This window comes from Malania oleifera, chromosome 1 (genome assembly GCF_029873635.1).
Source record: "Malania oleifera isolate guangnan ecotype guangnan chromosome 1, ASM2987363v1, whole genome shotgun sequence".
NCBI lineage: Eukaryota > Viridiplantae > Streptophyta > Magnoliopsida > Santalales > Ximeniaceae > Malania > Malania oleifera.
In genome coordinates, this window is record NC_080417.1 from 140,718,408 (window position 1) to 140,790,496 (window position 72,089).

A 72,089-nucleotide genomic window follows, 5' to 3' on the forward strand; every position below is an offset into this window, starting at 1 on the left:
CCATTTTCTCTAGAGTATGTATATATGTATCATGATGGGGCTGTATATAAATGGCCGTCGTTTTCCTTAGAGTATGTATGTATCGTAACGGGGTTGCGTATAAATGGCCACCATTTTCTCTAGAGTATGTATGTATGTATCGTAACGGGGCTGCGTATAAATGGCCACCATTTTCTTTGGAGTATGTATGTATCATAGAGGGGCTGCATATAAATGGCTGCCGGTTCACCACATAGTGTGTATGTATGTAGCAGTATGAATGTGTTTGTAATGAGAGATTTCAAATTTTGAGGACGAAATTTTTGTAAGGAGGGGAGGTTGTAAGAACCCAAATCGTTGTATATGAATTAAATTGATTAAGAGAGGGGTAAAAAGGTAATTGTGCAGACTTCATCGATGAGGCCATCATTCGTCGATGAAGACTAGTGGCACCTCGTCAACGAAATTCAGAGACTCGTAGATAAGGGAATGCTGAGAGGCTTGAAAAAATTGAAAATATCTGGCTCATCGACGAGGCCACCGTCTCGTCGACAAAGGTAATGGCGGACTCATCGACGAGGACGCCAATTCATTGACGAATCCACCCGAGTCAAAGGGTTATAAATATTAGTTTTCCGTTACTTTGGAGTTAAGTAATTTCAAAATATCCTCTCTCTTTCTCTTGATTTCTTCGTCATTCGTCGCCTGATTCGTAAATCCAACATTACTGTGACGATCAGGGAAGGATTCTCTACGCTTCTAGCAGATCGGAATCTCGTTTTGAGCGTTTTTGGGTTTTGGGCAAAAATCGAGGTAAGGCTCGATTTTCGTTTCTGATTCAAAGTATGTGTAGTAGTACGAATTGTAAGTATGTATTGAACTGTGGTTTGTAGGTTTTGGAGTCTCAGTTCGTAGTTTTGGGGACTGTAGAGTTCGTAGTTAGAATTCGAGTTAAGGTAAGGGGATTCAGTTTATATCAGTTTATTTTCGAAATCGGGATTGGTAAGCTTACAGGCTACGATCGTATGTATGTTTTGGTAACTTATTTGGGGAAATCTATCGGGTAAAAATACGGGATTTTCAGGTTACAGTTTTCGTGAAAATTTGAGGATTTCGGGTATCATCTCTACTTTGTTTGGAAAATCGTTTGTTTTGTTTAAACTATATTATTAAGATGACTGTTATCCATATTTGCATAAACTGTATACTTAAATTGGAAAACAATATGACTTATCGTAAACCAAATAAGTGTGGTATGTATGGTTGTATGTAATTATTCTAGGTATTTTGTAAAACAGTTAGTGGCGGCTAATTACCGTATGTTGATATGTATAGGAGTGTGAGCTCCAAAATGATTCTAGGTTTTGAGAAATTGGCTAGTGGCGGCTAATTATCGTACGCTGAAACAGCTATGCGGCGATTAATTCCCGTACGTTGTGCCATGTACCAGTGTGAAAACCGTGCACGAGAGTGTCCGGCTCTATATCCGAGGGTGTGAAATATCACTACGTATCCAGGCTGGTCACCGAGGGGTGTGAGCTACACTATATTGGCAATGTAATCACTGTGAAGTTTCGGGTTTCATGGTGTAGTTGTGTGTTGGCAATGTAATCGCTGTAAAACTTTGGATTCATGAAGTAGTTGCGTACTTATGTGAGTTACATTGTATTGGCAATGTAATCGCTGTGAAGCTTTGGGTTTCATAGCGTAGTTGCATATTAGTGTGACGACACTGACCGTATGTTTTGGGTATCTTATATACTGGAATGCATTTGTGAAAATACTGGAACTGTATGGAATTGTATGGAAATATTTTCGAACTGTATCGTATTGTATAGTGTTATGTTTTGCGTAAAATAATACCGGTATGCCACTCACTGATATAACCTGCTTTCTTCCTTACTGAGAGGTGTCTCACCCTGAATGTACGTACAATGTTTTCAGGTCCATCAGGTAGCCGTATTTAGCATCCTAGCAATTGGAAGCGGGGGTATCTTTAGCTGCTATTAGTACCTGATTAGGTACGAGATTTTGTAACCGGGTTGTCGTGATGGTTTTGTAGACCATTGGAGTATGTACGGTATTTATGGGATTGTATATCTTAGTATTGTATGGGTTTGTGTATCCTAGTTTTGTACAAACTCTGGTATGGTATGATATATAATTAGGTGAAGCATTTTTCGCTACGTAACTGATGAGTATGGATGTATATGTGTATGTGTATAGGGCATCCGTGTACCCCATGGTGTCAGACCTACTCATTGTATTGTATCATGTATGTTGGAATTGATACGGAGACAAGTTAGGTTACTATATTCACACCTGGGACCCATCTGCGGGTTTGGGGTGTGACAACTCGTGTATAGGTTTCGTTTGAAATATGATTCTTCTTCTAAATTGAAACTTAAGCAATTATCTTAGCCATTGAACACAATTCTAAGGATATGAAGCTCTGACTGATTTGATTTAAAGTTTGAGAGCTTGAGAAAGAAGTAAAGGATAAATACTCTTAACAGTTAAATTTCGATTAAGTTCATAAGAGTGTTTTAGAAGTAGCAGGACAGTTTTCAAAATATTTTTGTGCTAGTTAATATGTCCACCCCTTTTTGGCAAAGAGCAACTATGAGTATATGATTATATTTAACTGTAGCTCTTTGGTGATTGAAAGGTATCCTTTAAATATGATCACGAATTGTGGCAAGGATACAATCCAATGGATAAGTAAAATCTCTACATGATGTGATCATGGTATGGTAAAGATTTCTTGTGGATGAGATAAACCAAAATTAGAGGATTCATAATTTAAACTCAAATGGAAACTTTTATGATATCTAGATAAAGACTTGATTCCCTTAGTGGATGCCCCCTAATTTGGTTGAGAAAGGATGCCTTCTGATGATAAGCACTCAATATATATTAGTAATTTATGATCAATAGTGCTTTAAGCTTGGAGTGGTCACTTAATTTTGATTAAAGAGTTTAGGGTAAAATGATATATGGCAAGACAAATTCCCTAAAGCTCAGCTTTGTCCAATGGACAACGGTTGCTTAACTTAAGGTGTTTACATTTAAGTATGAGTTAAGCATTTTGAATTGTTTACTAAGCAAAAATGCTTTTTTTCCATTTTGAAAGTGGATTTTATTCAATTTTTGTATTGGTTTGGTTATCTTATGATTCTTAGTATGACAATTGTTAGCTTTACCATGATCCCAAGAGGGGGGGTGAATTAGTACTTTTAAAAATTTATGCCCTAGGTAAGTATCCTAATAGCAGTATATTCACAACCCTATGGTCTATCTAGTACAAGTAAAGTAAATCAATTATAATATGTATTAGGAATTAAATAAAGCAATTCAATTAAGTACGCATGCACCAGGAAGCAGTAAAGAAAAGTGACACGCAAAAATGTTATCGAGGTTCGTCAAATTGCCTACGTCCCCACCTTGGCTAACAAGCACAAGGATTACCACTATACTTGCTCACTAAAATAGGTAGAGCAGCACCTAAACAAACCAGGTCAATTAGAACAAGGCTGACCTCAACCTTTACGACCAATCCTTACCGGGCTCGATTACGGTCCCCTCAGGTCACGCCTGGAAATACTCATATTTCACCACAATGAAATTGGTACAATGATTATGCTTTCATATAAAGTAGATGTGTACCCAGTTACGTGCAGTCACATACACCACCAAATGATATAATGAAGTAAGCTCGATGTGGTTTAAGATATCTACTCTCAAATATATTTGCAATCGTTGTAATCAGTGCGTGAGAGTGCCAAAAATATGATCTTTGTATCACAAAATGTATTCACTCTAAATGCTCAAACAAAGATATTATTCAAATTTCATATATTTCAACTAGTAGGTTTTCTCAATGTATAAAGCTCAAGAAATGTATAAGTTTGGTTTAAAAAAAGGATATAATCTTTGTATTCAATAAATGATATAACTCAATGAATATTGCAACAAAGTTTTTTATCACATAAACAAATATCCCTTCAAAGATTTGTCAAGATGAAACACACTAGATATTTGAAAGTGATTTGAAAAGATTTTGCAATCAAAATCAAATACGAGCTTTTTAAGATGTTGCAATGAATATGCAATACTCAAAAGATCAAACGAAGTCTTCTTAGGAAAGACTTATTAATAAAGTCCCCTAAGAACACTCGAGGATTTGCTCTCAAATAAAATCGTATCAATCAAGCACAACACTTAGGAGAGCAAACCTATAGAACAATCAACACTAAAATCAAACTTACAAAGGATTTTTGGCAATATGGCAAGGTAAGAATGAGTGTATGGAGCTTAAAAATGAGTAATATGAATTTTGGAATTAAAAGAGAATTCACAAATCGGGTTTGCTAATCTTATTTCTAATCATTCCAAATGAAAGGGTATATATAGACTTCCCCCTGATTATAACTATTAAGGACACAAATGAAATTATTATAAAAGTTTTAAGATTATTTAATTAAATTAACCTCGTTAAAAAAATGTTAACCGGGGTAAATTTTTGGGGCAACCTGTGAGCACTAGTTGACCGAGATGAGTTTGGTTGACCGAGTTGCTTGAAGTTCAGTCGACCGAGCATTAAATGAACTATAAGTTTTATCGACCTTACTTGTAAGTCCAAGGGTGATTTTTCCCTTTCTGTGTGGTTCGGTCGACTGGGAAAATTTTGAACTATCTCGGCCGATCAACCAGACCGTTAAGTTCTCACATGTGGGAACTTGGTCGACCAGGGCGTTGATATGCAATTTATACTCGGTCGACCAAAAGGTCAATTAAGTTGACTCCTAGGGGGTTCGGTCGACCGGGTGCAAATGAACTAAGTGAGTTTGATCGACCAGGCTGTGGTCAACCTGTTGACCCGATCCTAGTTCGATCAACCAAGGGCATTTTGTACATGAGAGTATGGTCGACTGAACATGTAATTTTCATACATTTCGATTCTTTTTAATTTGTGCAAACACCCTAATCAAATGACCAAACATATAAATGCATGAATGAGTGTCCTAGGGTCATTTCTAGTTCATTTTAAGTTATGAGCTTACTCATCACATCATGCAAGTGATGCATGCAATTATTACAAGCCAAACCCTATTTACTATTATAGACCCTTTAGATAATAATAAAATGAAATACAACATATGTATTGGGTCTTCAACTTCAATCTCTCTTTGTACTATCATTATGATCTACCAATTAGAATACCTGCATATAACCTCAAACGTGCATTAAATATAATAGGTATTTGTCATTATTAAAACCGAGTGTGACCTATAAGGTCAACAACAATAGTGTATAGTGAATACATATACTAAGATTTGGAATTTTAAGCATGCACCACTTCCTGAGCCTATAGTTATCACTACCCCTTAAACCTAGGAACTAAGGAAGATTAAAAATATTTATGTAATGTTAATTTAGATCCATTTCACTTTAGGTCCTACGAGGTTTGCTTTCATAACTATCCACGTCATGTCCTTATCTAAGCCTCTTGCATTTCTAGATGGACAAGTAAATTGAATGTGCCATAACATTTCACAAAATAAGAAAATTTTGTGTATGCGTGAAAGATTATGCTTATTTATTCTATTTTTACTTGATGAGGCATGACTGTGGGTTTGATAAGCAGAACATGAACCCTTTTTGAAAATATTTTTCATTTTAACTGTGAAGGGTTCGTTATGATTATTCTTTTCATTTGCAACTTTGGTTATAACTCTAGAATAATCATTTACTTCTTTCTCTAAGCAGATGATTTTCAAAATCTTTTCAATATTTTTTCTTTTCAAGAATAGCATGATAATCTTTTAATTCATCTAATTGTTTTGCTATCCTTTTATTCTCGTTTCTTAGAAATGATTTCTGCTTAGATAAATTTGCTTGAAATTCATTCATTTTCAATAAAGTCTTATCTATATTTTTATGCAAAGGCATGCTTTCATTTATCAATTCAGCGCATGATTCATCATAAGATATATCATAGTTATTATATGAATCATTACATGCAATGCCAACAGTATAATCATAATTTTCAACAGATGATTCAATGCATAATATATTCTCGTATTCTCATAAGAATCATCAAGTGCATCAATAACAGAATTATCACAATATTCAATAGATGATTTAGCATATGAAGCAACACAAGAATCATCCACCAAGCTAGAGAGAGAATTATATACCTCCCATTCTGTTATTGCACAAACCCCTTGATTTACCACTTCTAAATCATTTGAGCTTGACACTATCGAGGTGGTGGTCTCCTTCTTTTGAGACTCTCTGTTGACCCTATGGGTCATATTCCGGTTTTGATAATGACAAATACTTAGGCATTTGATGGCTTTCAAGTGTATGTGCAGGTTTTTATTAGCAGATACACTAATGGCACATAAAGTAAAGCTTGAAGACCCTGAAGATCATTTTTATTGTATTTCATTATTATTTAATTCGAGTCTATAATATTTAAGTAGGAAAGGTCTGTAATATTTAATGCATATCATGCATGTAGGAACTACAAAGCTCAAAGACTTTAGAAAGACTCTAGGTCCCTACACAAAATCATGATCTTAGAAAGGCCTTAGGGATCGGTTTTTGGTATCCTAAAGAAGACCTAGACCGACCTTAAGACTCCCTATAATTTATAAAAATATGCCCTATCGTCTTAAAAATTAATCATTATATGAATATGATTAATATACATAGGGAATATGAAATTAGGATAGCTTCCTAAGAACGGGGGGGGGGGGGGGTGAATTGGAATTTTAAAATTATTTCAAGTTTAATTCTTTGTTTTATGTCAACAATCACAACAAGTAAATACAAAAACAATTCAACCACAAACAATCAACAAGATAATCAAAATCTTGTTCTTTGTATCAATAGCCCTGTAATAAATTGTAAAGCACGCTGAATTTATGTAACTCCTGTGTTATTCCAAACTCACACTTGTTCTTTGTGTTTAGTTTTTAAACAAACTTTCAAATTAAAAAGTTTAGGATGATCAACCAACGTAGTCCCTTTCGGTTTCCGCAATCAATGCTGATCAAGCCAAAAAGTATTATCCTTCGGTGTATTTAACAACCATACACTCAGAATTTAACAATTTAAAGTATACACGCAGGTTATAAGTATTGCTGAAAAATAAAAAGTAAGGAAGAAGAGAGAGACACAAGGTTTTACGAGGTTGAGCTTATACCCAGCCTACGTCCTCGCTTTTGGCAAACCACCAAAGGATTCACTAGCTCAGTTCCGTTGACAGGTGGAACAATACCCATTACAATCACTCTTCCTTTAGGCTAGAGCCTGCCTCTCCAAATGATATTCCCTCATTCGGTCCAACAATTCTACAACCTTGAATCGTCTATAAACAAGAATCAAGATATAGAAAAGTTTGTGTACAAAAGACACTCTCACAGTAAAGTAGGTTAGTACAACATTCAGCACAAGTATACTTCAAAGTAATTCAAATATAAAAGGATTGAAGCTCAATACTGAATTTAGATCACCAAATATCCCAAGTATTGAAAAATTCAGACTTTGAAGGCTTTACTTCGAAGTTTGTACTAGCAGTAACTCATTAGTTGAAGATGGATGAACACAAGAGAGTTTGAGAGCATTTTAGAGAACTTTGATTGCTGGAAATTTCTTGGTGTTGAAAATCTTTGAAGTTTGGGGCTATTTATAGATGTTTAAAAGTAATTCCTTGTCCCCTAAGTTTCCTTGAAGTAATCCCCAAGTTTTTCAAAATAGTAGTGTCCAAAAAATCCATTTAAAAAATCTTCCCGTTGGAAGTTTTTAAATCAACGTTCGAGTGGCAGTCACTTGCCACAACCTGGTAGTCGCTTGTCATAGAAGAATTTTAAAACATAGAACACTGGCAGTCGCCTAGTATGACCACCCAGGAGCTTGGCTATGTTCAGGCAGTCGCCTGGCACCCTACTGCCTTTTTGAAAATTCTTCATTTAATTTGGGCAGTTGCCTGCCACATGAAGGCAATCGCCTGGCCCTTCTGTTTTAAAAAAACTTTTCTTTTTAAAACCCTTCTTTTCTTTAATTTGAAAAACATACTTTAGGATTTTTCTAAAAATATATTTCTAAGTTTCTTTTGATTTTATAAGAGCTTCAATTCAGTTTATATTTGAAATTTACTTGAAGTACTTACATACAAATATCCTTAAAAACATATTCTTTTGATCTTCAAGTAAATCCTTGTTCTTCTATCATCTTTGAGCTTTTAATCATCTTTCTTTCTTGATCTTTTTGGATCCATAAACTTTATCATCCTTTTGAGTTTTGTCACTACCTTTAAGCTTTGAGCTTTGTCACTACCTTTAAGCTTTTCCTTTTTCCTGAAAAACTTTCACTTGAAATAAATCATATTAAACATAACATAATTTGTTATCATCAAAATAAGAATTATAAGCCTTGTTAGGCCAACAATCTCCCCCTTTTTGATGATGACCAATCGAGAGCAAAAATAATAAGAAATAATACTCATGACTCCCCCTTTCAACAAGCATGATATACTAAAAATATTTATACGAACCATGTCACTTGCAAAATGATCATACCCATAGATATTCATAGTCTTACAAGTAATGAATCCATGCAAGATAGTCGATACATATTCATAGTTTTACAAACCATAGCATATTAGCATTTTTCATTTTTGCACTTCCTTCTCTCAAACATCTCCCCCTTTGGACATCAATCAAAAAGGAGAAGAGAGTGATACAAAAAAAAAAAAAAAAAAAAAAACATAGTAAAGTGATGTAATACATAGTACTTGTAGATCTTACAAGCATAAAGAACATAATATCCGGTGAAGCACTAATACATGGACAAAACTGTTAAATAGCACATAGATGAAACACATCAATCGGAGGCTTCCATAGACCCACTTTCATCTTCCTCTTCTTCTTGTTCACCAGATTTTTCAGCAGATTCATCATCACTCGATGGAGTAGAGCTGATATCCATATGAGATTTGCCTTTAAAAGAGCTAGCCAAATGTTTCTCAATCTTGTCAACACGCTGAACAAGGCTCGAACAATGAGTTTCCACAGTAGAAACCTTCTCCCCATGTGTACCAAGTCCAGATTGCATTCCATCACTGAAAGTCATATAGTGATTATAAAATGGAACGAACCAAGAAGGAGTTTCTGGGTTAAGCTGTACTGAAGGGGCTAGCATGGAAGGCTGAGGAGGTGGTGTAGATGAGATGTGACGATGTCCCTTGTGAAACCACCCTTGAGGAGAGTGCTTATATCCCATACACTTAATAATAGTATCAGAAAAGATATCGTAATGGGTTTTGCTAGTGAAATTAAATGATGGTGTAAGAACATTGAAATGAGCAAATATCATATTTAACATCCCAGCATATGGTAGAATGACATGAGGGGCATCAACTTTCATAATAATCCATTTGATAAGTAAACTTGGAAGATCCAACTTTTTTCCTTTAAGAATACACCACATAACAAAACAACCTACAATAGAGGATTCATTGTGTTAATATTTGGAACCTAAATCCTTTTAACTTTCTTTGTTTTGTTGTTAGATCCATTATTAACTTTCCATTCTCATTGTACTTTAACATACTTCCTTTTTTGTGGGCAATCAAACATTACGTGACCTTTAGTCTTGCACATATAGCAAGTAGTGTGTTCATGTTTGTTGTTTGAGGAAGTGCTAGCATAGTGCGTGGCTTCCTTGACGAAGTATCTCATGTATAATTTCTTATTCTTTTTATTTGTTTTACCATTATAACCTATTACTTCTTTATTCCCATGTAGCCTTTGCTGTCAAATCATTTTTTCAAAATTATCTTTACCTTTTGTAAAATTATATATAATTTTTTCTTTATCCTCTACTAATTTCTTTAGTTCATTTATTTCTAGATCCTTTTTATTCAAGTTTTCATTATGATTTTTGCCTAATTCTCAAGTTACTTTACTTACTTCCTCCTCTAACTTCTCAATACAAGAATCTTTTTCTTCTTTAATGATTTTGAATGATTCAAGTTGTTTCAATAGTTTTTTATTTTGATCCTTCAAGGTTATATTTCTTTTGAAAATTTTTATAAATCTTTTATGTAAGGAAAATAATTCAGCTTGTAATTCCTTGTATGAGGGCATACTATCACATGACTCGTCACAAGATTCATTGCAAGATTCTATTAAAGAGTAGTAGGAATTTACCTCTTCATCATTCGCCATGAAGCATATGTTTGCCATCTCTTGTTCACTTGATTCGTTTTCCGTTTCGCTGGAGCTTGAGTCATCTTAAGTAGCCTTCATAGCTTCCTTCTTTTTCTTCTTATCTTTCTTGAGCAATGGGCAGTCCGGTTTGATATGCCCTTATAGTGATAGCATATAGGAGGTTCACTTTTACTTTTATTTTCTTTTCTACTTGATTCTCCTTTTTCAATTTTCCTTTTGTTGAACTTTCTAGGAAATCTTTTATTCCTTCCATAAAATTTTCCTAGTCTCTTAATGATGAATGCTAATTCATCTTGATCTAATTCACTTGTTTCACTTTCATCTTCACTTGAGCTATGGCTTGATGCTTTTAGTGCTATAGTTTTCTTATGCTTTGGTTCAAGATTTCTTTCTTTTAGAGCCATTTCATTGGTAAGGAGTGAACCTATGAATTCATCTAAGAAGGTGGTCTTAAGGTTTCTTCCTTCGGTAATTGTTGTAGCCTTTGGTTCCCATATAGAGGGAAGGCCTCTCAAAAGTTTCCTAATCATTTCGTAGGTGGTATAAGTTTTTCCTAAGGCACTTAAGGAATTGATTATGTGGGTGAATCTTGTGTACATACTTAATGTGGATTCATCTGGATTCATCTTGAATGCTTCATATTCGCTTGTTAACATGTATATCCTATTGTCCACAACATCAATAGTTCCTTCATATGTAACTTCTAATTTGTCCCTTATTTCTTTAGCCGTTTTACAAGCCATGACCCTATTAAATTCATTAGCATCTAAAGCACAATACAAAGCATTTATAGCACTTGAGAGTTTATTTCAAGCATTTTATAATCTGAATCGATCATATCCTTTTTCTCTTTTGGAATTTGTTTTCCATCTACTATCTTGGTTGAAATAAGGTCTCCATCCATAACTACTTCCCATGTTTTCCAATCCATGTGTTGGAGGTATATTTGCATTCTCTTTTTCCAAAAGGTGTAGTTGTTTCCATAAAAGATTGGTGGACGAGTTGAGAGTTGGCCCTCTCCAAAAGGAGCTACTCCTATGTTTTCCATTTAGATCTTTTTATAGCTTCTTGTTAGGAATTTTCTATAACTAGGCTCTGATACCAATTGAAATTAGGATAACTTCCCAAGAGGGGGGTGAATTGGAATTTTAAAATTATTTCAAGTTTAATTCTTTGTTTTATATCAACAATCACAACAAGTAAATAAAAAAATAATTCAACCACAACCAATCAACAAGATAATCAAAATCTTGTTCTTTATATCAATAGCTCTATAATAAATTGTACAGCACGCTGAATTTATGTAAGCCCTGTGTTATTCCAAACTCACACTTCTTCTTTGTGTTTAGTTTTTAAACAAACTTTCAGATTAATAAGTTTAGGATGATCAACCAACATAGCCCCTTTCGGTTTCCACAATCAATGTTGATCAAGCCAAAATGTATTATCCTCCGGTCTATTTAACAACCATACACTCAGAATTTAACAATTTAAAGCATACACGCAGGTTGTAAGTATTGCTGTAAAATAAAGGGTAAGGAAGAAGAGAGAGACACAAGGTTTTACGAGGTTCAGCTTATACCCAGCCTACGTCCTCGCCTTTGGCAAACCACCAAAGCATTCACTAGTTGAGTTCCGTTGACGGGTGGAACAATACCAATTACAATTACTCCTTCCTTTAGGCTAGAGCCTGCCTCGCCAAATGATATTCCCTCATTCGGTCCAACGATTCTACAACCTTGAATCGTCTATAAACAAGAATCAAGATATAAAAAAGTTTGTGTACAAAAGACACTCTCACAGCAGAGTAAGTTAGTACAACATTCAGCACAAGTATACTTCAAAGTAATTTAAATATAAAAGGATTGAAGCTCAATATTGAATTTAGATCACCAAATATCTTCCAAGTATTGAAAGATTCAGACTTTGAAGGCTTTACTTCGAATTTTGTACCAGCAGTAACTCAGTAGTTGAAGATGGATGAACACAAGAGAGTTTGAGAGCTTTTTAGAGAACTTTGATTGCTAGAAATTTCTTGGTGTTGAAAGTCTTTGAAGTTTGAGGCTATTTATAGATGTTTAAAAGTAATTCCTTATCCCCTAAGTTTCCTTGAAGTAATCCCCAAGTTTTTCAAAATAGTAGTGCCCAAGAAATCCATTTAAAAAATCTTCTCGTTGGAAGTTTTTAAACCAACATTTAAGTGGCAGTTGCTTGCCACGACTTGGCAGTCGCCTGCCATAGAAGAATTTTAAAACACAGAACACTGGTAGTCGCCTGCCAGAACCCAGGCAATCGCCTGGCATGACCACCCAGGTGCTTGGCTATGTTCAGGCAGTCGCCTGACACCCTACCGCCTCTTTGAAAATTCTTCATTTAATTTAAGCAGTTGCCTGCCACATGAAGGCAGTCGCCTGACCCTTATGTTTTTTAAAAAAAAAAAATTTCTTTTTAAAACCCTTCTTTTCTTTAATTTGAAATGCATACTTTAGGGTTTTTCTAAAAATATATTTCTAAGTTTCTTTTGATTTTATGAGAGCTTCAAATCAGTTTATATTTGAAATTTACTTGAAGTACTTACATACAAACATCCTTAAATACATATTCTTTTGATCTTCAAGTAAATCCCTATTCTTCTATCGTCTTTGAGCTTTTAATCATTTTTCTTTCTTAATCTTTTTGAATCCATAAACTTTATCATCCTTTTGAGCTTTGTCACTACCTTTAAACTTTGAGCTTTGTCACTACCTCTAAGCTTTTCCTTTTTCTTGAAAAACTTTCACTTGAAATAAACCATATTAAACATAACATAATTTTTTATCATGTTAGGCCAACAAAATAGAACCGAAATGCATTAAAAATGTATGTTCGGTCGACTGTACTTTCACAGTGTAAATTTGTTAGTCGACCAAACTGGTCACCAAGTCAACAGTTTGACCATGGTACAGTCGAACAAACCCTGCCCAGTTCAAGTTACCCGGTCGACCGAACTCTCTCTTGGTCAACAATTGGACCGCACAGTCGACCGCACCTATTGCTTAAGCCAACCACCTGGTCGACCGAATTCCCACGTGTGTTTGGCCAACCGCCCGATCGATCGAACCATTTAGTTCAAATCCACACGGTCGACCGAACTGCGCAAAAATGGAAAAATCGAATTGGAACCTTGTTATCTGGTCGACCAAACTTCCAGTTCAAATTTTACCCAGTCGACCGAACTTGGACACTTGGTCAACCGAACCTCACCTTCTGTTGACCGATGCTCTCGGATTGTCATATTATTTTTACCGCGGTTAAAATATTTAAATACGGTTAATTGGGTTAAAATGGTTTAAAATAATAATAATACCCTATATGTCCCCAATGACTATAATTCTTCCCATTTCTATATATAGCATTTCATTTGCAAAATTAAGGGGTGATTAGGGTTTTAGATTAGCAAAAAATTCTCTGAAAATTTTATTGGCCAAAATCTTCCCTACTTCATCATTCTTCACACTCAAAGCCATATACTCTTCCATTGGTCATCCTATTGCAAAACCCTTTGAGAGAGAGTATTTTGAGTTGTTCCATATAGTTCCTAAGTGCTTATACTCTCATATAAGTGCTTTGATTTTTTATTTTAGTGAGAGTAAGCCTAGAGGTGTTCCTAGTGATTTATTTCATAAATTCATTTGTGGGAAACTTTCTTAAGCTTGTGAATCTTTGCATTCTCATTGCAAAACTCAAAAGCTTGTTTTGCGTTGTGAAGAAAAATATTTTTGACAAAGCTTGTTTTTCAAAAATATCTCTTATGCTTGTGCTTTTGAAAATCTTGTTTAAGATATTTGATTTTCCTATTGAAGGTTAAGTAAGGATTTCTCCAACGATTTAATTTGATAAATCTTGTGTGGGAAAAATCCTATAGCTAAGTGGGTCTTTGCATTGTTATTACAAGACTCATTTGGGCTTGTATTTTGTGTGTGCAAAATTCCTTTTACTAGATTATTTTTAAATACCTCCTTGTGCTTGAATATTGAGAAAATATTGTTTAGAGATATTTATAATATCTTTGGTAGTAATCTTTGAAACCCTAAGCTTGTGATTGAGATATAGCGATACATAGTTTTAAAGATAGTTCTAGAATACACTTTTGTGCTTGATTAGATAAAGTCATTATTCTGAGTGTTGATTGCACGCATAGAGCACCGAGCTTATAGTTCATACATCATCGAGGAGCATTGATTAAATTGAGCTTATTGGTACATATTAGCTTAGTGTAAGAAGCATTTCCTTGTATGCAAAATTTTATACACATTTTTTGTATTCCAGGTACGGGCTTGAAGAGGGGGATTAGCCTTGTTGAATAGTCCCGGATTGGCTTAGACCTGGTTAGGAAAGTTAGGTGCGCCATCCTGGTAAGGCGTGTTGGTTGAGGTTAGCCCCTTGAGTTAACCTAGTTGTAATCTGTGCAGCTCCACCCGTGAAGTGAGCCATTAGTGGAATCCTTGGGTTTGCGATCTAGAGGCGGGGACGTAGGAACAGGTTGCCGAACCCCGATAACATATCGTGTGTGCACTGCTTATATTTCTGCAATTTATATTTACTACACATGTATGTTTTATTGTGAATAATTGGGTTTATTATTGCATAGACAGACCCTAGGTTGCATAATACTATTGATCTAGTTTAACTGAGGAAGTAATTTTTAAATACCCAATTCGCCCCCCCACCCTCGGTCTTAGGAATACACCAATTCTAACACTCTCCATATTTCTTTTCAAGCTTCTCCCAGATACCCCTCGCATTTTTACATGCCATAATTTCATGAAAAATATGAGAATCTGAAGCACAGTATAATAATTTCACGGCATATGAATTTGCATGCATCAACTTAATATCATTTTCATTTACAAGCATACAAATTCTCTTATCAATCACCTGCCAGGCCCTCCAATCCATAGATTTTATAAAAATGCTCATTCGAATATTCTAGTGGGTGTAGTTAACACCACAAAACAATGGAGGACTAGTAGGTGACTGTCCCTCTCCAAATGGGGATACATCAATACGAGCTATTGCGATCTTTAGCAAAAACGTTTAAGTCTAGTCCAACGAGACTCTGATACCAATTGTTGGAATTGGTGTATTCCCAAGAGGGGGGTGAATTGGGAATTTAAAATTTTCTCTTAAGTTAAACCAGATGACAGCAGTATTACGCAACCTAGGGTCTATCTAAAGCACATACCAATTTAACAGATAAACTACTGAGTGGATACGTAAGCAATTAAAGAAATCTCAGTATGTCAAACATTCAAAGCAATAAATATTAACATACAACATTGGTATCATCTCCAGTTAAGATCATATCATCTACATAAAGAAGGAGAATGATATGTCCAACAGATGTAGAACGAGTAAATAAGCCAGAATCATGATCACTTAAGAGAAAGCCAAAAGAACAAAGCACTCTAAAGAACTTCTTAAACCAAGCCCTAGGAGCTTGTTTAAGTCCATGCAAAGCTTTTCGTAGTCTACAGACCTCCCCTGAATGATGAGGAACACCAGCGGGTGGAGACATATAAACTTCCTTTTTGAGATCCCTGTTTAGGAAGAAATTTTTGACATCTAACTGTAAGAGATTCCACTTGTTAATAGAAACTATTGCAATCAAAGTACGTATAAATGTCATCTTAGCAATTGGTGCAAATGTCTCCTCATAATCAAAACCAACTTTTTGTGTAAACCCTTTTGCAACCAAATGGGCTTTATGTCTTTCAACAGATCCATCAGACTTAGTTTTGATCTTGTAAACCCAATGACATCCCACTACCATTTTACCAAGAGGAAGAGGTACCAACTCCTATGTGCTAGTCTTATACAGAGCAGCAAGTTCTTCATTCATAGCCTGTTGCCAAAGAGGGTCAAGAGCTGCCTCCTTAAAGGAAGCAAGCTCACAATCAGAATGAAGAGAAACTAAAAAAGTAAAAAAACTAGAAGAATAACAAGAATTAGACATAAGAACATATGAATCAAGATGAGAAGGAGGCTTACAAAGTCGCGTTGGATAATGAGAAGATGCAGGGTCTACATGATCTAAAGATGAAGAGGAGTCCGCCAAGGAGGATAACGAATTTGTACCTGCAGAAGAAGATGAGAGAAAAGTAGAAAAGATGGGTGCAACTGGAGAAGACTCTGAATCAATATCACAAGTAAATGGATCAATATTTACAAGATCAGACTCATTTAAAATGCTAGAACTTATTGGAATATAGAAGAAAAGAATGTGTTCAAGAAAGGCGATATGACAAGAAACATAAAGTTTTTGTGTTTCCAGATCATAACAACGATATCCTTTTTGACCATCACCATAACCAAGAAACACACACATAGAGGATCGTGTAGACAACTTAGAACGTTCAAAATGAGGACAAAGGACAAAGCATGTGCAACCAAATACTCTCAAATGAAAATACTATGGAGCCTTGCCATACAATTTCTCATAATGAAAGACTCCCAAATTAAGAGCAGTAGGAATTCTATTAATCAAATACGTGGCAGTGTGATACCCCATGGATGAAAGACTTAAAAGATTAGATGTTACTACCCATATCAACAAGGTGCACCTCTCTTTTCGGGAGCTTTCCTATAAGAACTCCATAATTAAGCGTGCTTGGCTTGGAGCAATCTTGGGATAGGTGACCACCTAGGAAGTTTTCTCAGGAAGTGTGTGAGTGAGGACAAAACACACTGAAAAGGACACGTGTTGGTTTGTGGGGCCAATCATTAGTCTAATAAGGCCCGCCCCCTGTAATCTGGTCCAGATGGAGGAGGAGAGACTCAGTGCTCTCTGGCAGACCCAGGTTGGGGCGTTATAGGCAGTAAGAATTGCTTCTCCCCAAAAAACTTTGGAAACATTACCAGAAATGAGAAATGATCGAACTGTCTCAATAATGTGCTTATGTTTTCTTTTAGTCACACCATTTTTCTCAGGAGTGTCTGTACATGATGATTGTTGTATGGTACCATCAGAGGTGAGTAGTGTGGAAAACTTAGTAGAATTATTTCCCCCACCACCCCCCCCCCCAAAAAATCACACCTGAAACATTTAACAACAGTTGAATGTTAAGTTTGAACCAAAACACGAAACATTTTATAAATGCTAATGAAATCAGAACGTTTCTTCATAAGATATATCCAAGAAAAACGAGTGTAATCATCAATGAAAGAAACATAATATCGGGACCCTCCCTTTGAGGTAGTAGGAGCTAGTCCCCAAACATCATAATGAATTTAACCAAAAGGTGCAAGAGACACTGATGTACTTTTATTAAAGGGCAAAGTAGAGAATTTTGCAAGTTTACAACCACTACAATAAGAAAGATCATGGTAAGATAAATTTCCTAAGACTCCTGTGGAAGCCAAAAATCTCAGTCGAGAACTAGAAACATCTCCAAGGCGTGAATGCCATAAATAAAAACTAGAAGAATTTGAACTCAAATGAAAAGAATACAAATCAATACTAGAACCAGAAAATTCTTTGACGCAAAGCTCTTCTAACGCATACAATCCCCCCTTCCTATGACATGTCCCAATCAGCTTCTTGGAATGTGGATCCTACACAAAACATGAGGTTGAAGTAAAGTAAACACAATATCAAGAATTACATAGTTGACTAATAGAAATCAAAGTCAATGAAAGTTGAGGAATACAATAAACATCAGAAAGACACAAACAAGATAAAATGATGGAACCAGAACCTACCAATGACATTGGGGTACCATTGACAGCAAAAATAGATGAAGGTGTCTAGGTAGAAGGTATTGATGTAAACATAGACATGTCATTTGACATATGATGAGTACCACCAGTGTAATGACCCGAAAGAATAATAGTATTTAAATAATGATTAAGAGGGTGGAAAATGGAAACAAAAAGAGAAGGAGGCAGTAGGCCACTTCAACGAACACTTCGCGTTCGTCGACCAAGTGACGTGTCTCGTCGATGAGGAAATGCCGAAAGAGGTTTTGGGTAGTCTGAATTTCGTCGACGAGGAGTGGGTTTCGTCAACGAAATTATTAAAGGACTTGTTGACGAGATAACGTGGCTCGTCGACAAATCTAGCCCTATAAATAGTGAAAAACTTGGATTTTTGATGGAAATTCAGTGCAGAAACTCTCTTTTTCTCTCCCTTCGATTTCCTCCCCTTCTCTCTTCGATTTCGGGCTAGATTTTCGTTGGTTCGATGATCTGAAGCCACTATGACACTCCTGGAGAAGTTCTCTCCATTTTTACCAGAGTCGATCGTTGGTGGGAGCAAGTTGAAATTCGTTCCCGAATCAAGGTAAGTCTTTTTATGCCAAATTTGGTCTTTCCATAGTTGTAGGAAAGGATATTTGCGAAGAAATACTGTTTAATTCAAGAGGTTTGTCGTTTTTAGGGCATTGATCAGGAAACCCTACGGGTGTTAGACTGAGATTTTTAGGGGCTTTCTCAGTAGCCAGGTAAGGGAATAAACTAAAACAGTTATTTTTCCACACGTATTATTGTTATCAGAAAATAAATTTTCAGAGAATATGCATTTGAATATTAATAAGAAAATGTATGTTATTGGGAAAATACTGCTATTATACGGAAAATGAGATTTTAGAATGAAATGTACGAAATTATTCAATTTTGTGTGGCATGAATGTTATTTTTATGAAAAGTAATGATATGACAAATTTTACAAATTAAGAATGTTTTTAGGAATTATGTAAAGATACAGTATATTATGATGATTTTGATAAGTACATGATAGTGGATTTATTTTCAAAATGGTATATATGAAATGATTTCGGCGCGAGACCGTATATATATATATATATATATATATATATGAAATGTTTTCAGTGCGAGGTCGTATTTATGAAATGTTCAGCGTGAGGCCATATTTATGAAATATTCGGTGCGAGGGCATATTTATGAAATGTTCGGCACGAGGCCGTATATATGAAATGATTTCAGCGCGAGGTCGTATTTATGAAATGATTTTCATCGCGAGGCCGTATATATGAAATGATAAAAAATGTTATAATATCATGTATTATATGTTATCAGAACCTGGATGTTAGTTAAGTTCAGTTTAGGAGCTCGGTATCGTAGGTATATAGATCATATATCTATGTTCAGACTTGTACTAACCACCCTACGAGGGGGTGGGAGATGGATAGTCGATGTGGCTTTCAGTGTAGAGTTGTAGACATCCACCTGGCAGTCCAGACCAAGGTGTGGTAGGCCCATCGTACTTACAGACATTTTTGACTCGGCACTGGTCAGCCAACCATTGTCGGGTCCTGCCTTCGAGCTGCATAACTCGTCATAGGGGGTAATACATGACATCGGCTAGCTATTTATCCTGCGTATGCTTTCAGTATTATCAGTTATAACAGATGTTTTATGAACGATATGATTTATTAGCAAATATGAAAGTATATGATTATTCAGTACGATATGATGAATGTTTACAAATATATGAAATGTACTGTATATGTATAATTACATTGAATGTTCATGTTGTCACACAATTATATTTAGTTTATTTTCCTTTACTGAGAAGTGTCTCACCCCCGAACTTAATTAATTTTTCAGGAGACCCTGAGAGAATAGCGAGTCATGGCCGCTGTTGAGTTTGTTGAGTTATCCTACTAGGAGGGTAAGATTTTGTATTAGGATCAGGATTATTTTTTTTGTGAGATCGTAGTTATTTTTGGAATGTTATGGGTGATTGAAAATATATGTATGTTATTTTGGTGTAAGTAGACTCTGGTATTATGTTTTATGGTTGGATGGTTGTAATTTTATACTTACTGCTACTTAAGTTTCCGCTGTTTATAATTGGTCTGTCCCATTGCCCACGGGTTGGGTTGATCATATATTTAAATATGCCTATTATTTGATAAGTTAAGCAGGTTGTTACAGTTTGGTATCAAAGCCTAGGATACTAGGTTATGTAGACTTTAGAGTGTAGCAGTAATAATACCAGAGTATAGGATAAGGGAATTTGAGGGCTGATTTTGTAGTCTAGATGCAGAACTTCCGTGGTGGTTTGTGTGATTTTCTTGGGGTGACGATTTCAGGAAATTTATGGTAAACTATTGTCGGGTTGGGTATCTAGGTTGTAGGATTGAACCTTGAATTAAGATCATGAGAGATAAATTAATTAGGAAAATATATTATATGAGTTGGATGATATGTATAGAGAAAAGGGTTCTAAGTTAAGTAACTTGTTTTTCAGGATGGACCATGGTGGCAGTAGTGCCCACACTAGTGGGAATGAGGATATTGGAACCTCAAACATTGTAGGTAGTGATTTAGATACAGTCTTATGCAGGGTGACACAACAGGTTATGGCATAAATTGCCAGGAGTTTGAAACAACAGGGTGGTCCATTGGCAAGCCACGGTAGCATAATTAAGAAATTCATAAAGATGAATCCTCCGGCTTTCTCAGGAGGGACAGATCCTGCAGTCGCTGAAAATTAGGTGCAGGAGATAGAGAAAATATTTGCGGTGCTGCAGTGTTTAGAGGACCAGCGGGTGCTATTAGCTACCTACAGATTGACTGGAGAGGCCGAGAGATAGTGGTTGGCAGTGAAATTATTAGAGCAGTAGAGGATAGTACCTGTAGAGATGACGAGGGAGTGGTTTAGGGAGATATTCTTCGACAGGTATTTCCTAGCCTCGTCCAGGGAAGCTAAGATTAAGGAGTTGCTGAACCTTAAGCAAGGACAATCGTCAGTACAGAAGTACGCAACGAGGTTCATTGAATTATCTCGTTTCGCCCCGTACATTATACTAGATGAAGTAAAGAAGGTACGACAGTTTGAGAGAGGTCTGAGGAGGGAAATATATAAGCAGATGTCGATTATGAAGTTACGGGATTTTGTCGAGCTGGTTGATAGAGCCACTATAGTAGAGATTAGGGAGCAATTAGAGACTGAAGAGCAGAGGCAGAAGAAGAGATCCACGCCTTCCTGTTCCTAGCAGGGAGTCAGCTGTGGTTCGTGGAAGAAAGGTGGCCACTATAGAGATCAGAGGTAGGAGACTGGGAATCGCAGTTTCCAGGGTGTGCAGCCATCTCCAGCTTGCCCAACTTGTGGAAAAAGACACCTAGGGGAGTGTTGTGCCGGGTCAGGTGTTTGCTATTGATGTGGGGAGCCTAGGCATGTGATGAGGGATTTTTAGGCTCAAATTGGTGCTGCTCTTGCTCCTAGACCTGCTCGAGGAGGCTACCAGGCACCACTTGGAGGCCAACAAAGGAATATGGCCCCATCCAAGGTTTTTTCTTTGATGCCAGGTGATGCTGAGGTAGCCGGCAACGTGGTGACAATTACGGTTAATATGTTTTCATTTAAAGTTATTGCACTTTTTGATTCTGGTCCCACACACTCGTTTGTGTCCTTGGGGTGTGTTAAATTGTGTGGGGTTGAAACACAATCACTAGATGTCGGGTTATTAGTGGCTACATCAACCGGGTCAGCGGTGAGATGTAGTAGGATGCTCCATCGTTGTCCAGTTGATGTTCAGGGGAGAATTTTGTCTGTTGATTTGGTGGTGCTGGATATGCACAGGTTTGATATCATTTTCGGCATTGATTAGGTAGCAGCTAAATCTGCTATTATAGATTGTCGTGCCAAAGAAGTGATATTCAAACCTCTAGGGAAACTAGAATTCAAATTTACAAGGTCACGAGTGCAATCTTTACCTCAATTGGTCTCAGTTGTTCAAGCGAGGAGACTGCTCTAGAGTGGCTGTCAGGGATTTGTGGCTTTTGTGAAGGAAATGTCAGGAAATGAATTGAAGCTTATTAATACGCCTATGGTAAAAGAATTTACAGATGTGTTCCCAGATGAATTACCAGGTCTGCCGCCTGATCGTGAGGTGGATTTCCCTATTGATCTACTTCGAGATACAGCGTCGATTTCTAAAGCACCGTACTGAATGACGCCAGCATAATTGGCAAAACTAAAAGATCAGTTCCAAGACTTGCTTGATAAGGGTTTCATACGACCTAGTGTATCTCTGTGGGGAGCTCCAATCTGTTCGTGAAAAAAAAGGACGGGTCTATGAGGATGTGTATAGATTACAGGAACATTAATAAAGTGATTATCAAGAACAAGTATCCTCCTCGTATCGATGACTTATTGGATCAGCTCCAGGGTACATGGGTATACTCTAAGATCGACCTCAGGTCAGGTTATCATCGGGTAAAGATGAGAGCAGAAGATGTGTCAAAGACGGCTTTTAGGTCCAGATATGGGCATTACGAGTTTCTTGTTATGCCGTTTGGTTTGACGAATGCTTTTGCGATATTTATGGACTTGATGAACAGAGTCTTCCACCAATATCTAAACCAGTTTGTTATTATTTTTATTGATTATGTACTAGTCTATTCGAGGAGTTATGAGGAGCACGAGATACATATAAGGCAGGTTTTGCAGACACTTCAGGAAAAGAAGTTGTATGCCAAGTTTAGTAAATATGAATTCTGGCTTGAGAAGATCGTATTCTTGGGGCATGTTGTATCTGGAGATGGTGTTTCTGTGGATCCTAGTAAGGTTGAGGCGGTAGTGAATTGGGCTAGACCGAGAAAAGTTCAGGAGATCAGGAGTTTCTTGGGGCTAGCTGGGTATTACCGTCGTTTCGTTGAGGGATTCTCAGATTTGTCAGGGCCTTTGACACGGCTGACTAGGAAGAATGCCAGATTTGAATGGACGATAGTTGTGAGTAAAGTTTTCAGGAATTGAAACAGAGGTTAGTCACAGTGCTAGTACTAATCATTCCGTTAGGGGGTGAGGGTTATACTATTTATAGTGATGTGTCCTTGAAGGGACTTGGTTGTGTATTGATGCAGCATGGCAGGGTGGTGGGGTATGCATCCAAATAGTTGAAAGAGTACGAAAAGAACTACCTACACATGATCTTGAATTGGCTGCAGTTGTACAAACATTAAAGATTTGGAGGCATTACTTGTATGGTGAGCGGTGTGAAATCTTTTCCGACCATAAGAGTTTGAAGTACTTTTTCACGTAGAAGGAATTGAATATGATGCAAAGAAGATGGTTGGAACTCATTAAAGATTTTGACTGTACCATCAGTTATCACCCAAGGAAAGCAAACGTGGTAGCTAATGCGTTGAGCAGGAGGTCCAAGGAATCAGTATTGGCGACTATGAAGATCCAGTATCCGATCATGATGGATCTGGAGAGACTCGACATTGAATTGATTGAGAGTAATCCTTCAGTATGTATCGCCAGCCTAGTGGTACAGCCTATTCTACTAGAAAGAATTAAAGCCGCCCAAAAAGAAGACCCAGAATTAGTACAGGTGATGGACAAAGTGCAGATTGGTCAGGGGGAGGAATTTAGTATTGCAGATGATGGAGCTTTGCGATTCCGTTCCAGATTATGTGTTCTTGCCGATACCGACATTAGGAATACTATTTTGAAGGAGGCTCACAGATCTTTGTATACAATTCATCCCAGAAGTACGAAAATGTATTGGGATCTGCGAGAGTTTTACTGGTGGAGTGGTATGAAGAGAGAGATTGCCGAATATATAGCCTAGTGTTTGACGTGCCAGCAGGTAAAGGTTGAGCACCAGAGGCCAGCGGGTCAGTTGCAGCCGTTATTTATTCCAGAGTGGAAGTGGGATCATATATCCATGGACTTCGTTTCAGGGCTGTCATCGACATCGCATGGCCAAAATGCAATTTGGGTGATAGTAGATCTATTAACTAAGACTGCCTATTTCCTCCCTATCAAGATCAACTATTCCCTCAGCCGATTGGCAGAGATTTACGTTCAGGAGATAGTTCATTCTCATGGAGTGCCAGTATCCATAGTGACAAATCGAGACTCGTGTTTTACGTCACGATTCTGGAGAAGCTTGCAGGAAGCTCTAGGGTCTTAGCTATCGTTTAGCTCGGCATTCCATCCTCAGTCAGATGGGCAGACTGAGAGGAAGATAGAGATACTAGAAGATATGCTCCGAGCATGTGTTTTAGATTTTGGGAATAGTTGGACTCAGTTCATGCTGCAGGTAGAGTTCGCATATAATAACAGTTACCAGTCCAGTATTGGCATGACACCGTTTAAGGCACTGTACGGTAGGAAATGTTGATCTCCTTTGTATTGGGATGAGATGGGTGAGTGGCGAGTTGTGGGACTAGAGCTGGTACAGTAGGCGTACAATAAAGTTCGGCTTATCAGCGATAGAATCAATGCAACTCAGAGCCGACAAAAGAGTTATGCCGATAATTGTCACAGGAGTTTAGAACTTGATACTAGTGATCATGTGTTTTTGAAGATAACTCCGTTAAAAGGGGTTATGAGCTTTGGTAGAAAGGGTAAACTTAGCCCTAGGTTCATCGGTCCATTTGAGATTCTAGAAAAAGTAGGGCCGGTTGCCTATAGGCTAACTTTGCCACCTACACTATCTAGGATGCACGACGTATTCCATGTATCTATGTTGAGGAAATACATCCCAGATCCTTCCCATATTATTAGCTATCGCAAGTTAGAACTCAGTGATTCACTAGTATATGAGGAGGTACCAGTACAGATTCTAGACAGAAAGGAACAGGAACTATGTCATAAGAAGATTCCTCCGGTAAAGGTTCTATGGAAGAATCATGCAATAGAAGAGGCTTCTTGGGAGCTCGAGGAACAGATCAGACAGAGATACCCACAATTATTCCAAGAAGTCCATATGTGATTAAGAAATGTGAGTAAATATGTAATGTTTCTTTTGCAGGTACATGTAATATTCCAGTAGTAAGTGATATTTTGGTTTTGGGGGAAATTTTCTTTTAGTATATGTAATCTCTCAGAACTTGAAACGCAACCACGATATTCCTCCCCCATAAATGAGGGTAAGAAATAAGATAAGTAAACCATTTTGCCTTCAAGGGACGATAAATTACATGAATAGTAATTTCGAGGATGAAATTTTATAAGGAGGGGAGAATGTAATGACCCGAAGAATAACAATATTTAAATAATGATTAAGAGGGTTCGTCGACAAGATTGTAATTGGGCTCGTCGACGAGGTGACGTGTCTTGTTGACGAGGAAATGCCAAGAGAGGTTTTGGGTAGTTTGAATTTCGTCGATAAGGAGTGGGTTTCGTCGACAAAATTATTAAAGGACTCGTCGACGAGATGACGTGGCTCATCGACGAATCCAGCCCTATAAATAGTGGAAAACTCAGATTTTTTATGAAAATTTAGCTCAGAAACTCTCTTTTTCTCTCCCTTCGGTTTCTTCCCCTTCTCTCTTCGATTTCGAGCTAAATTTCCACCGGTTCGACGATCTGAAGCCACCACGACGCTCCTGGAGAAGTTCTCTCACCGGAGCGGTGACTCACTCGAAAAATGAGCAGCTCGGAAGCTATCCCAAGTATAGGAGTTACGTCGTGTAATATTAAGCCCAAGGGCTAGATCGTCTCCTCAGGGAATGCATTTTAATCTCAAATTTTATGTTCGTCTAATTGAAAATAAAAATGTACTGAGCTCAGTTTAGATTCGGGATTTTCAAGGTTGTTTCAATTTTACTTTTGACAAATTAAATAACACGCGAATTAAAACTCTAAACCTAGCATGCACTGAAATTGAGAGCAAAAACGGAAACTCTAGTCTACTCATGGAAACACTGAAACACGTGTTAATGAAATATGGCAACCTAGAACATGGAATCAAAGATGCGCAATGGAAACTCAATTAAACACTCACGCGTGCAATAAAAACCGAACCTTTAACAAAACTACGAAATTGAAACAAAGACCATAATTTGAATGCAAACACGAACTCAACAAGAATTTAAAATACGCAAACAATAATGGAACACGATAAAAACACAAACTTTAATGTTATTAAAATAAGACAAGGATGAATGCAATTTAAATTAAATAATAACAACCAAGAGAGGAAATTAAAAATTGATGCTTTAATTAAAATTCACAAAACAAAGTTTAACAATTATTCAATGCTAAAAAAAACTGGAAAGAAAAGAAAACTAAACAAATAAAAGGAACAAAATAAGAGAGAGAGAGAGAGAGAGAGAGAGAGAGAGAGAGAAAGAGAGAGAGAGAGAGAAAACATATCCATGGAGCTGTGGCAGCAGCTGTGGTCTCGAGTGGCTGGGCTTCGGCTGATAATTGTTGTACTACGGGTGTTTGCTGCGATGAAGGCCGGAGGAGCTGTGGCGGAATGGCTGTCGAGAGAGTTGCAGAGGATGGCTGTTGGTGGTTGTGCTCTTTTCTGCTGTGGAGTTCAACTGCGAACTAGGGGGAGACTTGCAGAGGCGAAGCTGGAACTAGTATGGCAGTGGCTTGTGGTCGGAGGAGCTGGTATGTCGCTACAAGCTGCTGGCTTTGTGGCTTGGGTCTGGAATAGAGGGGTGTGGAGGACTGGCCGAGGGAGAATAACAGGGAGAGAGAAGAGAGAAGGGTAGCTAGAGAAACAGAGGATAAGAGAAACAGGGAGAAAGAGGAAGAGAAACATAAAGGGAACTGCGCGAAAGGGAGAATGAGTAAAGCAGAGCAGTAGAATGAGAGAAAGGGAAGGAATGAGGGAGGAGAGCCCGCGGGGGCTGCCCACAAAAGAAGGGGGAGAAGAAGAAGAAGAATTTAAATGGATTGGGGAAATCCCTAGACCCGGTTTAGCCAACCCGACCCGGCCATGCATGGCGGGGTCACATCAATATTAATTTAATTTTTTTTTTCTTTTTTTCTTCATTTTTGCTCTCTACGATCACTGCTAAGTTTGGCCTTTTTGGAGCCCGTTTCTTGCAAAACTCAGAACACAAAAGTTGTAGATAATCCTTTCTTATTTCTCTAGAGATTTGAATCATCTCGATCGGAGCTTGGATAGAAAAGTTATGCATGAAATACAAACAGGTGACGGTTTTGATACCCAGGAATTTTCCTACGATAAAATATTACCAAAAATTCATAAATTGCACAATAAAACTCAAGAATGATAATTTTGACACTTTGTTAAAATATTGAACAAATTTGGATACTTAATTAAAAATATAAGTCGTAAAGACCGGATTAAAGTGCCCAATTACGTAGTTTCGGCGCGTAATCAAGCGGATCGTTGGTGGGAGCAAGTTCAAATTCATTCCCGAGTCAAGGTAAGGCTTTTTATGCCAAATTTGGTCTTACCATAGTTTTAGGAAATGATATTTACAAAGAAATACTGATGTTTAATTCTGGGGGTTTGTCATTTTTAGGGCATTGATTAGGAAATCCTACGAATGTTAGATTAAGATTTTTAGGGGCTTTCTTAGTAGTCAGGTAAGGGAATAAACTAAAACTATTATTTTTCCACACGTATTATTATTTTAATTAGCAAAGAAATTTTCAGAGAATATGCATTTGAATATTAATGAGAAAATGTGTGTTATTGGGAAAATACTGCTATTACACGGAAAATGAGATTTTAGAATGAAATGTATGGAATTATTCAATTTTGTGTGACATGAATGTTATTTTTATGAAAAGTAATGATATGACAAATTTTACGAATTAAGCATGTTTTTAGGACTTATGAAAAGATACAGTATATTATGATGATTTTGATAAGTACATGATAGTTAATTTATTTTCAGAATGGTATATATGAAATGATTTCGGCGCGATGACGTATATATATAAAATGTTTTCGGCGCGAGACTGTATTTATGAAATGTTTAGCGCGAGACCGTATTTATGAAATATTCAGTGCAAGGCTGTATATATGAAATGATTTCAGCACGAGGCCGTATTTATGAAATGATTTTCAGCACGAGGCCATATTTATGAAATGATAAAAAAATGTTATAATATCATGTATTATATGTTATCAGAATCCGGACGTTAGTTTAGTTCAGTTCAGGAGCTCGGTATCGTAGGTATATAGATCAGATATCTATGTTCAGACTTGTGCTAACCACCCCACGAGGGGGTGGGAGATGGATAGTCGATGTGGCTTTCAGTGTAGAGTTGTAGACGTCTACCTAACAGTTCGGACCAGGGTGTGGCAGGCCTGTCGTATTTACAGGCATTTTTTACTCGGCAGTGGTCGGCCAGCCATTGTCGGGTCCTGCTTTTGGGCTGCACAACCCGTCATGGGCGGTAATACATGACATCGGCTAGCTATTCATCTTGGGTATGCTTTCTGTATTATCAGTTATAACAAACGTTTTATAAACGATATGATTTATTAGTAAATATGAAAGTATATGATTATTCAATTTAATATGATGAATGTTTATAGATATATGAAATGTATTGTATATGTATAATTGCATTAAATGTTCATGTTGTCACACAACTGTATTTAGTTTATTTTCCCTTATTGAGAAGTGTTTCACCCCCGAACTTAATTAATTTTTCAGGAGACCCTGAGAGACCAGCGAATCGTGGCCGCCGTTGAGTTACCCTACTAGGAGGGTAAGATTTTGTACTAGGATCAGGATTATTTTGTTATGAGATCCTAATTGTTTTTGGAATGTTTTGGGAGATTAAAAATATATGTATGTTATTTTGGTGTAAGTAGACTCTGGTATTATGTTTTATGGTTGGATGGTTGTAATTTTATACTTACTGGTGCTTAGGTTTCCACTGTTTATGACTGGTCTGTCCCATTGCCCACGAGTTGGGTTGATCATATATTTATATATGCCCATTATTTGATAAGTTAAGTAGGTCGTTAAAACAATAATCAAATATCCAAGTGGATGAAGAGGAAAAACCTATGGAGGGAGAAACAGATAAGGCATTAGGCTTTGTTGTAGAAAGGAGCTTCTGCAACTATTCTACAATAATAAATAATGTAGGCATGGTGGGAGGATTCTTTTGATGATGTAGTGGCTGCAGTGTGATAATGCCTTGGCCTCGAAGTCTGCCGTTGTCCCTTATTTAATTATAGTGGACATTGAGCTTTCTAATGACCCTTCTGCTTGCAAAAAACTACACTCATCAATGGCAACTTTCTAAAGTTGATTTTGACCATTAGAAGATTGTTTAGATGAGATAGTCAAAACAGTCTAAGTAGGAAGTAGGAGAAGACCTTTAACAATATGTGATTTGAGAAGCACTTCCTCGGTCATTATTTCACTAACAACTGAATCAACAAAGGGAAGAGGGCTCTGATGAAGAATAGAACCACGAAATGCCTCAAATTCATCTCGAAGTGCCATAAAAAACTGAACAAGTCGTTGTTCCCTTCTATAAGTGCGGTAAGATTTATTCAAACTAAGGTCTACGAGTTCAATTAGTGTCAATTCATCCAAAAAACTAGTCATAAGAGTGTAAAAAAATTGTTAAATACTTTGATCCCCTTGCCTTGTTACTCTATTATCTATCTCTAACTAATATCATTTAGTAAAATTGGATTACGTATATAATTCTTCTAAATAATCTCAAACTTGCTCAGTTGTAAAAAAATTAGCTAACTGCATACCAATAGACTGATCAACAAAATTATTAATCCAAATAGTAATTTTAGAATTATTCATCTCCTAAATGACTAACAATTCTACATAATTTTCTTTCTTTTTTTTTTTGGATTCGTCCGGGTATCCGCCTACCGTCAACAGTGTCAGTTTTACTGTCCACTGCACCGGCCAGCGACTAATCCCACGCCCCGTGGATCCGGCCCCACATCACCACGAGTAGGGTAAACCAGGAGCTCAGAGCGGAATCGATCCCGGGTGGCTCATTGCTGACCTCGTGAGAGGCACACCCTGGAAATCGCTCCACCACCTGAGCTTAGCCCTGGGGGCAACATAATTTTCTTTCTTGCAATTAGAGGGGATAGACACATTGCCAACAACATATCCCACAAATTTTTTCTAATCAAAAATTTTTTCATAATATATGCCCATTATGAATAATTTTTTTTATTCAATTTAGCACTAATAGCTTGCAGAAAGTCATTAATAGTAGAAATTCAATCAACAAATATAACAAATAAAACCAGGATGTTGCAGAGGAAAATAATTATCTACGTGTATCAATGAGAATGAGAGAAAACCTTGGATACGGGAGCCGCTGAGTGACGGTGCCAGTGTTGCAGAGACGATGGCAGCGTTGCAAGAGTGTAGCGGCGTGTGTAGGGAGAGGAGCAGAGGGTCGGTGCCTGAGTTGCAGAAATGATGCCAGCGTTACAGAGGATTGAAATCGGTGTCGTGTTGCAACTCTGGCGTTATGGTGCCGGAGTTGCAGAAACGGTGTCGTGCAGTCAGAAAAGGTGCAGAGTCAGTGCAGGGAGGGAGTTCGGCGTCTGCAACAGTCGTCGCCACGAAGAAAGAAGAACTCCGACCGACGGTGTAGGGAGGGAGTTCGGTGCAGAGATTCAGAGACAGTGCAGGAAGGGAGTTCGGCGTTGGCAACAGTTGTCGCCACGAGCAAGAACACCGACCAACTGAGATATGTGCCCGCCGGAAATGAACCTGCTGGAAACGAACCAGCGAGAAAAACTGAACAACCGAGAGTGCAGTATGTGCTTGAATCAGCCTTGCTGAGAAGGCTCTGATACCATGTTAGAGTTCATAATCCAATGCAAGGGAGAGAGAGAGAGAGAAAGGCCCACTTGCAGATTACTCAAACATAGAATACAATTTAAACCTAATACAATAAGCCTAACCCTAATAAATATACAAAGACTAAAATGATCCTAACTAAATATATATTATCTAACATATGTATCCATATATATATATATATATATATGTATATATTTTTTAACAAGTTCATATATATATATATATGTATATATTTTTTAACAAATTCATAAATTTGTGTGTCCCTGAACCTACTGATAGAAATGAAATTATGTATCTACACATACATATGAAATTATTGTATTCAAAACCAATCTTAAACTGACCAGAAGACACGGTATATAAAAATGGTCTAGCAAAAATAGAGAACTGCTCATATTAGCTAATATCTCAACATATACATGAACCCATTCAAAGATGATAAAAAGCCCTGAAACTGTTCCCAAATAATATATTTCACTGGTTTTACGGCATGCTGCAATATAAGCATAATGCCTTCTATCGAGCCCCTGATAAAGTAATGCTGAGTTCATTGGTTGAACTACTTTGTTCATGCTTGCTCGAAGAAGTATCAGCTTCAAGCCTGTTTCTTTTGGTGAAAAAACCTGGCTGTTTTGGACGAGGCAGTGCACCATCACCACTAAACATCAGAACCACGGAAGACATGCTTGGCCTATCTTCCGGACACTGTTGTACACATAAAAGACCGACATGGATCGAACGTAACACTTCAACAATGCTATAGGAATCCCCTACCGAGACATCAATAAGCTCTAACGACCTTTCTTCCATGAAGAGTGTCCATGCCTAAACAATTTGAAACGATGTTATCAGTACTCCTATATTACCTTCTTTGTTTTCGCAGTTTCGACGTGAAGAAAAATTTCTGAATGACACCTACGTGCCCAAGCAGGCTATGGCAGTGACCAGGATGACAAAATCCTCTGTTTCTCTTTCCACTCACTATCTCTAGCACCAAAACACCAAAGCTGTATACATCAGATTTCACCGAGTAGCGTCCTTCACTTGCATACTCTGGGGACATGTAGCCACTGCAGGTGACCAGCAGATATGGAATCAAAGTTAGGACCAACAGTATGAGATTATTTATACCATTTTTAAAAAATACCTACTATGTTCCGACCACTCTATTTGTATTGGCTGTATTTTCTGCTTCTCCAAAACATCTAGCCATGCCAAAGTCCGAAATTTTTGGGTTCAATTCATAATCTAGCAAAACATTATCGGCTTTCAGATCTCGATGGATTATCCTTAGTCTGGAATCTTGATGAAGATAAAGTAGTCCGCGAGCAACTCCGCTGATAATGTGGAAGCGCTTAGGCCAATCGAGCAACATGCTTCGACCTTCATCTGTCCAGTATTTTCATTCAAGTAAATTTCCGTCATGCTAGAAACTGGGAAATTGACAAATATAAAATAATATTTTAACCTACAAGATCATGGATGTCCCATGAGAGCAAGTCTTGGGTTGGGTTTGGAACTTCGAAAATCTTGAAGAAAAGAAAGAAAAATATAAGGAATCAATATTTTCATGTTTGGTTATCACCGAATGTGAGAAAAAAGATTAAAAAAAATACTATATTCATAGATAAAATTTCAATTTTACACATCATTAATGTTTAATTTTTCTTAATTTTTATTCATATTAAAATAAACTTTTCTTTTTTATAATATTTAATAGAAAATAAAATTATACGGGAAAATGAGTTTTCTCCTTATTTTCCTTTCTTTTTTTCAAGTAAAATCTCTTATCCAAACATACACTTACTGTTGCCATATTTGTAGCAATATAATAAGATATAGCCACTAAAAGCCAACTATCCACATCTACCACCACTTAATCTTGTTCTCTGTGACCTTGAAAGTACTGTTCAAAAGTAAACTCTATCAATCTATCAAGGTTTAAGAGTGTCACCAAAGAGAAAGTAGTCCAGGCTTTTGTTTGGCATATATTCATAGACTAACATCCTTTCTTCCTTGTGAATACAACAGCCATGGAGCTTCACAAGATTTCGGTGCTGAAGCCTAACAATGAGTTTAACTTCATTCTTGAACTCATGAAGTCCTTGTCTAGAATTCCTTGAAAGCCTCTTCACAGCTACTTCTTGTCCCTCTTTCAACATACCCTGAAAATTATCACAGCAAATAGTTAAAAAAATCTGCCACCGGAAGACATGTGCTGCATCTTTCATTAATTTTATTTATATATATATATATCGTGCTACAATATGTCGGTGTTACTTATTAAAATCTTCACTCAGTATTTTATAAAATTTCACCAAGTTGCTTGGCTCCTGTTGTTGGGGAAAAATAGTAGAAGAAAAATGCAGTGATATGGAACAAATATTGGTCATCCAACACAAGATTTGGCACCATTCACATAGGTAAGATTATCACAAACGGCTGCATCCTAATTTATTGATTATGCTACCTTATAAACAGGTCCAAAACCACCCTCTCCAAGTTTGTTGTCCGCAGAAAAGTTGTTGGTGGCAGTAGCTAATACAGCTAGATCAAATAAAGGCAACTCAAGGTCTTCATTTGGGCTTTCATTATTTCTTCCAGGACCATGTCTCGTTGTTCCTGCAAAGTAGGATTGGAGATGATTAGGAATAGCAAGTAATGCTTAATTTGCCTTCAGAAGTTTTATTATGGTGACAAGCTTTCTTCACATGCAAGCACGTCACAAGTGCCATTATGTAAAGGTTTACAAATAAAAATTCAAGGCTAGAATATTTCTAGTCTAAAATTCTACACATGCATATTTTTTTGTCTCCGTCTCTTATTTCCTGGAGTTAAACCAAATTACAAACTAGCTTAGAACATATTGATAGTAAGAAAAGGGCGGGGCACCATGGTGCAGACAAGAGTTTGACTACGAACACAAATAAAAAGCTTATGAAATTCACTTGAAACCAGATTGCTGACAACTATAAATGACAATCAATGTTCTTTTCTGTTCATTCATTCATTTATCTTTCTTTTTGGCTAGGCAGCTGTAGTCCATTTCAAACCGGGTATAAGCTTGCTGAATGAGAGTAAGGTTATGTCAATTTGGTAGCGACATAGAGATTCCCAATAGGAATTAGAAGCCTTGTACAGTTCCTCTGAATTCTTAATGCCAGGGGAGAATTCCCATCTGTAGAATAGGCTCGCGGTTGGAATTAAGGGTCCCGAATACCAATGGATTTGGAATTGAGATTTTAAAGACACCAATAATCTACACAAATAGTTTCTCGCAAAAGCAAAAGCTTCAAATTTCACAAAATTGAAATTTCCAGGATACTAGCTTCTGTACAAACAAATAGAGGCTGAATTTTTCTTTTGAAGTCGTAAGAGCGAATTTTCTAACTGCAGTAGTCTATACTAACCATGGTTTTAAATAACGGCCGTTACGTAGCGTAACGGCCGATACGTAACGGAAATCAGAGGGCCCGAAACCGATACGGGCCGATATCGCGGTTCGGAAAAAATTCACGGCCGTAACGGCCGTTACGGAGGCGTAACGGCACGTAACGGCCGATACTCCAACGTTACATGTCGTAACGTCCGTTACGGACCGTTACATGGCCGACAGGTAGCATATTCGCTGACGGGCAGCAGGCAGCAACGCTGCTTTCCCCCTCTCCCCAGTCCCCACACCCATCTGCCATTCAAAGGCTAAAAAGGAAAGTTACAAACTGACCTTGAAAATTTGTTGGCCTTCGGCAATAAGAAGGCTTCGAGGCTACCGAGCAGATCTACTCAGAATTGCAGACTTGCAGTTCCAGGCTTCCAGTTCCAGCAACTTGGCGAGTCACCGGCGACGGAAAAAGGTCTGCAGCAGCTCCGCCAGTCATCGCAGTCGGCACCTTCCTCCGCCAGTCGTCGCAGTCGCACCAGCCAGCCTCTCGATTTCAGCTTCGGAGACTCGGAGCTTGGAGTCATCTCTGGCTCGCTGCTTTTGCTTCGCTCCTTCGACTGTTCGAGGCTCCTCTGAGTTCCCTCGAATCCCTCCTCTCTCTCGGTCTGACTCGACTACAGGCCTCAGCGTATGAGACACTCTAACACCCACAGCACTTTTCATTATGTTTTTTTTGTTTTTTAAATTATATTTTGTTGCACCACAGGCCACAGCCCTTTTCATTCCTTTCATTCTGTTTATTTTTTAAAATTATATTTTGTTGTAAAATAGGTTTGTTAAATTGAATTAAAAAAAAGTAATTTAATAGAGTAAAAAATTAGAAATCATTAATAATTATGTAAAATAAAATTTTCTTAATTTATAAATATTTTAATTGTATTATATTTTTTAAAAGATAATTATGAAAATTAATTCCATGACATAGCAAGCAATTATTAATATTATATAATTAATATTTTTTAAGGTTAGTAAATAATTAATATTTACCAATAATAATTGAAGCCTTTTTTATAATAATATTTGAATATCAATAATCCACTACTGCATTCACCATCTAAACAAAGCATTAAAATAATGTATGTACACAAGACATCCATGTGATGGCATTTTATATTATCTAGGCTTAATTGAGCTCTATTTTTCACCATTCTTAAAGAATTCCAAGGAATACTCTGCACAATTATTATAATATTTAGTCTTAGGATTTGCCAAACTTATAGAAATAAAATTAATTCATGGCACCAATTGGCTAACATACTATTTATGTCAGCTGGATAAAGTGGTCATTTTGATAAAGAAGATATCATATTCACTCCCATCTATTGAAAAAATATTAAATAATATTCATATTATAAAAGAAAAAAAAATTAAATAACATCTGTCACCCATTTTATGTTACATGTGTATCTACTTGCCATTTCTTGAGTAGGTTGACCCTATTTATTAATATTTTTTAAGTTTTAAAACATTATTTTGACCTTAAATTTAAAATTAGGTAAAATAAATGTTTACATCTATTTTTTGTTTTTAGTTATCAAATAAAGTAAAAATTAATAACTTAATAAAAAAAAATTAATCTAATAGTTAATACATTAATAAATTTGATTTTTACTAATTACTACTAGAATTTGTAGAAAATTTTAATTTTAATCCATATACTGAGAAAATGTTTAAAAAATTAAATAGTCAATTTGTAATGTATGGATCTCTATTTGTGATGCTATGATGTATATGAAAATAGAGTAAAAATCTTTTTCACCTGTTAATTTCTTATAGTTATAAATGAAAATAAAATCAAGCTATAAAAAATAATGAAAATATCTTTTTAAAGATAAAGGAATATATTTTTTTTGTAATAAAATATCTAATATTTTATAATTTTGTTTATTTAAATATAAAAATAATAAACATTACTTATTATTTTTAATCAAATATTATACTTATTTTTACGTAATAAGTATTTAAAATTAGGACTATTTAGTACTTATTATTTAATATTTACTAAATTACTAATTATATTATTCCTGTCATTGTAGGAAGGTTGTAAGTTGTAACTTTGTATTTTCTTTATATTTTGTGTAGAGATCATCAAATTAAGTCTATCAATATGTCACGTGATAGAGGAAATGAAAACTTACCTAGTGAAGATATTGGATGGCATTTTGGTACTGCGGTAGACGGTAATAGACATGTTATTATGTGTAAATTATGTGGGAAGATAATCAAAGGGGGCATTACACGCTTGAAACAACACTTGGCACATAAAAAGGGTCAAGTAGCTGGATGCTCAATGTGACCACACAAGTAAGAGAACAAATGATGAAACATCTACAACAGTATGCTGAGAAGAAAAGAGATAAACAAAAAAGGCAAGAAGAAGCAGAAGCCCAAATTAGAGGAGATTTTGAGAATTTGAGCGATGAAGAAGACTTGGAAGAAGAAAGTATGAGATTTGCTCGACAAGAAAGCATGCGATCACAACAACAATGGGAAGATAGACAAAGATTTCGAGCAAGAACAACTGGAAGGGGTAATATTTATGAAGAGGGAGGTGGCTCTGGCAGTGGTGCTACCAGTGGTTTCAATAGAGCAGGAGCTCGATCTTATAGTGGTCGAGAAGTTGGAGGTAGTGGACGACAATGGATCAATCCTGATGCCCCTGAAGCTAGACTAAAGGCAATGGATCCTATTTTAGAAAGAAGCAAGAGTGCGAAACAACCAAAACTCAACACAAAGTTACTGAAAGGTTTAAGAAGTAAATTAGGAAAAGCGGTTGGAAAATTCCTAATTTATAATCGGATTCCAGCGAATGTAGCTGACTCTCCATTTATGCAGCCTATGCTTGATATTGCTGCAGAGGTTGGAAAGGGGGTGAAGGGTCCATCACCCTATGAGATATCTGAAATTTATTTGGAGCAAGAGTATCAAGAAATGAAAAATTATATAGCTTCTTTTGCTGGAATTTGGAAGGAAAGAGGTGTAACACTTATGTGTGATGGTTGGTCAGGACCAACTAGAAAACACATTATAAACTTTTTAGTTTATTGTGATAGAGGCACCGTGTTTCATAAATCAGTTGATGCCTCTGATGTGCCAAGCAGAACAGCTGAATATTATTTCAGGTAATTTTCTAATTTTAATTGTATATACAAATAGTATTATGGACTTGCATGTTTTTAATTAAATAGTAGTAATTATTGAATATATAATTTCATTTCAGATTAATGGATGAGGTGGTTGAAGAAATTGGAGAGGAGAATGTTGTCCAAGTAGTGACTGATAATGAAGCTGCAATGAAGGCAGGAGGAAAATTATTAATGCAGAAGAGGCCCAATCTCTATTGGACAGCATGTGCAGCTCATTGCATAGACCTTATTCTTGAAGATATTGGTAAGAAAAGTAACGTGAAGAAGGTCTTAGAAGATGCAAGAACAATAACCTCATTTATTTACAACCACACATGGACAGTGAATTTCATGAAGAAATTCACAAATAATAGAGAGTTACTTCGCCCTGCCATCACTCGATTTGCCACAAATTTCATTGCTTTGGAGACTATTGTCAGGCATAAACAAGCACTAAGGGAAATGTTTACATCTGATGCTTGGAAAAACTCAAGGTTTGGAATGGCAAAATCAGGCCCAGCATATGATTCAAAGAAAATTATCTTAGGCAAAGAGTTTTGGCAAAAGGCCTCTGATATAATTAAAGTGCAAGAACCCTTGGTGAAAGTTCTTAAATTGGTTGATGGTGATGAAAAACCAACCATGGGCTTCATATACGAGGCAATTGATAGGGCGAAGTTGGCCATTCAAAAAGATTGCCGGTTTTACAAAGACTATTGGAAAATTATTGACAACCGGTGGAGTTTTCAGTTGCACCAAGATTTGCACGCTGCTGGTAAGTGTAAATCAAATACAATTTCTTATTATTTTAACTTTTAAATTATGCATAGTTGCATTAGAAAACTATTGATTAATATGTTTCTAAATTTAATTGTAGGGTATTTTTTGAACCCACAATTTCTTTATGGTGCCCCACCCTCTCCTGAAGTTGCTAGAGAAGTCATGGATGGAGTTAAAAAAGTGATAACCAAGTTGGTACCCGATATAGATACTCAAATTCGGGCTATTAATCAAGTAAGTATTTGTTCCATTAAATTGAATAATGAATTGTTCTAGTATTCTGTAATACTTTCAAGAATAATTATTAATACATCTAATTAATTAATTATATTTCACAATCATCATTTTTTAGTTGTTGCTATATCGAGATAGGCAGGAGACTTTTGGAACCCCGTTGGCTCAAAGGGCAGTGAAACAAACAAATCCTGGTAAATATGGCTATATAGCTAAATAATGGAAAATTACTCTATTTTCTCTCTTTGTGTTCAAATTTGACTTTTGAAATACGCTATACTAACATAAAACTCTTTTTAATTATTCATGCAGCTGAATGGTGGATTCATTATGGCTTGTGTGCTCCTGAGCTCCAAAGAATAGCAATTAGAGTTCTTAGCCAGACCACATCAGCTTCGAACTGTGAGCGTAATTGGAGCACCTTTAGCCTCATCCATACGAAAACAAGAAATAGATTAAAGTATATGAGACTACAAAAACTTGTTTTCGTACATTACAACATGAGGTTAAAGTTAAGACGTACAATGAGAAGAAGCCAACGAGAAATTGAAGAGGGTTTCAATCCTATCAATTTGGACTACATTTTCGAAGAAGATGATCCTTTAAGTCAATGGTTAGAGGAGAGAGAGACACCACTACTCGATGGTCAGGACAATTCAAATTGGTTAAATGAAGAGGTTGGTGGTACTACAGAAGGAGGTGATCAACCACCAATAAACGCGCATGATGATTCAGGTTCAAGCCCTGAACGTACACAAAGTGATGACAATCTTGGTTTGAGCCCACCAAGTGATGATGATGGTAATAGTGGTGCTGGAGCTGGGGTTGGGGGGGGTGGCAGTGGTGGTGGTGGAGGCGGCGGTGTAGAATATAATTATGGATATGATACAGGGACATCATTTGGAAGGGATATATATCCTTCTGATCCTTATGGATTACATGACATACCTGAAAATTATGACTTGGGTATTCCTCCAGGGAACCAATCTTCACAACCCAGGAGAAGGAGGAGTGCTCGTGGTGACCCTAGCGATTCTACTGAAGATTCATATGGTGTGGTTCGTAGTTTTGGCGACTTTGGTTTAGATGGTTCATCATCACAATCATTTGGATCTCATCCAGCATATCCACATTATGCATCTCGTGACTCACATTTTTATCCCAGTGGATTAGGAATCTCAGGATCTAGTGAGTCTTCTTCTACACACTACCCAGAGCCAGCCCCTGCCCCAACTTATAGACATTATTCAGGAGAATTTTCATCACCAGTACATTTTCAAGAGCAACAACAAAATGATGCAAACTTGGGTTCATTCAACTATGTATTTCCACAAGGATGGGGAGATAATTTCCCATCCCAATCTCAAGATACAGATGCAAATTATGAAGACCCTCCACGTCATTCTTTTTGGTGGTGACATGTGTTATATTATAAATTTGTAATATTGTATTCATGTATTTTCAATTATTTATTGATATTTGATATTAATCACTTTTTAAATTCATGTATGTGTAATGTGTATATTGAGTATTAAGTCTATTGAGTATTGATTCATTTTTAGTAACTTTATGACTTAAATTAATTGATTCTTACATTTCTACATCTTTTTACTCATTAAAGTAATGTAAACTATAAAAAAATATGCTTTTTTTTGTAAACAGCGCACTAAAATTAATATAAAAATCATAATGCCTATTAAAAAGCATTTGTAGGTTGAATGAAAGCCTTCAAAATTCATTAAAAATCATGTATTAATGGATTTCATGCTTATTTTTTAATTTTCGCATGGTTGTGCATGCGTGAAAAAAATTCACGACCGTTACGCCCGCTTCCCGTTACGTAACACCCGCGTCTCCCGCGACCCGCGACACCCGCGACCGTTTCGCGACGTTACCCGCGACCGCGATTTCGAACCATGATACTAACTACTGATACACAGAATACCCATATATCACCATTCACGATATATGAGTGGTCTCTCTCTCTCAAAAACAGCCCTTGTAATGAAATCCAATGAGTTACCTTGTCTAATTTGCTTCTTTCTTTTCTTGACATACAAGATCAGGGCTATGGCAAGGAGCAGAGTTGCTGTAATTAGCACAGAGCTAATCACTGTGATCCTCATTCGTTTTTTGACATTGGACCTTGCCTTAGTCTCCGTCTTTTCTGCTGGATCTACAGATTCTATACTTGGTCAAATCAAAAGCAATAAAAAAAATTAGGAGTTCAAGACTTGCTTATGTAATAGATAGACAAACTTTTGTGAAATGCATAAAGTTCTTGAAGTTAATTTCACGTGAAGCGTACCTAATTCTGATGGGGCCACCCTTATGTGAACGTCTTGCCCAGTTTCAGGAAACTCTTTCATATCAATCAGTTCCCCAAACCAGAGCAAGCATCCGCTCCCTCCTTGTCTGATGTCTGTATTCGTGTAAGCTGTACACGAGCAGTTCTTTAGGCACAAACTCTTACATTCCTCAAGGTTCATGCTCTCATTAAACCAGGAACTGCGTGTGTCTGGCACCTTCACACCAGAATGCTTAAAAAACCCATCTCTGTTTTGGCAACTGAGCGGGGTCCTTCGAACACACCCACCTGACCAATCTGCTGTGTTCCAATGTTTTGGGTATTTTGGCACAAACCCTTTCAAACACATGCACACTGGCAAATTGTTAATATCACAAGTAGCATAAGCACCACATAATCCATACGTGTCACAGATATCCCTATTCCCATAAGCATTCCAACCACGGGTTAAATTAGCCCATATGAACCGCTGAATCATTCCATTTGGAGTTAAGGCCAACTTTGAAACAAATGTGTTGTTAAGAATCTCATAGGAGTAATACATCTCCTTCTTATTGAAAACAAAGCCATATTTAATGACTGGATTTGGTTTTTGTAGTGGAAAGCCACTAAAGCTCACACCATTCCACGGCCCTGAACGAAACTGTACAACTGAATTACTCCTCAGAAACTCCTGCGGAAACCCATTAGGATCAAAGCGATATGTATAATCACCCGGAGATGGATCGTCACTGCTCTTCCACGATGTAAGATACCAATCATGTCCTGTGATTATGTTCCGCCCGAGCTTCATGTCTGGCAGAATGACATGACATGGATAGTCAAAACTTTGCCAAAGGTAGTCTTCAGGGTTACTTTCATTTCTATTCCTCACAACTAGATTTCCCGAGTCCATAAGCTGAGCAACTGGATCATATGCTGGTCTTGATGCATTCGAAGACCATATTTTGTGGTCGGTGCGATTGAAAATGGCTAGAATTCCATGGACAGTCATCTTCAGAGCTCCAGATGAATCTGTGAGCGACGTATCTCTGTTGGCTACCCATACAACAGCGTCAACTGGAATGTTCTTGTACCATATTCCGAAGAATCGGTTATTCGAATTGATAGGGCTGAAAAATCCCATTTCAAAGTTTCCCCCAGCTGAAACTATGGTTGCACCATCTCTAAGGGATTGATTTGCCGTTATGAGTATGTCAGCTGCAGCGGAGAGTACCCTTGAGATGGAAACCACGTAAGAACACCAGATCAGAAGTGTGAGAAGCTTTGCCATTAACGTCCTCATGCCTTTCTCAAAATACATTTTTTAATTCCTAGATAATTCAAAGAAGACTCGTTTGATAGGAATTTGCAAAATATGGCAATAAATCATTTTCAATGGATTGATTAATGGCACTAATGCAGCTAATTAATTAATACCGCATCTACTCTCCAAATAAGGATGCTCATGTCCCATGCATGGTTAAAAAAATCATTGAACATGCTGCAACAAGACGACACCAAGTTTCGCCTAGTCATGAGTTGTCCTGTAGGATTTGAACAATTGACATTCTATGTTTTTAAAGGAGCGCATAGAAGTTGAGATATCATGTGGTCGTAAATGGACACTCTTTGCCATTATAATATCCTCGCTCCCATATTCAACAAGTACTTGTATAGAAAAAGTGGAAAACAATTAAAAGGTTTTCAAACTTATTATGTATAAATGTAGAAAAATTGAAAAAAAAAATAAGGTGATATTTTTTGCAATAATTTGGAAAACTAGAAATGAAAATTTTAAACCATACATTTGAACAAATGAAGAGGCCCATAAGATGCTGCTCTAAGAAAAAATATAAGCAAGGATTTGTTTTAGTTTTAGTTAGTTTTAGTTTTTTTCTTTTTTTTTGGGGGGCATCTCTCTAAATGATGTCATTTGTATGTTTTTTAATTCTTTGTTGAAAGAGCCTATGGGTCTACCGGTCTAGAGTACATAGTGTACTTATTCCCAGTTTAAAACTTACAGCCTCTAATAAGTTTTATATTTTTATCACTAAGAAATTAAATTACATCTAAACCTAAGAAATTAAACAACCATCACTTCATCAACAAGTTCTCTCATCTGGGCCACCTCCGCGGCCATAGTGATGGTTGTTTCCTCAACCTGTGCTTCTAGCACGCTGATCCTCTCGGCAGTATTTGGTGCCATGGTCACTTACCAAAGCTTCCCAAATCCAACAACGAAGGCAATCGAATTCACGTAGCAACTCAACCTTGGGCTCTCACCAAGTGTCACTGACTTGGCTCTGATACCAAATGTCACGGTCTGACTCTTTTCGCACCGTTGTGAAGGGCCGTGCGGCGCTAGCTAAAGCACTCTTGCTTAACCAGCAAGCCTATCGTTTACCAACATTCATCCACAAAGTACTTTCATTAACATTCATTCAGATAGCAGCGGAAATAATAATCAATTCATGAAAGCCGTGGCAACCAAGCAGTAAACATTAAAGTAAATGTAATTCATTAACAAATCCTCCGTTGACATGTTGTACTTAGCGAGGGAGGCAAGTAGGCTAAGCACATTGACAATTGCTAGTGAGTATTACAATGACTAATGAACACTCACCCTCCCCTAAAGAGGTTTTTATGTAATTATCATCCTGGCACTAGGAAACATCAAAGTGACCGAAGAGTCATACTACCTTATTTGGCATACAAAGACTCTACTAGCAGAAATTAACCCTATACTAGTATTTACATGATGGAAACCCATCCTAAGCACACGAGATAAGCGGTCACAGGCAAGCATAATGCCCTGAATAAGCTTAGTTCGTGACATCAAGGCATGTGGTATTGTTATCTCATGTGTCAAGGCAATATCAGAAGGCGGTCTGTCATTGGTTGTCTCTTGGGAAATTAAGAGGATCGATATTCTATGTTGTTAAGGAGGGAGCGCATAGAAGTTCAGATGTTAGAGAACATACTCAACATGGCCAAAGATGGATATGGTTAATGCCATAGTCTTTGACAACTTTTACTACAGTGACTAATTTTTTTTATTTTTTATTAATGTTGTCGGAATGGTTAAATCGGCTACATGTCTAGTGTCTTAATGTCATATGATGCATGTCTATGTATAGGACATGTCATGATTAAATAAAAAAATAATGTGAGAATAGTAGATCTTGGTCGGGCAAAACTTTAGCACACTTTTGGTCGTGCATTATGGCCCATTTTTGCTAGAATGTATTATACATTAGCAAACAAATGGAACACAACCATTATATGTATTGCATTATTTGAATAGCTTACTAGAATGCCTATCTATACTTGAGTGATAAGATGCATCATGCATGCAAGTGAAGGATTTTCTTTAGTAATGTAAGAACATTAAATCGAAAGTTTTAGAAGCTTTGCCATTAAGATCCTCACTTTCTCATTCAAGTTGGATATGGTTGATGCCAGTCTTTGACAACTTTTACTATAATGACTAATTTTTTTTTATTTTTTTTTATTTTTATTTTTAATGTTTTCAAATGATTAAATAGGGTACATGTCTAGTGTCTTAATTCATCATTAGGTGATGTACTACCGAGTAAAATGAGACGTCTAATTCGTATGGATAAAATGAATATTCCAAATTTTTGTTTTTAATTGGCCTCATTTGGTTTATGCCAATCTTTCACAACTTATTATGTTGATAATAAAGTTCTATACAAGTATTTGTTGAAAATAAAGTCTTAATTGGCATCATTAAGATCCTCACTTTCTCATTCAAGCTAGATATGGTTGATGCCAGTCTTTGACAACTTTTACTACAGTGACTAATTTTTATTTTTATTTTTAATGTTTTCGAATGGTTAAATCGGGTACATGTCTAGTATCTTAATGTCATCATTAGGTGATGTGTTGTCGAGTAAAATGAGAGGTTTAATTCGTATGGATAAGTTAAGTATTCCAAACTTTCTTTTTTAATTGCCATTAATCAATCCACTTATTTCATTAAAAAAAAATTACAAGACTCTGACTTTATTTTCAACAAATACTTGTATAGAAAAAGTAGAAAACAATTAAAAGGTTTTCAAACTTATTATGCGCAAAATTGAAAAAAAAAAAAAAAAAAAAGTGATATTTTTTGCAATTATTTTAAAAAATAGAGATGAAAATTTTAAACCATACATTTGAACAAATGAAGAGGTCCATAAGATGCTGCTCTAAGAAAACAATATAAGCAAGGATTTGTTTTAGTTTTAGTTTTAGTTTTGTTTTTTCCTTGGGGGGCATCTCTCTAAATGATGTCATTTGTATTTTTTTAAAAAATTTTTTTATTGAAAGAGCCTATGGGTCTACCGGTCTAGAGTACATAGTGTACTTATTCCCAGTTTAAAACTTACAGCCTCTAATAAGTTTTATATTTTTATCACTAAGAAATTAAATTACATCTAAACCTAAAATTACTATTTTTGAAGATTATTTTTATTTGGTTTATTTATCAAAATTTATAGGATTATATTTGACGATTATAATATTTGAAATAACACGAGTATTCTTCTGTATTTTAATAAAATTACCAAAATATCTGTAAACCTGACAAAATAATGATATTATATATAGTGTATATGAGTATGCAATAACTATTAAAATAATTATTATTAGTGAATAATAATTATAAAGTACACATGCTTCCCTTAAGTCCATTTTAGTTAAAAAAATACATGCAATTTGATTAGATAGGGTAAAGCAAAAAGTCTTATCGATTCAAAACACACTTGCTCGACTCAAAATATGCCCCAAATCCAACTGAGGAATACATGCAATTGATCAAATAAGAAAAATATTGCGCTATGATATAAACCTATAACAACTCATACTTGCTCCCTAAATCTATCCAAGTCAAGTGAATAATATAAGGTGTAACGACCTGCCTCATAAACTATTTTTTTTTTTTTTCCATAATAGCAAATAACATACTCTGATACCATAGTATTAACTTAAGCAGCAGGAAGCAGAAATCATACAAACATAACCATACCATTATATACAATATCAAAACCAATACCAGAGTACAACCATTTTTCCCAAAATATACACATATAACTGTTTTTCAAAAATTCCCTTAACTATACTGGGATGTATAAAAACACTCCCAAAAATGATACTCACTCTCTGACAGGGCACTACAGACGCCCCTCTATTTGCAAGCCTGATCTGCTTGCCTACTTGGATCACCTGAAAAATATTTCAACACTGAGATGAGCCAACGCTCAGTAAGAAGAAATATGCTATTACTAGTGTGTGGCAAATGAGCTACTATATATATGAAATCTGTTTTCATATAAACATGAATAACTGAATACAAGAATAGAGTACCATAATAAAATACATCACCCCTTCCCATGTTGTTTAACATAGCAGTTTTATAAGTTATCATTCAAAGTAGTTCTAGTGTACATAAGTAGGGTCCCTGTTTCCGTAAATCTGTACGTATGTAATAGTAACTAAAACTGTTCCCTGTGGCTATCTGTGTCATGACATGCCCCTTATGACGAGGTTGTGCGGCTTGTAGGCTGGATTTACCCTGGTTGGCCAACCAAGAATAAATCACTGTACTCCGTTAGTCGACCTGCCCACCTCAACCCATATCTGGATGGGGAGTCTAACCTCTTCAAGGATCTAGGTGGTCGACTTTATCACGTATTATCTAAATAGGTGGTTGCACTCATAAGTAACATAGTATCTGTAGCAACAGTACCGTGCTCTGTAGCTGCAAGTCCAACAGGATCTAATATCATATAATATATTTCTATACATATCTAACCAATTTACCATGATTCTGAAGTAAACATAATAACCATGATGCTGCATAACGTACTGAAATCTGAATAATCATAACATGGAACTGCATATTCGTAATACTAGAATTCGTATGATCATGGTAGTGAGATTCATATAATCATGGTACTAAAATCCGTAAAATCATGGTACTGAAGTTCACATAATCATAGTACTTAAATCCGTAAAATCATGGTACTGAAATTCATAAAAATCATGAAACTACAATTCGTAAAACATATCCCCATACTACATACATATTCACAAGCCACACCATACTGTAATACATAATTTTCGTAAATAAATATACTGTATAATATTTAGAAATTTCCTAACATAGCATATTTCCCTTACCTTAACTTTGAAAAGCCCCTACTGTACTCTAGCCCGATACCCGCAGGGCCTCCTATAAACTACCCTGAAAACGATATTTTTCATAACTAAACATCAGTATTTTTCTGCTTACATCATTTATTATAACTACCAAAAGGTCAAAAGGAGACTAAAAGGTCTTACCCTGAATTTGGGATGAACTCCAACATCGTTTTCCTGACGATCCGCTCCGGCAGTCTTACAGAGAACTTCGCCAGGAGCATCGTGGTAGCTTCGAATCATCGATCCAATGACTAGTGGGGCCAGAAACGAAGAGAGAAGGGAGAGAGAGTCGTAGGAGAGAGAGAGAGAGAGAGAGAGAGGAGAGAGAGAGCGGCGAAAGAAATGAGAAATATCCCGATTTTAGCTATTTATAGGGCCATATTGGTCAACAAGTCATGTCACTTCGTCGACGAATCTTTAGTAATTTCATCGACGAAGCCCTATATTCGTCGACGAAATGCAGAAAAGTCTAAACCGTCCCTCGGTATTTTCTCGTCGACGAAGCCCTGCATTCGTCAATGAAATTCTGAAAACCTTTGTCGATGAAACCCTGTGTTCATCGACGAAGTTTGGAAATTTTCTACAGTTTTGATTATTTAATATTATCTCTTTCTGTTTTTATTTCTATTTTCTCTTCCTCTTTATTATTAAAATGCTATTATTTTTTGGGTCACTACATAAGGTGTCATATGCCAAATAATCGTTGTTGCGATAAAGAAACAACAATTTTATTACCCATAGAGATAATTTTTTGTTATTAGAGATGTGACCTTTAGACAGCAATGATGAAAGGTATCTTATAAAATACCTACGATGATAAATTGGTAAGATTTTTATGGATTCTCATGCATATATATATATATATATATATATATATATATATATAAATATCACCTTCATGAAAAATTTTAGAAATAATTTTTGCCAAATAAAAGCATTTTAGTATCATTTTTATTTTTTTAATCCTTTCTAAAACAAACCCTATTATTATTTTTATTAAGTCAATTTAGTATATTAGTGACATGAGTAATGCATCAAAACATAAATGATTAAGTTAAACTGCTTAATAGTCATATCACATTTTAGATAATTTATTTTTTTGAAAAATTATCATGTTAATAGTTAAGCAAATTAATTAAAAAAAATTAATTGAAACCATTAATTGAAAATCACCTATATTTCTAGAATATAATTAATACACTTAACTATTAACATGATAATTTTTCAAAAAAATAAAGATCACACGCACTGGCTTCTTGAAGACTTGAAGTGTTGACTTAAATGTGAGGACCGCTTCTATTGAGACCACCCATTGGATCAGCGTACGCGCGCGGCAATGTCACTACCATTCAAGAAAAAATTATGGCAGTTGCAATTTGCAACGCATGGTCCATTCTCTCGGGCCCAGAACTAATGGAAGACCCAGAAAGACATGGAAAGTTCGATCTTCTTGGCTAGGAAAAAACAAAATCCCTATTATGCGTGCTATTAAGAGCTTTTTCCATTTTTGATTTTATTTTTTAATAAAATATTAAATAACAATTTGTTTGAGAAAATTTGTTTCATTTTGATGCGTACGAAATCTCGTTGGATGGTTCAGTAAAATTTACTTGAAAAAGAAAAGTAGCATTTGACGCGTGACAACTAAATCTAGTTGGATAGTTCAGTGAGATTTGTTGTTTAAATCTCGCTAATGGTCAGCGAGATTTGTTTGAGACATTTCACCTGGCACAAAAGCGTGGAAAGTTCGACTTGGCCAGGAAAAAACAAAATCCCTATGCATGCTATTAAGAGGTTTTTTCATTTTTGATTTTAGTTTTTAATAAAATATTAAATAACAATTTATTTGAGAAAATTTTTCCCATTTTGATGCATACGAAATCTTACTGGATGGTCAAACGAAATTTTCTTGAAAAAGTGAAATGGCATTTGATGCATGGCAACGAAATCTTTTTTTTTTTTTTTCTTTTTAAGTAAAAGTGGGCGGCACCTCCTTTCTTAATTTTATTAATAACCTTCATTTATGGCGGAGGAATACCGTGGAAACAAAATGACACTTGGGGCTTACATAATAATCAAATAAAACACACCCCATGCATCAAACCAAACAAAAGAAGAAAACAAACTTATATCACTGCCAAAAGGAAAACAACTAAACATACTTTATATAAGTCATACCTATCTTATCCAATCTATATAAATTTTTGATAACTCTAGGAAGTTGACTACTATTTGTAAACAAACTATTCCTCCCCATGGCACTTTGTCGAACCAACGCATATGCCACTTTATACCCCTCGCCATAGAAATGATTTATAGAAAAATCTCCTGTAGAGACCCGAACCTGTAAAAAAAAAAAAAAAAGGTAAAAAAGGTAATTTTAGTAAGCTTCGTCAACAAAACCAAGGTTCGCGTCGACGAGGCCCTTCTGCGGTTCGTCACCGAAATTCAGAGCCTCGACGGCGAAGAAATCCCGAACGACAGGAAAAATATCGAACAAGGGTTCATCGACGAAGGAAAGAGGTTCGTCGATGAAGAGCCTTGTGTGGCTCGTTGACGAAGGCACCATTCGTGGACGAGTTTGACCGGGTCAAGGGATCTATAAATATCATTTTTGGTTGCTTAAGGGTTTAGAAATTCAAAACTCTCTCTCTCTCTCTCTCTCTCTCTCTCTCTCTGATCCTTCGTTGTTCGTCATTCAAATCCATGATCCAATGTTACTACGTGGATCAAAGGAAAAACCTCTACGATTATAGCGGATTGGATCGTCGTTTTGAGGACTTCCGAGTTTCATCCCAAAATTGAGGTAAGGGTCTAAGTTCATTTTTGGTTTGGTAGATCTGTAGTAAATAGGATTGTATTAAAGTATTGTTCTTCGGATTTTAGGTTTTCAGAACTCAATTTGCTGTTTTGCGAGCCGTATAGTTCATCTTTCAAAATTCGGAAAAAGGTAAGGGAATTATTTTATATTAGTCTTTTTAGAAAACTAAAACGCTAAAAAGTTAGCTTATGTTTATATGCACGTATTGACTACTTATTTTCAAAATTTCACCAGGTAGAAATGTCGGTTTTACGATTTTACGATTTTGGTAAAAAATAAGGGTTTTGGCGTATGATCTCCAAACTTTTCAAAACTTCTTTATTCGTATTAATCTTAACGTAGGAGATGCTTGAACCCCTTATTTTCCATTTAAATGATATTTATCAAGTTATATGCTATATAGCAGATTTTGACCAAACGAGTGTGACATATGGCATGAAATGGAATATGTGAATTTGTTTAAATACTTATATGAACTATGGGAACTGGAGTTCCATTTTGTTATCTGAAAATATGGAAAACAGGTGCCGGTTATATACCGAGCTTTATATGTGAAAAGGGTTAAACCGAGAGTGTGTGGATTTATATCACAATATGATTGAATGAGTTTATGAAAATATTGGAACTGCACAGGTGATTTGTGAATTTGAAACAAGTTAATTCGCTTATTATAAATTGTATATATGATATTTGAAACCGCAACTTGTTACTATCATATCTTGAAAAAGCTTACTGTTATGTGAGAGCCCTAAAAAGCTCACTGTTATAAGAGAGCCTTAAAAAGCTTAAGCGCGGTTTCGTTGCTTCATATTGGATATAGTGCGACCACACATATAATTTTCAATGCAGGTATAGAGATAGTTGGCTGGATTTGGAGTGGCCACTAGTGGATTAATGGACCAGGTGGTACCAGTCGGACTATAGTAAATCCCATAACCCGAAGCCAAGGGGTAGTGTTGGCATTTGTTATTACTGTATCTAAGTTGGACAGTGTTCTAAATATGCATATAAATGATTTAAAATTAAACTAAAATGGGCAAAGTCACATGTTTGAGTATCGGGCGAAGGGATCATATACCCTACCCTAACCTCGGGAACTCTCACTTGCAACGATGCCTAATTATCTATTGTCGAATATATATATATATATCTCCTATATTACAATATTGAGAATATGCTATATATCTAACTGCTTTCTACTATTTTGAATACGTATTGTCACACACTGATGCAATATCTTCCACCTTACTGAGAAGTCTCACCCCTAACGTACAAATTTTATTTCAGATCCTATAGGATGTCTGTAACGTCTTGCTTTTTAAATAGGTTTATATATATATACTATGATATTTAACATGTCCTGACACCACACTGGATTATACCCAATCATCAACCTAAGCAGCGAAAAGCGAAAATCAAATAAACATATCCATATATAATTATATACAATACCAGAGTGCTTACAGGTTTCCCAAAATATACATAAATGATTGTTCCCCAAATATCCTCAATTGGTGAGGGCTATACAAAAATACTCCCAAAATATACTCACTCTCTCTGACAAAACAATACTGTGGTCCCTCTATCTGCGAGTTTGGTCCGCTTGTCCAACTGGCTCACTTGAAAAATAATTCAACACTAGGATGAGCCAAAGCTCAGTAAGATGAAATATGCTATTACTAGTGTGTGACAAATGAGTTACTGTGACAACTCGAATAAAATGGAATTTGAATAATTAAGAGGGAGAGAAATAGAGACGGAAACAGAAGGAGGTCATAGACTTCATCGACGAACGCTCCGTGTTCGTCGACGACATCGCATTTGGGGGATAAAAACGATTTCAAGAGATTGACTGGATTTTTCGACGAATACAGGGCCTCGTCGACGAGAAAATACCGAGAGGAGTTCTGAGGCAGCCTGAATTTCATCGACAAATACAGGGTCTCGTCGACGAAATTTGTGAAGGACTCGTCGACGAATGACGTGGCTCGTCGACGAATCCTCTGCTCTATAAATATGAAAAATCTGATTTTTAACTTACAAAAGAAGCCAACTCCTCTCCCTCTCTCTCCTCTTCGGGTTTCTCTCTCTCTCTCTCTCTCTCTCTCTCTCATCATTTTTGGGCCAGATATACGTCAGATCGACAATCCAAAGTCACCACGACGCTCCTAGTGAAGTTCTCTACGAGTTTACCGAAGCAGATCGTTGGGAAAACGAAGTTGGAAATCATCCCTGAGTTGAGGTAAGGCTTTTTAAGCCTAATTTGGTCCTGCGATAGTTATAGGAAATGATGTACGCATGAAAATACTGAGGTTTAATATTGGGAATTTTCAATTTCAAGGTATTGATCAGGAAATCCTACGGGGGTTAGCCTGGGATATTTTGGGGGCTTTCTCAGTAGTCAGGTAAGGGAATAAACTAAAACAGTTATTTTCCATGCAAATTATTATTAATTATAAGTAAATTTATTTTCAGAAAAGCATATGCTATATTGTTTATTATGAATGAAATGTATAATTAGGAAAATACTACTATGATGATTAAAATATATACGTATGTACGAGATGCCAGAAAACCACAACTTTAGAATATGAAGTATAACTTTTAACAGCACATGTGTGGCATGAATATTATTTTACGTGAAATGTAATATGATATGAAAGATTTTACGAGCAAAACATGTTTTCAGGTATTATGAGAAGATGTGTTAAGTTACGATGATTTTGACGAATATATATATATATATATATATATATATATATATGATAATTGATTTGTATTCAAAATGTATATACCTGAAATGTTTTCGGCACGAGGCCGTATATATTTTTTCGGCATAAGGCTATATATATGTTTTCGGCACGAGGCCATATTGATTTCGGCACGAGGCCGTATATATTTATGTTTCCAGTACAAGGCCGTATTTATGATTTTGGCGCGAGGCCGTATTTATGAAAATGATCGGCACGAGGCCGCTATTATATCATGTATTATATGTTATTAAAACCCGGATGTTAGTTTAGTTCAGTTTCAGGAGCTCGGTACCATAACTATATGTAGATCAGATATCTACGTTCAGATTAGTGTTAACCATCCCATGAGAGGATGGGAGATGGATAGTCGATGTGGCTTTCAGTAGAGTGTGGACGTCCACCTGACAGTCCGGAACAGGGTGTGGCGGGCTCATCGTACTTACAGACATATTTGACTCGGCAGTGGTCGGCCAACCACTGTCGGGTCCTGTTTTCAGGCTACACAACCCGTTATGGGGGGTAATACATGACATCAACTAACTATTCATCCTGAGTATATTTTTAGTATTACAGTTATAACAGATGTTTTATATATGTTATGATTTATTAACGAATATGAAATTATATGATTATCTAGTATGGTATAATGAATGTTTACAGAGTTATAAAATGTACTGTATACGTATAAGTGCCTTAAAAATTCATGTTGTTACACAGCTGTATTTAGTTTATTTTCCCAGACTGAGAAGTGTCTCACCCCCAACCTTAATTAACTTTTCAGGAAACCCAGAGAAACTGGCGGGTCAAGGCTGCCGTTGAGTGAGTGGAGCTTCCCTACTAGAAGGGTAAGTGTGGAACTAGGACCAGGAGATTTTTGTTGTATGGTCCTAGTGTTGTTTTGACTTTTGAAGTTGTGTGTAAATACAATATTTTGGGAATGTAAATAACTCTGGTATTATGTTTCGTGGTTAAATGATTGAGATTTTATATTCACTGCTGCTTAGGCTTCCGCTGTGATTGACAGGTGTCCCCGTTACCCACAGGTTCGAGTTGATCATTTTATCTATTATGTGACATTTTATGTTAAGAAATTTAGGGTCGCTACATTTGGTATCAAAGCCTAGGATACTAGGTTCTGTAGACTCTAGCGTGTAGCAGTAATAATACCAGAGTATAGGATAAGGGAATTTAAGGTCTAGTTTTGTAGTCTAGATGTAGGACTTCCGTGGTGGTTTGTGTGATTTTCCTGAGGTGACGATTTCAGGAAATTCATGATAAACTATCGTCAGGTTGGGTATCTAGGTTGCAGGATTGAACCTTAAATTAAGATTAGAAGTGACAAGTTAATTAGGAGAATATACTATATGAGTTGAGTGATCCGTATAGAAAAGGAGGTTTTGAGTTAAGTTATTTGTTTTTAGGATGGACCTTGGTGGCAATAATACCCATGCTAGTGGGAGTGAGGGTGCTGGACCCTCAGGTGTTGCAGGTAGTGATTCAGATGTCGTTTTATGCATCGTAGCACAGGAAGTGATGGCAGAGATTGCCATAAGTTCGAAGGAGCAAGGTGGTCCATCGACAGGCCACGGTAGCTCGATAGAGATGTTCATAAATATGAATCCTCCAGCTTTCTCAGGGGGGACGGATCCTGCAATCGCTGAGAATTGGGTGCAAGAGTTAGAGAAGATATTTGTAGTGCTGCAGTGTTCTGAGGAACAAAGGGTACTATTTGCCACATATAAGCTGACTGGAGAGGCCAAGAGATGGTGGTCGGTGGAGAGATTGTTAGAGCAGCAGAGGACTGTGCCTGTGGAGATGATGTGGGAGCGGTTTAAGGAAATATTCTTCAACAGATATTTTCCAGCCTCGTCTAGGGAGGCTAAGATTGAGGAGTTCCTGAATTTGAAGCAGGGACAGCTGTCAGTACAGCAGTACGTGGCGAGATTCATCAAGCTATCTCTCTTCACCTCGTACATCATTCCAGATGAGGCGAAGAAGGTTAGACAGTTTGAAAGGGGCTTGAGGAGAGAAATTTATAAGCAGGTATCGATTTTGAAGTTGCAGGACTTCGCTGAGCTGGTTGACCGAGCCACTATAGTAGAAATTGGTGATCAGTTGGAGGCTGAGGAGTAGAAGCAGAAGAAAAGATCCACACCTTCCGGTTCCCAGCAAGGAGTCGGTCGTGCTTCGTGGAAGAGAGGTGGCTATTATAGATACCAGAGACATGAGATCGGGAATCGCGATTACCAGGGTGTGCTACCATCTCCAGTTTGCCCATCTTGTGAGAAGAGACACCTGGGAGAGTTTCGTGCCGGGCGAGGTGTTTGCTACAGGTGCGGGGAGCCAGGACATATGATGAGGGAGTGTCCGACACAGACTAGTACTGCTCCTGCTCCTGCTCCTGATCCTACTCCTAGACCTGCATGAGAAGGTTACCAGGCACCACGAGGAGGCCAGCAGAGGAATACGGCCCCAGCCAGAGTTTTCTCTTTGACGCCGGGCAATGCTGAGGCAGCCAGTGACATGGTGACAGGTACTGTTAGTATGTTTTCATTTAAAGTTATTGCACTTCTTGATTCTAGTGCCACACATTCATTTGTATCCTTAGAGTGTGTTAAATTATGTGGGGCAGAAACGCAATCATTATATGTCGAGTTATTAGTGGCTACACCGACCAGATCAGCGATGAGATGTAGTAGGGTACTCTGTGGTTGTCCAGTTGATGTTTAAGGGAAGATTTTATTTGCTGATTTGGTGGTGTTGGATATGCACGGGTTTGACATTATTTTCGGCATGGATTGGCTAGCGGCTATTTCTACTATTATAGACTGTCATGCTAAAGAAGTGATATTCAGACCTCTAAGAAAACCAAAGTTTAGATTTACAGGGTCACGAGTGCAATCCTTACCTCAGATGGTCTCAGCTGTTTAGGCGAGGAGACTGCTTTAGAATGACTGTCTGGGATTCGTGGCTTTTGTGAAGGAAACGTCAGAAAATGAATTGAAGCTTATAAATACTCCTGTGGTGAAAGAATTTACCCCAAATGAATTACCGGGTTTGCCGCCTGATCGTGAAGTAGATTTTTCCATTGATCTACTTCTAAGTACAGCGCCAATCTCTAAAGCACCGTACCGAATGGTGCCGACAGAGTTGGCAGAATTGAAAGACCAGTTACAGGATTTGCTTGATAAAGGCTTCATACGACCTAGTGTATTGCCGTGGGGAGCTCCAGTGCTATTTGTAAAGAAGAAGGACGGGACTAAGAGGATGTGCATAGATTATAGAGAGATTAATAAACTTACCATCAAGAACAAGTATCCTCTACCCCGTATCGATGATTTGTTTGACCAGCTCCAGGGTACACGGGTGTATTCGAAGATTGATCTCAGGTCAGGTTACCATCAGGTAAAAGTGAGAGCAGAAGACGTATCAAAGATGGCTTTCAGGACCAGGTATGGGCATTACAAATTCCTAGTCATGCCATTTGGTCTAACGAATGCTCCTACAGTATTTATGGACTTGATCAATCGAGTCTTCCACCAATACCTAAACCAGTTTGTTGTTGTTTTTATTGATAATGTATTGGTCTATTCGAGGAGCCATGAGGAGCATGAGATACATTTGAGGCAGGTTTTACAGATGCTCAGGGAGAAAAAGTTGTATGCAAAATTCAATAAATGTGAGTTCTAGCTCGAGAAAGTTGTGTTTTTGAGACATGTTATCTCAAGAGACGGAATTTCTGGAGACCCTAGCAAGATTGAGGCTGTAGTGAATTGGGCTAGACCGAGAAATGTCCAGGAGATCAGGAGTTTCTTGGGGCTAGCTGGCTATTACCGTCATTTTGTTAAGGGATTCTCAGCTTTGTTAGGGCCTTTGACACGACTGATGAAGAAGAATGCTAGATTTGAATGGGACGATAGCTGTGAGCAGAGTTTTCAAGAACTGAAGTAGAAGCTAGTCACAGCACCAGTACTGATCATCCCCTCTGGGAGTGAGGGGTATACTATTTACAGTGATGCGTCCTTAAAGGGACTTGGTTGTGTGTTGATGCAGCATGGCAGGATGGTGGCATATGCGTCTAGATAGTTGAAAGAATATGAAAAGAACTACCCCACCCATGATCTTGAATTGGCTGTAGTGGTACACACACTGAAAATTTGGAGGCATTATTTGTACGGTGAACAGTGCGAGATTTTCTCCAACCACAAGAGCTTAAAGTATTTCTTCACCCAGAAGGAATTGAATATAAGGCAGAGAAGGTGGTTAGAGTTAATTAAATATTTTGATTGTACTATCAGTTACCACCCAAGGAAAGCAAATGTGGTAGCTGATGCATTGAGCAGGAAGTCTGGGTTATCTGCGTTGGCAGCTATGGAGATCTAGCATCCAATCATGATGGATCTAGAGAGACTTGGCATTGAGTTGATAGAGAGTAATACTCCAGTATGTATCGCTAGCCTAGTGGTACAACCTACGCTGCAGGAAAGAATTAAAGCTGCCTAGAAAGATGATCCAGAATTGGTAGAGGTGATGGACAGAGTGCAGAATGGTCTGGGAGAGGAATTCTGCCTTTCCGATGACGGAGCTTTACGGTTCTGTTCCAGACTATGTGTTCCTGCTGATGCTGACATTAACAGGACTATTTTAGATGAGGCTCACAGATCTTTGTGTACAGTCCATCTCGGTAGTACGAAGATGTACAGAGATCTACGAGAGTCGTATTAGTGGAATGAAGAGAGAGATTGCCGAGTATGTAGCCCAGTGCTTGACATGCCAGCAGATAAAAGCTGAGCACCAGAGGCCGATAGGTCAGTTGCAGCCATTATTTATCCCAGAGTGGAAATGGGATCATATATCTATGGACTTCTTATCAGGACCACCGACGGCATTACATGGCCAGAATGCCATCTAGGTGATAGTAGATCGGTTAACTAAGTCTGCCCATTTTCTCCCTATCAAGATCAACTATTCCCTCAGCCGATTGGTAGAGATTTACGTCCAGGAGATAGTTCATTCTCATGGGGTGCCTGTATCTATTGTGTCAAATCGAGACCGTGATTCACGTCACGAATTTGGAGGAGTTTGCAGGAGGCTCTGGGGTCTCAATTATCGTTTAGTACGACATTCCATCCTCAGTCAGACGGACAAACTGAGAGGACGATACAGACACTAGAAGATATGCTCCGTGCATGTGTTCTGGATTTTGAGGGTAGCTGGACTCAGTTCATGCCACTGGTAAAGTTCGCATATAATAATAGTTACCAGTCCAGTATTTGTTTGGCACCGTTTGAGCACTATACGGTAGGAGATGTCGATCTCCTTTATATTAGGATGAGATGGGTGAGCGGCGAGTTGTGGGACCAAAGCTAGTACAGCAGGCATACAATAAGGTTCGGCTTATCAGGGAAAGAATTAGTGCAGCTTAGAGCCGACAGAAGAGTTATGTCGACAATCGCCGCAGGAATTTAGAGTTTGACGTAGGTGATCACGTATTTTTGAAGATAGCTCCGTTAAAAGGAGTTATGAGATTTGGTAGGAAGGGTAAACTTAGCCCTAGGTTCATCGGTTCGTTTGAGATTTTAGAGAAAGTGGGACCGGTGGCCTACAGGTTAGCTTTACCACCTTCATTATCCAGAATTCATGACGTATTCCACGTATCGATGTTGAGAAAATACGTCCCAGATCCTTCTCATATCATCAGTTAGGATGAGTTGGAGCTTAGTGATTCATTGGGGTATAAGGAGGTACCAGTACGGATTCTAGATAGGAAAGTACAGGAGCTACGTAATAAGAAGATTCCTCAGGTAAAAGTTTTATGAAGGAATCATGCAATTGAAGAGGCTTCATGGGAATCCGAGGAACAGATGAAACAGAAATATCAGCAATTATTCCAAGAAGTTTAAATGTAATTAGAAAATGTGAGTAAATATGTAATATTTCTTTGGCAGGTACATGTATGGTTTTAGTGGTGTAGCATTTTAGTTTTGGGAGGAGTTTTCTTTTGGTATATGTAATCTCCCAAGACTTGAGTTGTAACCACGGTATTCCTCCGTCATAAGTGAGGGTAAGTAATAAGACAAGTAGACCATTTTTTCTAATAAGGGGTGATGAATTATGTGAATAGTAAAATTTCAAGGACAAAATTTTATAAGGAGGGGAGAATGTGACAACCCGAATAAAATGGAATTTGAATAATTAAGAGGGAGAGAAATAGAGACAGAAACAAAAGGAGGTCGTAGATTTCGTCGACGAACACTCCGCATTCGTCGATGACATCACATTTAGGGGATAAAAATGATTTCAAGAGATTGCCCGGATTCATTGACGAATACAGGGGTTCGTCGACGAGTGCAGAAGAAAATTTATCGACGAATACAGGGCCTCGTCAACGAGAAAATACCAAGAGGGGTTCTGAGGCAGCCTGAATTTCGTCGACGAATACAGGGTCTCGTTGATGAAATTTATGAAGGACTCGTCGACGAATGACGTGGCTCGTCGACGAATCCTCTGCTCATAAATATGAAAAATCTGATTTTTAACTTACAAAAGAAGCCAACTCCTCTCCCTCTCTCTCCTCTTCAGTTTTCTCTCTCTCTCTCTCTCTCTCTCTCTCTCATCATTTTTGGGCCAGATATACGTCAGATCAACAATCCAAAATCACCACGACGCTCCTGGCGAAGTTCTGTACGAGTTTTCCGGAGCGGATTGTTGGGAAAACGAAGTTGGAAATCATCCCTGAATTGAGGTAAGGCTTTTTAAGCCGAATTTGATCCTGCGATAGTTATAGGAAATGATGTACGCATGAAAATACTGAGGTTTAATACTGTGAATTTTTAGTTTTAGGGTATTGATCAAGAAATCCTATGGGGGTTAGCCTAGGATATTTTGGGGGCTCCTTAGTAGCCAGGTAAGGGAATAAACTAAAACAGTTATTTTTCATGCAAATTATTATTAATTATGAGAAAATTTATTTTCAGAAAAACATATGCTATATTGTTTATTACGAATGAAATGTATGATTGGGAAAATACTGCTATGATGATTAAAATGTATACGTATGTACGAGATGCCAGAAAACCACGACTTTAGAATATGAAGTATAACTTTTGACAACACATGTGTGGCATGAATATTATTTTACGTGAAATGTAATATGATATGAAAGATTTTACAAGCAAAACATGTTTTCAGGTATTATGAGAAGACGTGTTAAGTTACGATGATTTTGACGAATATATACATATATATATATATGTGATAATTGATTTATATTAGGAATATATATACTTGAAATGTTTTCGGCACGAGGCCGTACATATGTTTTTTAGCACAAGGCCATATTTTTGTTTTTGGCATGAGGCCGTATATATGTTTTCAGCACAAGGTCGTATATATGTTTTCAGCACAAGGCCGTATTTATGATTTCAGCGCGAGGCCGTATTTATTTATGTTTCCGGCACAAGGTAGTATTGATGAAAATGATCGGCACGAGGCCGCTATTATATCATGTATTATATGTTATCAGAACCCGGATGTTAGTTTAGTTTAGTTTTAGGAGCTCGGTACTGTAACTATATATAGATCAGATATCTACGTTCAGATTAGTGCTACCACGAGGGGATGGGAGATGGATAGTCGATATGGCTTTCAATAGAGTGTGGACACCCACCTGGCAGTCCGAACTAGAGTGTGGCGGGCCCATCGTACTTACAGACATATTTGACTCGGCAGTGGTCGGCTAGCCATTGTCGGGTCCCGCCTTCGGGCTGCACAACCCATCATGGGTGTAATACATGACATCAGCTAACTATTCATCCTGAGTATATTTTTAGTATTACATTTATAACAGATGTTTTATATATGTTATGATTTATTAACGAATATGAAATTATATGATTATCCAGTATGGTATGATGAATGTTTACAGAGGTATGAAATGTACTGTATACGTATAAGTGCCTTAAAAATTCATGTTGCCACACAGCTGTATTTAGTTTATTTTCCCTTACTGAGAAGTGTCTCACCCTCGAACTTAATTAACTTTTCAAGAAACCCAGAGAAACCGGCGAGTCAAGGCCGTCGTTGAGTGAGTGGAGCTTCCCTGCTAGAAGAGTAAGCGTGGAACTAAGACCAGGAGATTTTTGTTGTATGGTCCTAGTGTTGTTTTGAATTTTTGGAAGTTGTGTATAAATACAGTATTTTGGGAAAGTAAATAACTCTGGTATTATGTTTCGTGGTTGAATGATTGATATTTTATATTCACTACTGCTTAGGCTTCCGCTGTGATTGACAGGTGTCGTCGTTACCCATGGGTTTGGGTTGACCATTTTATGTATTATGTGACATTTTATGTAAAAAAATTTAGGATCGTTACAGTTACAATACTGTGAAAATCTATTACTATATAGTCATGTATCACTGAATCTGTAAAACACAATACCGGTAATATAATCTTCATCTTTTACCTGTTGCTTAACATTTCTGTACTTTAGATTTCTATTCAAAATACTGCTAATATATGTATATATTTTCTGTTTCTGTAAAACTGTATAAACATAATAATAATAATAACTATAAACTTCCCTGTGGATAACTGTGTGTCATGATTTAACCCCTCATGATAGGGTTGTGAGGCCCGTAGGCGGGATTTACCCTAGCTGGCCAACCAGGAATAAATCACTATACTTCATAGTCTGATCAGCCCTCCTCAACCCATATCTGATGGGGAGTCTGTCTACTCGTGGGCTCTATGAGATCAACCTTTATACCACGTAATATCTGAATAGGTGGTTGCACTCTATAAACTGTATGTAGATACGGTACCGTACTCTGTAAATTGTATGGTCCAACAGGGTCTTGAAATCAGGAATAGCTTCCTAAGAGGGGGGTGAATTGGCTTTTAAAAATTTCTTTTAACTTCTTTAAGAATCCTTAACTTCTTTAAACACTTAACCAATTTTTTAACTTGTTTGTTTAATTTTACCAATCATACAAGAACTTAGTTCTTTTATCCAATCAATAACATAATTAAACAACCAATCAATTAAACACAATCTTCAAACCAAACAATCAATTTAATTGTCATGTACAAGTTAAACATCAAACAACCAAACCAAGATATAAAGTATTTAGCACTTTGGTAATATAAGATCTTGAGATTGTTTGTTTGTTTATATAAACCCCGTGATTATGAATTTGAAAACCTTGTGAAGAATGTAATTTAATATTCAACAATCCTTTCACAAACACAATAAAGCTTTTGTAGTTAGCCCTAGATATAAATTTTAATCAAGCCCTGTATATATGGATTTGCTTAATATGATGTTCAATACAACATTCAATCACTCTTTCCAAATATTCAAAACTCAAATAAACTTTCAGTTAATTTATCTTCGAGTGTTTAACCAAGAAACGTACTCCCGTATGGTTTCCGCAAGATATGGCTTCACTAACGTACTCCTTTTCGGTTTCTGCAACCCAAATCAAAATTAATCTTTAAGTTTACTTGATTTCCAAATTTGATTTTCAATTTAAATCATCCACGCAATTTAAATATGTACTGAAAATAAAGAATAGGGAAAGGGAGAGTGAGACGGAGATTTTTACGAGGTTCAGCTTATACCCAACCTATGTCCTCGCCCTTGCCAAACCACCAAAGGATTACTAAACTTGTTCCGTTGATGGGTGGAACAAACTTTTACAATACTCCTTGGTTAAGGCTAGAGCCCGCCTTCTCCAAACGATATCCCCTCGTCCGGTCACTCCTTACATAGGCTAGAGTCCGCCTCTCTAAGCAATATCCCCTTGCTTAGCCAAAGATCCAAACAACCCTTGGAATCGTCAATCTACAAGAAACAAATCAAATATTTGTGTACAAAGAATTTGCTCTTAAAAGAGCTGATTAGAACAACAATTCAGAACTATATACTTCAAAGTAAATAACAAAATGAAGATTCAAATTGAAGCTCAAGGAAGTATATCACCAATTTAATTCTTTCAATGAATGAAAGATTTCAAAATTGTAGCACAAACTTGGTGAGTAAAATCAACAAGAACTCAGTATGCTTCGTGCAAGTTGAGATCAAGAGAGAGCCTTGAAAATTTGAGAGCAATTTGAGAGAGATTTTGAATTTTTTTTTCTGAATTTGAATTCTTGATCTATTTGATTCAATAATCTTTGAGACTTATTTATAGACTTTAAAAGGTGAGTAAATTGGTCCCCAAGTGTGTTGAAATATCCCCCAAGATTCCATAAATTTCGAGCCATAAATAACCCCATTTAAAAATTTGACCTTTATGAGAAAAATCAGAACAGCCGCGTGGCAGTCACCTGCCCCAAACCTCCAGTCGCCTGCCATGTTTATTTTAAAGGAATTTTAGGGGCAGTAGCCTGGCAATCGCCTGTCAGAACAAAGCCAGTCGCCTATCCTAGTTCAAGCAGTCTACTGGTTGCACACATGCTGCTGTCAGCTTCGTGCACCCTTCTATTTTTCGGTCATAACCTTTTTTTTATAACTATAAATTTGATTATATTGGTATAAAATGAAAGCTAAGAAAAAATCCTACAACTTTCATGTTGAACACTTGTTAAAATAAAGAGGTTTTTATAGAGGAAAATGCACCTCAATGCAGATGTAGAAAAATTATCAGCATTTTGAAAATCCTCTTTTTGATGCTTTTCATTCCAAAAATGATTCTAACCTTTTTGAAATAATATTTGACCTTATAAAAATATTTTCCAAGTATGTTTAAAGGAATTTAGGTCCAATAAATTAACCTAAGAGCTTCATGTATCCATATTGAAATTATTTGAAGTACTTACATGAAATTTCCTATAAACTCCTTCAAATTTCCAATTCTTGAATTCCTTGAGGTCTTTATGCTTGTTTGATCTTTCTTTGAGCTTTCATAAAGTTCTCATTAATCCTCATGCTCTCATGATCTTCAAGATTTATCTTTAAAGTCATTTTTGAATCCATGCTTCAAGCTTGATATAAATCATCATTCTTTGAAATATAAGCTTTCCTGAATTCTTTAACCTTGCATTCATCATTGAGTCCTAAAAATACATCACTTAAACAAAGCATGTTAAATTTAATTTGTTTGTTAGCATCAAAACAAGATGTTAAATCTTGTAAGGCCAACAGGTCTGATACTTTATAATACATTTTTATATACAACTATCTGTTTTATCATGATTCTGTAATAACTGTATAAATCATGATACTGTAGAAAATTGTATTTATATCAACTATGTTTTTGTAATTAACTGTAAATCTGTATATCATGGTACTGTAAAACTGTATAATCATGGTATTTCTGTAATTGCTGTAAAACACATCTCTGAAAAATACTGTAAAGCATATTTTTATACTATATCTATATTCTCAAGCCACACAGTAATTTTAAAACATATTAATCATATTTGATAAACTGTATAAATCTCTACTATAAACAATACTCTGGTGGAACATTTATAATTTTATACTAAAAACATTCTCAAATAACCTAGCATAGCATATTTCTCTTACCTGTTTCCTAGTAAAAATCCCCTACTATAATGGGTCCAACACCCGCAGGGTTCTCCACTCAACACCCTAAAAACCATAAACCCCAAAACAAAACATTAGTATTTCTACGTCTATTGCATTTTCTACAACTGTTAGAAAGCCAAATTTTGAATGAAAAACCTTACCCTCGATTTAGGATGAATTCCAATTTCATTTCACCAACGATCCGCTCCGGCAGACTTGAAGAGAACTCGGCTAGGAACGTCGTGGTGGCCTCAGATCGCCGATCCGACGACTGACGGGGCCAAAATCGAAGGAAGAAGAGGGAGAGGCCATAGGAGAGAGAGAGAGAGAGAGAGAGAGGAGAGGGTTTGCAGCTGATATTTTGTGATTAAAATTATTTTAGGGCTATTTATACTGCGGAATTCATCGACGAGCGACGTTATCTCATCGACGAGTCCTTAAGGAAATTCATCGACGAACCTTACCCTTCATCGACGAAATTCAGAGTAGCCCAAATTCTTCTCTCGGTATTTTCTCATTGACGAAGCTCGCCCTCGTCAACGAGGTCTTGCTGTTCCCTCGTCAACAAATCCCCTGTATTCGTCGACGAGGCCTTGGTAAATTCCTCGAAATTATCTACTACCTCCTTCTGTTCCTGATTCCATTTCCCTCCCTCTTTATTATTTAAATACTATTATTTTTCGGGTCGTTACAACATCGGTCCTAGTCGATAGAGGGACTTAGAGGGTTGTATTGTGTTCAGTTTACGTAAGTGTTTTGTATATGTAATAGACTCAGTTCAGAATATCTTTTGGAGATTGGAAGAACATGTTATGTTTTATGTAACATACTCAAAATTTTTACCATTCTTTTTTATCTATATATACATATATATATATATATATATATATATATATATATATCCATACCTAAGCAGCGGAAACACAAATTATACAACCACATCTATATGTAAATATTATACAATACCAAAATCCAGTATATATCAACCATAGCCATACAAAATAACCCCTCCAGCATCATTTTCCTCAAAATACAAAACTTTATCAAAAACTCACCCTATAACCAGGGTAATCTAAATACTCTTTATCCGCGAGCCTAATCTACTCGCCTAGCTAGCTCACCTGAAAAATGTTAAAGTAATGGGGTGAGTCAACACTCAGTAAGTGGAAATATGCTATTACTAGTGTGGGGCAACTAAGTTAAAAATACTTTTAAAATAGAAACTGAACTATAATGCAATAAATAATTTGTAAAGCATATCTTTCTTTTCACAATTTAAAATATAACTGTATCATCTGTATTTTTTACTTTTCATACTACTAATATCATACTATACTCATCATTTACTGTAAAATTGTATGCATATACATAACTATGCTTTATCCTTGGGACTCTGTATGTCATGATTTGACCCCTCATGACAGGGTTGTGCGGCCCATAGGCGGGACTTCATCTGGTCGGCCCTCCAGATAAGTCAATATACTCTACACTACCTCATCCCAGCCAAGCTGTATCCACTCCTAGGCTCGGGACTGGCTACTACCTTGTCAAATCGGCCCCCTCCAACCAGTGAACTAGAGAGCTGCATACTCTCTGAGCACGGCTGACGATACCCACACTGTAACGACCTCAATTTCTTAATATGAAAAGTAACATAATATATGGAAAAGTCGACCTAAACCCATGGGTAACAGGGACACCTATCAATCACAGTGGAAACTTAAGTAGCAACAATCATAAAATTTAAATCATCCATCCATCAAGTATAATACCAGAGTTTACTACAACTTCTTAATACCTTGTTTATATACATCCTCCAAAATATCAAAATAACTCTAGGATCAAACACAAAATACTTCTGATCCTAGTACAAAATCTTACCCTCGTAACGAGGTAATATCGTTGACTCAACGGCGGCCACAACCCGCCGGTCACTCAGGGTCTCTTGAAAAATCAATTAATGTTGGGGGTGAGACACATCTCAATAAAGGAAAATAAACTAAATACAGTTGTGTGGCAACATGAACATTTTATGCAATTATACATATGCAGTACATTTCATATTTTCGTAAACGTTCATCATATCATACTGAAAATTCACATGCTTTCATATTTTCTAGTAAGTCATATCGTACATAAAAATCTGTTATATTGATAGTACTGAAAACATACCCAGGATGAATAGCTAGCTAATGTCATGTATTACCCCCCATGACGGGTTGTGCAGCTCGAAGGCGAGACCAGACAATGGCTGGCCGACCACTGTCGAGTCAAATATGTCTATAAGTACGATGAGCCTGCCACACCCTGGTCCGGACTGCTAGGTGTACGTCCACACTCTACTGAAAGCCACATCGACTATCCATCTCCCACCTCCTCGTGGGGTGGTTAGCACAAATCTGAATATAGATATTTGATCTATATAGCTACAGTACCGAGCTCTTGAATTGAACTAAACTAACATCCGGGTTCTGATACATATAGTACATGATAATATATAACATCTTTCATAATTTCATAAATACGGCCTCGCGCCGAACATTTCATAATTACGGCCTCGTGCCGAACATATCATAATTACAGCCTCGTGCCGAACATATCATAATTACAGCCTCGTGCCGAACATTTCATAATTACGGCCTCATGCCAAACATATCATAATTGCGGCCTCGCACCGAACATATCATACATAAATACGTCATTCTGAAAATAATCATTTTATCATGCATTTATCAGAATCATAATATACTGTATACTTTCATAACTTCTCAAATCATACTGCATTCATGACATTATCATATCATAATATTTCTCTACGTAAAATAATATTCATGCCACACATTTACTGTATGAAACTATACATTGTATTCTGAAAATCATGTTTTCTGGCATCTCATACATATATACATGTTCCAACATAATAACAGTATTTTTCCTAAACGTGCATTAGTTCCATAATACTCAAATATCGTACATATTTTTAGGAAATCAGTTTGCTCATAAATAATAGTAATTTGAAAAAGTAACTGCTTTAATTTATTCCCTTACCTAACTACTGAGAAACGCCCCTATAAACTCTAATCTCACACCTGTAGGGTTTCCTGATCAATACCCTGAAACTGAAAACTTCTAGTATTAAACTTTAGTAGTTCTATGTGTACATCATTTCTTATAACTACCGTAAGACCAAATTTGGCTTAAAAAGTCTTACCTTAACTCAGGGATGATTTCTAACTTGCTTTCACCAACGATCCACTCCGGAAGATTTGGAGAGAACTTTTCCAAGAGCATCGTGGTGACTTCAGATTGTCGATCCGACGTAAAACTAGCCCAAAATTGATGAGAGAGAGAGAAAGAGCACCGAAGAGGAGAGAGAGAGAGAGAGAGAGAGAGAGAGGAGAGAGGTTGCTTAACAATGAAGTTAAAATCTGGAATTTTCTATTTATAGAACTAGATTCGTCGATGAGCCATGTCATTTGTCGATGAATCCTTTAATAATTTCGTCGATGAAATTTAGTCAGCTCAAAACTCTCTCGGTATTTCTTCATCGACGAAATTCAATCTTCATTGACGAATTTTCTTAAGCCCTCGTCGACGAATCCCCTATATTCGTTGACGAAGCCTTGATGACTCCCTTTGATTTTTTCCTCCCAAAGTACAATGTCGTCGACGAACGCGAAGTCGACTTCCTCCTTCTGTTACTGTTTCCATTTCCCGTCCTCTTATTATTTAAATTCCATTATTATTTAGGTTGTTACACACACACTATCTGAGATATGTGGTTGCACTCTATCTGTATATAGCAACGGTACCGTGCTCTGTATTCTATATTTATACTATATCTGTTTGTAATCTTTCCACAGGGATCTGATACTATATACATATATACATATATACTTTTTTACTGTTTTCATCATGTTTCCAAAATTACCATAACGCTATCTTTCTGTACTGTAAATACTGTAATCTCTGTATACTGTATCTGTAGCATCTTCATGCTATCTCTGTATACTCTATCTATATACTCTATCTGTATACTCTGTATGTTACGGTAATAGGAAACATGGCATACTATAAACACTGTAATTATTGTTCCATATAAAGTTGTACTATATATATATTGATCTGAGTAAAACTATATACATGTATATGTATATATATATATATATATAAAACTATTCGTATAAAAGTTGTATATGCATGTATATTTCTCTGTATAATCTCTGTGAATATATATCTATGTCTGTATATTTTGTATAACTCCATATACTGGGAAAAACTATATAAACTGTATATACTGCCTATATCTGTGTATTTTGTATAGTATGATATACTGTGAAAGCTATATAAGTTTACATCACATGAAAATCTACATAGGCCACACAAGCATTTGAACTCATATTCTGTAAAAATTGTATAATAAATTGGTATATATACATGTCTATGAAATCTCTATTAACATTCTTAAAACTCCTAGCATAGCATATTTCCCTTACCTTAACTCTGAAAAGCCCCTATAGAATTCTGGCTCTATACCTGCAGGGTTCCTAGCTCAACATCCTAAAAACAAAATCCCCTATAACAAAATATCAATATTTTCTTACCTACAACATTTCTTATAACTAAGGAAAAGGCAAATACTGAACAAAATGCCTTATCCTGAGATTGGGACAAAAACCAAACCAATTTTTCCAATGATTAGCTCTGGCAAACTTGTAAAGAACTTCGCCAGGAGTGTCATGGTAGTCTCAGATCTTTGATCCGGTGAGAAACAGGCCTAGAAAAGAAGAGAGAAGTTAGAGAGACCGTATGAGAGTGAGAGAGAGAGAGGAACCGTGAAATTAGATAAAAATTCGAGTTTTTCACTATTTATAAGGCCAGATTCGTCGACAAGACACGTCACTTTGTCGACGAATCCTTTAATAATTTCGTCGACGAACCTTACCTCCTCATCGACGAAATTCAGACTGCCCAAAACCCTCTTAGTATTTTCTCGTCGACGAGATGTGGCTTCGTCGACGAGGTCCTTTATGCGCTCATTGACGAATCCCCTGTATTCGTCGATAAGACCCTGTGTAAAAATCTAGGGTTGTTACATTCTCACCTCCTTATAAAATTTCATCCTCTGTATCTTCATCTTTACACTCCATCATTTCATACAGGGAAAAGGTATACTTATTTTATTACCTGCCCTCACTTGTGGCAGAGGAATACCGTGGTTACATTTATGTTCTGGGAAATTACACATATAAAACTAAAAACTATCTACTAACTAAAATCAATACATGTACTTGCAAAAGAAACCTATCTAACTATTATACTTTACCTGAGTACCTCTATACCTTTTGGAACAATTGCGGGTATTTCTGTCTGATCTGCTCCTCGAGCTCCCAAGAAGCTTCCTCTATAGCGTGATTTCTCCACAAAAATTTAACCAACTGTATTTCTTTAGTGCGTAAAGTCTGAAACTTTTTATCCAAAATCTGTACTGGTACTTCTTCATATGCCAATGAATTCTTAAGCTCTATCTTTGCATAGCTAATGATGTGGGATGAATCTGGGACGTATTTCCTTAACATGACAACATGAAACACGTCATGAATTCGAGCCAAAACTGGCGGCAAAGTTAGCCTGTAGGCAACTGACTTTATTCTCTCAAGTATCTCAAAAGGGCCAATATACCTAGGGCTCAACTTGCCCTTCTTTCCAAACCTCATAACTCCTTTCAGAGGAGCTATCTTCAAAAATACTCGATCTCCCACATAAAATTCTAACTCTCGGCGGCGAGTGTTTGCGTAGCTTTTCTGCCAACTCTGTGTTGTACTGATTCTTTCTCTAATTAATCGGACTTTGTCGAACACTTGTTGTATTATCTCAGGACCCAAAACTCGCCTTTCACCTACTTCATCCTATAAAAGAGGAGAACGACATCTCCTACCATACAATGCCTCGTATGGAGCCATGCCGATACTAGCCTGATAGCTATTATTATAAGAAAATTCAACTAGTGGCATAAATTGAATCCAACTGCCTCCAAAGTCAAGCACACAAGCACGAAGCATATCTTCTAATGTTTGAATCATTTTCTTAGTTTGACCATCAATCTGGGGATGGAAAGCAGTGCTAAAAGCTAACTGTGTACCCATAGCCTCCTGAAAACTTTTTCAGAATCGTGAAGTAAATCGAGGATCTCGGTCCAAGACTATGGATACCGGTACTCCATGAACTCGAACTATCTCCTGAACATATATCTCTACTAGTCTGTCCGTGGAATGACCGATTTTAATAGGGATGAAATGAGCGATTTTCGTTAGACGATTAACAACCACCCAAATCGCATTCAGTCCCTGTCGTACTGGTGGTAACCCCGTAACGAAGTCCATCGAAACGTGGTCCCATTTCCATTATGGAATGAACAATGGCTGCAACTATCCTGCTGGTTTCTGGTGCTCAGCTTTAACCTGCTGACACGTCAAGCATTGCCGAACAAATTCAGCTATCTCCCTCTTCATTCCACTCCACCAGAAATACTTTCGCAGGTCCCTCTACATTTTAGTACTGTCGGGATGGATCGTGTATAGGGATCTGTGAGCCTCCTCCAGTATAGTCCTCCTGATCTCAATATCTGCAGGAACACATAGTCTAGTACGGAATCGCAAAGCTCCATCATCTGATATGTTGAACTCCTCACCCTGACCATCACGTACTCTAGCCATCATCGCTGCCAACTCTGCATCATCGCCCTAAGCTGCTTTAATCCTCTCGTATAGTGTAGGATGAACTACAAGACTGGCAATAATTGCTTGAGGACTCTTCTCCACCAATTCTATACTGAGCCTCTCTAAATCCACTAGAATTGAGTGTTGAATCTCCATAGCCGCCAGTACAGGTCCCCCTGATTTCCCGCTTAGAGCATCTGCCACTACATTTGTTTTTCCTAGGTGGTAACTAATCATGCAATTATAGTCTTTAATAAGTTCTAGCCACCTTCTTTGCCCCATATTCAATTCTTTCTGAGTAAAGAAATATTTTAAACTCTTATGATCCGTGAAAATCTCGCACTTTCCACCATATAAATAATGCCTCCAAATCTTGAGAGCATACACCACTGCAGCAAGCTCTAAATCATAGATAGGATAATTCTTCTCATATTCTTTAAGATGTCTGGACGCATAAGCAATGACCATGTCATGCTGCATCAACACGCATCCAAGACCGTTCAAAGAGGCATCACTATACATTACAAAACCGTCCTCCCCTGATGGAATAGCCAATACTGGAGCTAAAACTAACCACTGCTTTAACTCTTAGAAACTCTGCTCACATTCATCAGTCAATTCAAATTTTACATTTTTCCTCGTAAGTCGTGTTAATGGACCTGATAGCCTAGAGAAACCATCCACAAAGCGCCGGTAATAACCTGTTAATCCCAAAAAACTCCTGACTTCCTGAACATTTCCTGGCCTTTCCCAACTCACCACCGCCTCTATTTTACTCGGATCAATTGATACTCCTACTTCTCAGATCACATGGCCAAGAAAAGTAACCTGCCTTAACCAGAACTCATATTTCTTGAATTTTTCATATAATTTCCTTTCCCTTAATACTTGCAACACCAGCCACAAATGATGCTCATTGTAAAGACCCAAAAATTTAAAAGGATTAAAATAATTTGGAAAAAATAATAATAATAAATAAAATAACAGATAAATAAATAAAAGGAATGGTGTGGGAAAAAGAAAAAAAATTAAAGATAAAGAAATTAAATTAAATTAAGATAAATTAAATAATTAGTTATTAAATTAAATATTTTTACATTGGATTTAAAAAAAAACTAATTGAAATAAGATATGTATATATATATATATATATATATATATATATATATATATATCTGTGTGTGTGTGTGTGTGTGTGTGTGTGTATAGGTAATTAAGTTATTATAATATACATAAATATATATATAAAGTAAAAGTTAAAGTAAAAGAATAAAGAAAGAAGAAGAAGAAAGAAGAAGGAGGAGAAGTAAGACATGTGCCCCCGCCCCCTTTGCAAATTTCTTGCGGCCAGCTCACTCTGTTTTTGTCTCTCTCCTTCTCTCAATTTCTTGACGAGTTTGCGATGGATCGGGAAACAAAA

The 72,089-nt window shown here is 36.8% G+C and overlaps 2 protein-coding genes across 2 annotated transcripts; one reads left to right on the plus strand and one right to left on the minus strand.

Annotated features, from left to right (window-relative positions):
• Nucleotides 1-31,283: 31,283 nt before the first annotated feature.
• On the minus strand, nucleotides 31,284-41,929 carry LOC131149341 (G-type lectin S-receptor-like serine/threonine-protein kinase At4g27290). Its single transcript, XM_058099717.1, has 7 exons — nucleotides 40,657-41,929; nucleotides 40,372-40,515; nucleotides 33,238-33,431; nucleotides 32,722-32,932; nucleotides 31,919-32,150; nucleotides 31,687-31,837; nucleotides 31,284-31,592 (listed from the first exon to the last, which is right to left on the minus strand). Exons 1-7 carry the CDS (start codon nucleotides 41,927-41,929, stop codon nucleotides 31,284-31,286), a joined length of 2,514 nt encoding a protein of 837 aa, XP_057955700.1.
• LOC131143890 (uncharacterized) lies at nucleotides 36,440-39,913 on the plus strand. Its single transcript, XM_058092253.1, has 5 exons — nucleotides 36,440-37,331; nucleotides 37,430-38,109; nucleotides 38,212-38,348; nucleotides 38,467-38,542; nucleotides 38,661-39,913. The coding sequence occupies exons 1-5, from the start codon at nucleotides 36,493-36,495 to the stop codon at nucleotides 39,764-39,766; spliced, it is 2,838 nt and encodes a 945-aa protein (XP_057948236.1). The 5' UTR covers nucleotides 36,440-36,492; the 3' UTR covers nucleotides 39,767-39,913.
• Nucleotides 41,930-72,089: the final 30,160 nt, after the last annotated feature.

Coding starts and splice junctions, on each gene's coding strand:
- LOC131143890 (XM_058092253.1), top strand. CDS start 36,493: ATGCTCAATGTGACCACACAAGTAAGAGAACAAATGATGAAACATCTA. Junction 37,332..37,429: donor ACAGCTGAATATTATTTCAG/GTAATTTTCTAA, acceptor ATTTCATTTCAG/ATTAATGGATGAGGTGGTTG. Junction 38,543..38,660: donor AGTGAAACAAACAAATCCTG/GTAAATATGGCT, acceptor TTATTCATGCAG/CTGAATGGTGGATTCATTAT.
- LOC131149341 (XM_058099717.1), bottom strand. CDS start 41,929: ATGGCAAAGCTTCTCACACTTCTGATCTGGTGTTCTTACGTGGTTTCC. Junction 40,516..40,656: donor GGTGGCCCCATCAGAATTAG/GTACGCTTCACG, acceptor TAGATCCAGCAG/AAAAGACGGAGACTAAGGCA. Junction 32,151..32,721: donor CCTGGACTACTTTCTCTTTG/GTGACACTCTTA, acceptor GGACAGATGAAG/GTCGAAGCATGTTGCTCGAT.